Consider the following 63,590-nt stretch of genomic DNA (forward strand, 5'->3'; position numbering starts at 1 on the left):
CCAGCCAGGGCAGGAAGTCTGGCATTTATGGAAACGCCTCGGGAGGCTCAGGGTATGAAGAACCCCGTTACTGCCTTGGGATTAGGACCGCTTTACTAATGAAAGTTCAGGTACACTCTGATTCCCCCACTTGGATATAAGATTGCCGGCATTTCAGGCACCAGCGGACCCTGGATCGACGGCTTCTCACTGGTGATCATGCATTGATCATTGCATGCTAACCATAGTGTTACCTATGCTTCATCGCTTGTCTGATCATGGCCATACTTGACTCGCCTTGCAGCACCTGGCCCTGACCTCGAAGGAGGTTTCAGCATATTCACATCACTCAACTTGGGCATGCGCCTTATGCCATTCACCGAATGGATGTGCACATGAATTCATAAGCGCTTGCGTCTGATGTCACCTGCAGTTCGGTCCAGCTCAAAGTTCTGTTGGCCAGCCGCAAGGCCGATCATCGAGCGGAATCGTGCAGACTAGAGCAGCGCAGTCTAACTGCCCCGCGCCTGAGCGCGCGCACGTGTCTATAGGTCATTACATTTCATGTTTCTTCTTGTCTGGTTGCCATCTGCGTCTTGACTGTCTACATTGGGCGGCGCCCGGGAGTTGCGGTGGCTTTCATTCCTTGTCGTTTCTTTTGTCACTTCTTCTTTCTCTTTCTCTTTGCCGGTTCGAGCATTGTGCTGAGGGACTGTTACTGAATATATGGAATGGGTCAGCACACGGTGCATGCCATGAAATAAGCGGGACTTGGATCATGGCGATTCATACTGGGGACATATTTGTTTAGGGGACATAATTGATAGTTGGCCGAATGGCCCATAGATAATTGCATGCCAGTAATGGCACTTGATTCGTCCTATTGGATTAGTAGCTGTCGATGTTTGACAGATAGGCAGACCCTTCTGAAAGAGAACGAGAACGACTGATGGCGGCTAGATGCATCGGAGATAGGACAGCCGTGACAGATCACCTGCTTCTCATTAAGTGACTGACGATTCAGTATAGCTTCGCTGCACCTAATCGCGATCGCAATGGATGATATGCATAGCATCGGGATCGGTCATACCTTCATATGACTTGCATCTAACTAGGATTGGAATCGCGAAATCTTTGTCGGAGCAGTACCATGCATCCTGAATGGAACAGACCACGAGCTACCTGAACCATATTGCAAACACACTCTACATTGTCATGGACGGTTAGCGACTAGAAAAATTCTCGAACTCTCTCACTCTATCCATAATATCCCTCACCTTGCCACCTATTGCTTCTTCCAATCATCCATCCGTCCATTGACATACACACTCAAATTCACATGTCTGCTACAGTACTCCTACTAGTACCTACTACCCCTTTTAGTTCCAACCGGTGAACCTAACTCTGCAACCTCCTGTACTGCTAAAGCTATTACTTACTTGCTCTAGTCGCGTCGATCGATCGATCAATCAATCAACCTTAGTTTCTTTTCCGTCCTTTCTTTTTCTTTTCTTATTTCATTTTTGATAAAGTGGGAGAAGAAGTGGCCAACCCCTTAGTTTTTGACCTCTTGGTTACCTACCTATACCTACCTACTACTTTCGCTTTGGTTTGATCGCCCCCCTCCCCCAAATCCATCATCAGCCTTATGGTTCAGCCACGGCGTCAGGTACCCTACCTAGTCCCTTGGCCCTCTCAACCAATGGTTCTGGCCCGTGTCAGCCATACCGAACGCCATCCAGTCAGCCAAGTATGCTGGATGATGGGGTGGCGTTGGGGTGGATTGGCATTTGGAATAGGTAGGAATAATACCCTCCGTGTGTGCGTGTGTGTGTCACCTGCCCTCCCCCTTCCCCCCACCCTCTCTTTCGTATGCTTCCGTTGCTTGGTGGGAAACCTTCTTTTCTTTCTTCTCAGGGTAGAGTAGTGTTGTGTAAGTTGTGTAAGTAGTTTAGGATATGAGCCTTTTGTCGCGTTACATGTTGGCGGGGCTTAGCTTGGTTACATCTTGTGCTCCTTCCTTCATGGGATTAGTATAGTACATGAGATGGTTGTTAGGGGTATGGATGTGGATGTGGATGGGTTGTCTGTGCGGGACGGTTGATATTTACACACTACTTAGTGCTTGACTGTGTAGCTTGGGGGCGGATGGCTGTCAAAGCTTGCTGCTTCTTTTACTTCTTTGGGGTAGTATAGTTACTTGGGGTATGGGGTTATGTACAACTCTGGTGGGGGGTGTGCTTTGCTGGTAGAGTGTAACTTGTGTAGTTGGTTGTTGTTCTTTTGATGGGAGGGTGGGTATATTTGGATGGCAATTGATGTGAGTTGAGGTATGAAACGGAGGACGGAGTATCTAGATAACAGTGACACACTCTCTATCTATCTACTACTTACCTGCTCCCTCCCCATAGTTATTGTAGATAGAACTGACTATACCCTCTGTTAAGTTACATTGTACTTCCCGGTAATTACCACCTCCTGTCGAGTGACCAAAACCCAGCAATTCGGTAAGCTCGTATTTATTGTAGGGACCAGTATTAATAGTATACTAGTATACTATGTATGCAAGTATTCTTCTCAGGAACAATAAGGAGAATAAAAGATAAAAAAATGATCGATTGGGCACACCGAATAAATTGATCCATTGGGCATCAAGCATGGACAGCGCGACCGTTCGAACATTCCACATTGATTCCACGCAAGGGGAAATTCATTCATCGTCGCAGGAGCAGTAGTAGTCAAGATTTGTAAAAGCAGAAGACTAAGGTTGGGTTTGCTTACTTTTTGTCCTTACGGATCAATAAAGCCAAGTAAAACGGACTAGTCCTGTCACTATCTACGCCACAATGGGATTATTTATCAGCAAATCGATTTAGAATAGCGCGTGGTGTGGTACATTAATAGAGTTACCAGTTGCTAGTAGTGGTTCTCTCCTCCTCTATCTGTGCACATCTCTATCTATATTCCAAAGCAGTAGTTTGTTATTACATGGTGGAAAAGGGCTATTACCCGAAACGGGATCAATATCATCTAGAGTCACATGTAATGTATGTATTGCTACCTGACCGGAGATTTTGTTTCATGGAACCCAACTCAAGTTTATCAATGAACCATGGAACAATAGTCTCCCCTTGGGGGATGGAGATGAAATTCAATTGAGTTTCCTACCTGTGATGGTATGGTGTGTATTTCCTTTTTTGGTTGGGTGGTTGATCTTCTGGTTCTTCTTCTTCTTCTTTTCCTTCTTCCTCTGACCCTATGTATAGATAGCAGTGTGTGCAGCCACTAGGTTATGAAATACTGCTCGCTTACCTACGGAGTGTAAGTACGTATTGTATAGCGAGAATAATACTACTAATAACAATAATGATAATAGGATCCTATTAAATCTGCTTCTTTAAGCGATAGGGTACTCTACTAACGATCATGTAAGTCACCAAGTAAGTCATCAGTAGATCTCCCCAACTCGTCTACCGACTTACATAAAGTATCTTGTCTGCCTGTCACTCACCCACTGATCTACAAAGTAAGTATCGAGAAGATCACGCACATACCGGTCGCCAAGCGCACGCCATACTTTACTTAATCATCATGGAGGCAAATACCTATGAGTCGGTACTTTTTAAGCATATCCCGAATCCCGAATCTACATAAATAGTAAGTACCACTTACAGTGGTTAGTTAGTTATCCGCATTTGGTAAAATGTCTCACCTGCTTACTCTTCGACCATCTCAGCACGGGCACAAGGAGTGGTTTAACACTACGCTAGTTTACAAAAGTAATCAATTAGATAGAAAGGAAAAGAATGATCTTTGATCCCATCCATCCTTCAACACGTAATGATAAAGTCATCGCATCGATCGATCGAATCAATCACTCAATCAATCTTATTCCCAAATGACAACCAGTAGATCGATCCCGCTTCCGTTCGAACCGACAGACAGGTAGACAGACAGACAGACGGGAAGGAAAGGAAAAGAAAGAAGTAAAGTTCCACTACTAGTTCAAGTTAAGTATATTTGCCACCCTCGCTCTAACACATCCCTGCACCTTCACCCCCTCCCTCCCTTCCTCCCCCTCCATCATTTTTCTCCTCTGCCGTCCGACACGGCAGAGAGCGGGAGTGCGTGACCTCTTCTGATTCGATCGGAACCATGGATCACACAGCCTCACACGCCTTATCATGAACTTCATAGGATATTAATTAATAGAGCAAAAAAATAGTGGCAGCACACTACCATAGTAAGTAGTAGGAGTGGCTTACTTCATTGTTCATCTAGTGGGCTGATGACTTTTTTAACTCTCCGCGGGGATGGTAATGGTGGTTAGTTAATTTGGATGATTGACATTTGACTGGGGAATCCATGTTCATGCATGGCGGCGCTTGTTTCCCATCGCTTGTTCGCCTCATTCATCTGGGCTTTTGTGGCTTCAATTGCCGGAGATGCCACCAGGTGAGTTTCATAAAGTGATGAAGGTACGTTAGTAGTCTGTTGTTGTCGCTGGCGAATTGTGTTGGATGATGTTGTTTTGAGATTTTACGTATTTCGTCCTACTGGGCTTTCAATCTCTTTCTGAGTTTAAACAAAAGTACTACCTACCTAGTAGTCTACTCGGTTGTGGTCTGTGAGTTATCTCATTTATTACTTATTATGGTTACATTCTCGATTGCTGAAGTTTATTCTTCATCCGTTTTAATATACAGAGTAGCTGGTAATTGGTCCATAGCTGACATCGTAATCCCGCTCTACGATAAAACCATAACACTAAAATTGAATAACATAACCAGCTCTGTAAACTCCGTAAAGCGCTTACCAGCTTCTATACATCGCCAGTACATATAATCATACAACTATACCTAACCACCGATATACCCGAACCCGACAAAAAGAGGAGACATCCACCTCCCTCAACGCCACCGACCCCATTCTTTCCTTCTCTCCATCATCCCAGACATCCATTATACATTAGTAGTTAGTAGATAAAAAGTAGATACTTTAGTAAGTTCTACTACTCCATGATAATCCACCATATCCACAAGCATTGGACCACTTCCTCTTCAATTCTTGATTGACGTAAGCCATCATTTCTTCAATCAACCAGTAATAACCCCCCTTTTCCCCTCCGGAGATTATATGCGGATATACCCTTAAGAAATCTCGACTTGGCGGGTTGCGAACGAACTAACTTACACCCACACCTTCGCATCCACATTCCCTTATGGCCCGTGTCCATCGGATTGTTCATCCGTGCCGTTTTTTCTTTTCCCCTCCCCTCTAATCCCCTGTTTGTTTCCTGACTGGGCTGGGCTGAGCGGGTAAGGTAGGTTGTTCCAGATTCCGGATTTAGAACCCACTGGATGAGAGCGATGGATGGATCTTAGGAGTTTGGGTGGTGGTTGGTTTCTTGGTTCGTGGTATGTTTACTACCCGGGTTGTGGGAGGATGGGGGGATGGCTGTGTAACTACTATTCTCCTGTGTGTGTGTGTGTGTGTGTGTGTGTGTGTTGTTTGAAAGACTGTACTACTACTACTAACATCAACTAGTAACCATTTATTCTTCCTTTCTCTGTTTCTTTTTGATCGATTAGTATTCAATTCTCTCGGAATATCACCCACGAATAACGAACAACTTTAACAACAATTCTTCAGTCATTTCTGCAAGGTATGTAGTCATGTCTGTCTGTCTGTCTACCCCTTTGTTATCTGTCATGTATGTATAAAGGTTCTTTTTGATCTTCTTCATTTCGTCAGGACCAATATGCAATGAACATACCGAATGCGGACATGATTCCCTTTGTTATGTACTATGGGGTGTAGTAGTAGTAGTTGATGTAAGCAAGCATGTATGTTGTCATGCAGCACGACATGACTTAGTGGACTGAAGGATTGTTAGCCGCGCAAGAAGCTTCCGCGAATAAGATCGCTTCGTCGAGTAGTACTACATAGTTGGACTGTGTGGTAGGAGCTTAGAGACGGGTTGTATTGTAGGTGTGTGTGTGTGTGTGTGTGTGTGTGCCTTGCTGCTTGCTGCTGGCAGTTCTTCATGTTGTTCTATCTCTTTTGGTAGGTTGTTGTGTGGTAGTATGATTTCATGATATTCTGTTGGGTTTGGGGTTTGCTATTGTTGTGGGCTTCTATTTGGTTTTTCGTGTGTTTATTATACCTTTACTACTATGGCGGTAGTCCAAGTTCATGGGTGACTTGGGATGAAGTTATATATATTCTACGATTCAAATGCAGTTTTCTCTAACAGAAGATCGCCTCCAGCACAAATCTAAACCTGTTGCTCAATACGACCATGATAGAAGTTCTCAAGTCTCCTGACAATCACTATCCAATCAGTCTAGTATCATCATGGCAGTGACAGACAGATAAGCGACAACATGACAGGGGGAGAATGGGCCCCGCGATAAGGGAAGGACTGGAGTCCAAAACATACTAAAGCAGCCACAATATACACCTCATTGAAGATCTCTGGATCACGACTGGTCAAAAGTAAAGGATTTATTAGTACTTACTGCTTGTCATCTCATGCATGCTGTCTACACCGACTGAGTCAGTGGCAGGACTAACTATTGACTTAGTTTATCATCGGACAGAGAATGCATTGCATCACGTCGCATTGCATCTGCGGGATTGACTCTTGAGTAATTGTTGATACATAGTAGCATAACATCATCTCATCTACTGGTGTTGTATTGTGTGGGTTGTGCTGTGCTATGCTGCTTCGCGTCTAGACCGACCCCGTCCATGACGTTAGTCAAAGTAGTATTACTACTTAGTAGTTACCCCAAATCTCAAAGCAGAAATGCGGCAATGCGCAATGCGCAATGCACCTGCGCATGCTGGTGGGGAAAGCCGAAAACTAGTGACTGTGTAAGCAGCGCAGCAATTGAAAAAAAGAAGAAAGGAACTCCTGAATGTTATGATGTAATCTGGGGACTGGCCGTCTTCGTGAAACCACCAGCGATTGGTGCATATGTGGCGGGTCTATCTTCCTTCCCCTTGACTCGGAGCAGTCGTCCAACGAATCAGAGCGGGCGTTGTCATGAATTCTATCGCACGACACTCTGCTTAAACCGAACCTATCATTTCCACTCCTGGTAACCAGGGTACTATACCCGTAGCAATCGTCAGTTCTGAAATTCCTCCAGATGGCAGGCATGAACTGTCAGCCCCCCCTCCTCTCCCTCCCCCCGGTACCCCTGAGACGCATGACGTAACTTGTGCTTCTTGTCTTCGAAAGAGGAAACAGATTTCTATGTTTTGGTGGTTTCGTCTGACCATGGTCGGCATGTAGATTAGGAGTCCAATGCGTTCATGGACGAGCTCCGTATGGTCGGTGCCTTAGTAACTCTTCCGCCTTCCTTTTCTCGTCAGGTGTCTCCCCAATTACTATTGGCTGAGTATTATTGTGTGTAAGGAGTGTGCTAGCCCAGCTGACTAAGGCTAAATACGGGAGTGTCACTTTCGCATTCCCCAGGCCAACGACACGGCTGTTTGGGTAATAAGGTTCTGAGGAACTCCGTCCGATGTGACCCGGGGACCGACATCCCATGTTTCTGATTGGCGGGACATCATCCCAAGCAATCGGCGCCGGTCTAGCCCTACATCCCTTTACATTTCTCATACAATCCCTGTACACAGTATGATACAGTATCAGCCGTCGATGCTCGATCAAAGTGTAGAGTCCAATAGCTCTGGTCGGTGAGAAGAATGATATTCTCTGAGACGTAAATCTGCCCAAGTATTAGTTTTATTTTCTTCTGTTGACCTGCAGCATCAAGCAGTGTGAAACCAAACCTTGTGCGTCTGTGCTTGGCGCAGGTTTTTGTGTCATAAGTGGCCATATCCATGGTTGGCGGGTGCTTCATGGTTCGATACTCCCCAGTAAGACCCCGTGCACGACAGAATAAGCTCCCGGCCCAGCTTTCGACTCCATTTCGACTCCATAACTGTCGCTAAGGAAGTCGGGATGTTTCACTTCCAAGCACGCATTGATAGGTTTTACCCACCGCGCTCCTTTTTCTCCATATACATGCGTCCTCCACTGTCCAAGGCCAGTTAGTCAGTCAGTCAGTCAGTCAGCCTGGAACCCAGCTGCCCGCAGTTATGTGTGTGATCCATCTCATCTGCTCCCTCATCCCATTCCTTTTTTGACTTCCATGTCCCATGTCGGTATGGGATAATGTGAGACCAATCGCAGATGGTATATACTGATTTCAGTAAAGATGCGTTGTCAGAATAGATAGTTAGGCTGTGGAAGGAGCGCTACTACCCTACCCAGGACGCAGACACCGTCAATCATATAATGACGCTGGTGCCATGTGATAACGCTTGCAGATCAATAGGCTGAATTGGTCTGGCCGAATGCCTACTTCGGCAATAGTCCGCTTTTTTTCTTTTCTCTTAAATTAAATGTCAATTTGGCGGCTCCACTCAATGTGGACGAATTGGGGTAGGAAGGTGGAAAAACCAAAGGATGCTTCTAGATACCTCTTTTCTCTTAGACCCGCGACCGGGTACTCGCGAGGCTGGGAGTGACCGGGCATAGTAGCAGAAGCAGTAGCAGCAGCAGCTCCCTCGCGTATGTACAGGAAAGAGGGGAAGGAGATAACCCTTCCTCCAAAACCGGGATTAGTGTTGTTGTGAGCTGTTGCTGTTGTTGTTGTTGTTGTTGTTGTCCTCCGCTACCGGCCTCGGGAATGTTCCATTTCTTTCCCTTTTCCATTTCTTTCCATGAAGAGAAAGGTGTATGTTGTCGGCAAAGTGTATTATGAAGTGTCGTAGTTGTTGAGGTGAGTATTCGGTACGCTGTGCATAATAACCGCGGTTCACAGCCGCGCCATAGATACTTAAAGAGGATATAGGTAACTAAGTAACCTAACTGAGTAGGGAGAGAAGGTATGTACTTTTACACGCACGTCCAACTCAAAAGAACCACTACTGCCACATCTGTATGGATGCCTGAGTTACCATTGGCTTGGGATGGGCTTACAGACTTGTGGCTGATCGTTGACTGCTAAGGTATCGCCCATGAAGTGTCCCAGGTACTATGTAGGGCTGGGCATAGCCCACGGCGCACGGCAAGTCAATGACTTTTTTCTGCATTCTCATGGGGCTGTCAGTGCACTGCTCTTACTGCGTTCTGTTTCTTGGGAGGATGACGTAGGACCCGAGTTTAGTAAATGTGCCTGTTCATTGGAAAATCGGAAATCGGCTCGAACCCACTTCATTGGCGTCTTGGCCCCGGTTCCATTGTATGGACTGACACCGTATCGTGGTCGCTTCGGTGTTAATGATCGGTGCAGGTGGTTGGCCTCTACACCTATTTGTGTATTATTGGTCTTGGGGACTACTATACCGGCTAGAGTCCAGACTGCACTGGTTTCACAAGGCAGGATAACCGAGCAGAGGAGATAAGATGATCCGAACGGTTGGAATGTTGAGGAACAGGTTATTATGACTGTCGGGGATTTATTGAAATGTGGCAGAAATGGTTGGGAGCCCTATACTACCTTTGCTGGCTATCCAGTAGTGCTTATAACAACTAGTAAGTAGTTCTGGTGTAGTTATTGCTGTTGGTATAATACAGAAACCGTAAAGTACAGCTGTAAATGCGAGTGGTAATATACAGTTGTAATACGACGGAATATTACTATTTACCGGATCCACACCACCCCTCACACCCTCCCCACTGATCCTGGGTCTCTCTGGTTGAGTCCGACCCAGAAAATCATCTCGGAGACTGACCCAGAGATTAATCTACTTTTCCAAAAAGTATATTTATGAAAAAAATAGAAAATAGAAAAAAAAAAAGGAAAAAAGGAAAATAGAAAAGTGGATTAAATAGAGGAAAAGAATAGCAGGTACCGACAGAGAAAGAAAGAGAAAGCACCGAAAGGGACAGAAGAGTTTCTGGAAGGTTTCCTTCATACCTACCTCATTTGCGCTTTTTTATCACTCAACCAACCGTTATTATTGCACGTCACCACGCCTCCCATGTGGTGCCTTTTTCTCTTCTTTTATTAATAACTATCACATTCTTTCCACAAATCCTCCGATCCCAGAAAAGAAAAGGAAAAAAGAAATCTCTTGTTAAATCTTTTCGGATTGCTTTGCTCCCTCTTAGTTGAGAGGTACTCGGCTTCATCCTCTCAGCGTCCATATCCACCCTTCATCCGAACTATTATTGGGGGCTTGTCTTACCGTCTAGTTCCAGCAGACTCCCCCAACATTCATCATCACCTTCCTCTTTCCACTCTCTCTCCTCCCCTCCTTTGGGCCCTCAAGTACTACTTCCCCTTCCTCTTCCTCTTTCTTTTTCTTTTTTTACCCTTTTATCGCCTCCCCGCTATTCCTGTACATTTTTATACGGCATACGTATCTTCTTTCTCGCCTGTCGCTTCCTCTCCTCTCCTCTTCTTCTTCTCTCTCTCCTCTTTCTCCTTCTCTCTTCCTCTCTCCCTTTGCAGTCGTCCTCATTCTCCCACCGCCGCCTCTCATATGATCTCTGAGTAAGGGGGCGCATCCGCTATAAACCCAATACCTGCCAAAACCCGCTCTCGTCTTCGAATACCACTCGGACCTCTTCCCCAAATTATTCCCACCCCCTCCTCTCTTTGTCTCCGCTCCTCGCGATCCTCGATATCACCTTGAAGCCGCCCACTTTGTGGTCGCAATCCCTGCGATCGCTACCATCCCCCCCCCCCGATAGACCGTGATTGGGATGTAACACTTGAGCCGTCTCCACCGCATTTCAGAATTACATGCTTCTTTTTTCACACTCATAAAATAACGGATCGGGAAACGTATACATACATACAACCACCGCCCTTCCCTCCCCTCTCCGAATAACTTCGAGGCCCGGATCGAATAGCGCTTGGCGATCCGAATGCCACCTTCACCCGCTAACGCCTTCTTGTTATCTCCTGGATTCCACGTCTCTCCATAAATCATCAAGCGCCGTTGAATACCACAACGGAATAAGCAATTTACTACCTCCGACCGTGTCGATGATGTTCCGCAACAGGTACGTCGCTATACTCAAAACCGATGCTGCGTTTTGCCGACGAGTCGCCCGCCATTCTCAAGCTAACCGGACTACCACCCTTGCAGAAAGAATTCTCAAAAGCCAGACGACGAGCTCATCCAGAGATTCCAAAAAACCTTCTCAGACGTTGTTCCCCCAGTCACTCACCGCAATGCCACGCGCTTCGGTCAGATGCCCATTGGACCTATCACTCCAGCTAGGTAAATACGCCTTTTTTCATTCTTTCAGTATCTGCCTCAATTTATTTCTCTCTCTCTCATCCTTGTGTTGGTTATTTTGGAGCTCGGAGAAATCTTTGGGCGAAAGCTAACATGATATTTCTGCGCCAGGTTGAGTATGAACAACGATATGAAGCTCAATGATCCTACACCCCGCGCCACGGAAGATATGCGTTTTGCAGCGCCTTTTGTCGATCCGAATGCTGTCTCTTATGTAAACCCACTACAGCCACATGGCTACTATACTCCCAACTCAGGTGGTCTGGGTGCAGTATACCACAGCCAAGCAGGAGATTTGCATACCCCTGGCATGGGTTTGAGCATGATTACTCCGCTCTCTCTTCCGCAGCAGATCTCCGCGGCGACCATCAACCCCGGCACTGCAGCCTTGGGCCTCGATCACTTTGACCAGCAGTACATCCCGCCACACTTCCACAACCCCCAACCGTTTGCTCAGCAGCCAGCATTTGCGCCCGGTGCTTTCGTTCAGAGTGATGCAGCTTACGATGCCATGGACGAATCTGTCGAAGAACTCTCTCTAAATGATGTGGATATGCAGGGTAATGCGTCTTCTCACTACGTTACGTCAACAATTCAGGACGATCAAGCGAGTATGCACAACCCAGGTGAAACGTGAGCGCTCCACCCTTTTCATCATGTTTGTTCAATCGCTAACCGTGCTGGACGCTACAGGTTTCGCTATCATGTCACTTTGCGCGCTCCCACGGCCATGATCAACCATCAAGCCGAGATCCCAGTCACATATCTAAATAAAGGCCAGGCATACTCAGTTTCCGTGATTGACTCTACTCCGCCGCCCATGACCACGCAACCGATCAAATACCGTACCTTCATCCGTGTGTCTTTCCAAGAAGATGAGCAGAGGGCAAAGCCGGCTGCTTGTTGGCAGTTATGGAAGGAAGGTCGGGGTTCCAATGAAGCGCATCAACGAGGCGGAAAGCTCCAAGCAGTGGAATATGTCGACCCCATACAAGGCGGCATCGAAGACACAAAGAACCGGCAAATTCAGCTCGAGAGCTCATCGTTCGATGGTTTCTGCGTCACCTGGACACTCAACCCGTCAACCGGAGTTTCGGAGTGCTCGATTCCGGTTCGATTCAACTTCTTGTCGACGGACTTTAGCCATTCTAAGGGTGTGAAGGGTATTCCGGTCAGATTGTGTGCAAAGACAGAGATGGTCTCTCCTGACGATTCGAGCTCAACTTCAGGCAAAGAATCGGAGGTGTGCTACTGCAAGGTCAAGCTTTTCCGCGACCATGGTGCTGAGCGGAAGCTGTCCAACGACGTCGCTCATGTCAAGAAGACCATTGAGAAACTTCGACAACAGATTGCTCAAGCCGAGATGGGCGCCGGTAACTACGGGAAGCGCAAGCGTAGCAATGGCTCCATTGCTCTTAAGGGTGCTGACCCGCGCCCGGCCAAGATTACCAAGCACAAACGGACATGGTCTATGGGCTCGCAGGACGGCCCTGGCAAGATGTCTTTGGAGGACGATCTCCACGCAAAGCTCGCGTTGATGCAAGACATGTTCACGTCAACGCGACCGGTAAGCATTCTGGGATTGCGGGGCGAGGAGCAAGACGACCCGGACTTATTCCCTGTCATGCTCCCCGAGTCGCGGGAATTCCTCAAACGGGAGAACAGCCGTGGATCCCGCTTCAGTATTGATGGCGCATCTCTGCATGCCGTTTCGCCCACCAGCAGTAACATCTCAATAAACTCGCCATGCCACCCGACCAACCTCCAGTCGAACATGTTCTATGACTCGGCGTACCATGGATCCCTGAGCACGTCTCGAGAGAACTCGCGCCCGTGCTCTGAAGTCCTGGGCGACAAGGTCACACTAAAGCATCCCGTCAAGGTACCGAAAGTGGCTTCGACTGACGGTAGCGCGCCCATGGGATTCATAGAGGCGGTAGACATTGACCCAACTTACCGACCCCCCGCGGAGCGTCCAGTAAAGCCAAGTAAGTCGAAGCTTGTAACCATTAAAAGATACGCGAACTGACCCATTCCTAGTCGCGTGCTTCTACGTACGATTCCCACGCAACGATCAGCGTTCGGATGACTATTACCGAGCGGTCTATTTGACTGAACGGACGGTTCGCGATCTAATGGAGAAGATCTCCATGAAGCAGCGCATCGATCCTCAGCGCATTGTACGAGTCCTCCACGTCAAGCAAAATGGCCTAAAAATAATGGTAGATGATGATGTCGTTCGCGAGCTCCCAGACGGCCAAGACATGGTTGTCGAAATTTCCGAGGCGTCATCATTTGAGACCGCAGCAGCTACGGGATCGGGAAACATTAGTCCTGCCGTTGAGGTCAAATTGAGCTACTAATCCTGCCGCTCGGCAAATCACGACGCTCTTTTCGTCCTTCGTCACTCGTAAATTTCACTTCGTCTAACCTTTTTGTCTCAACCCTCAACAGGGGGCTTCTTTCTTTCGGTACGGATTTCAGTCATTTCAGTCTTTTCGGCGCCTGGTGCGTGGCATGAGGTACGCTTGTTCGCATACATTACTCAAGTGCATGCCTCATATTCGGAGTTTGGGATTGCTTGCATCAATCTACGGGGCGTTCGTTGGATAGGGAATAATACACGAGTTCCCGAGCAATGATACCCTGTCGCCATATACGTGCTTTGTTTGTTGTCTTTTATCTTTGTGTGTTATATCATTGACGATATCCTAAACTTTTCCTTGTCGGCAACGTCGTCTGGGTTTGGGGATACACGGCCCCGGCAATGGATCGATTTCTCTTGATGATATTATCTGGTTTGTAATTTCGAGGATCTGGTTGAGGTACGAGGAACACGATAGATACCCTGTCCATTCTTGTCGGAATTACTTCACTGCTGCTGTTGCGTTTCTTTATTTTCTTTTCACACCGGCATACCGAGATGGTTTCACTATTTCTCCCCTCTTGGATGGTCTGGGTGTTTCCGTTATCGGATGGGCTATGTACTGGCTCCTCCTGTTATGATCCAAGCTTCAGCGTCTACGCAGCACAGAATGATGCCTTGACTTGTTTCGTGTGCGCTGTGATGGGTTCCGCGTGCAGACCTGCCTATACTTCGGACCCATGAAGATGAACGGGTTTGAAGCTGCTATTCATGTTACATCAAAAGCACTAGGTTGGATATACGACAGACCCGTGCAATAGAGAGGTTATAATATCTGGAACAGATTTCCGTCGTATTTCCGTAAGATATCCGAATATATTCCGAGACTCGCCACCCACGTCCTGGAATAGTATAGTACACAGGAACTGAAGATCACCACATGCAACCATGTCACCAGGACTGAATCTCTGAGGACATGAGAGAGCAAAGCACAGACACTGAATGTAATGTCATTGGCGAGGAAAATGGATCCCAGCCAACAATTACATCATAACCGACGCTGGGCTAGACAGTTACGTAGATAGACTACTCTTACTGTGGATATGGAATCAGAGAATAAAATGAACAATAAGGAAGGTGACCCATGGGACTTACTGTGGGCCACCAGTTCTACAAAGTAGTAAGGTAGCCGACAGGCCGCGCTAAAAAGCCACTGGTAGGGCCCTTTTCCTCCTCCGGCAACGCTCGGCGCACAACCGCGGAAAAACACAGCACGTAATATTACTGGCGGATGTCAGATCCGCCCCCCACTGACTCTCGAATGGCTCCGGAATAATCTTTACCGTTCGTTTTGATTTGATTTGAATTTTTTTTTTCTTTCCTTTTCAAGTGGGGAATGGCTTAGTTTTTCTTCTTCTTCTTTTTTTTCTCAGTAAATTGGATGGTAACTATGGTCCCTGCTACTACTAGCTACTGGTAGCTAACATCGTCATTATCTTCTCTTATGTTCCACTAAAATCTCCTCCTCATTCCCGTCATCCCATGGGTATATTCATTGGGGTTATGTGTGTGTGTGTGTGTATCTGCCGAGCATATACCCGTCCCTTTTCTTCTTCTGCTTCGTTTTTTTCTTCCGATGCGTGCCTTTTACCCTTTTTGGGCAGGGTAACGGGGGGAGGTCAGTTCTTTGTTTCGTTGAGAGGGTTCAGTCAGTCATCTGTCGCACATGCTTACCTTTCGCGGCCCTCCTCCACTCCCGGGCACCCCCCCTTGCTACGTAGGCCTTTGCCTTATGCGGAGATGAGTTCCCGATCGGGTATATGGTTGGGTTTTTAGGAACTACTCCGTACATACTCCAGTTTTCTTTGGTATCCATAGATCCATAGATCTATCTACGCTATTGTTTGGGTGTAGATTTGGAGTAGGTAGTAGTAGGCTTACGACGATCGAGTTCGAGGTGAAAGTAAAAGTAGATGGTTTGCTGGATGTGTTGGTATTGTATGTATGTATGTATCGATGGAGGTAATTCCGTATGAATTGTAAAGATGTACGTATGTATGTACGTATGTATGGATGTATTGATCGGAGTACATGGAATTGTTTGCTGCGTAGATAGATAACTAAACTATCTCACTAACTACTTGACTAGCTGGCTTGTGGCTGTCGTGTATATGTAGTATAAGACTGGGCTGGCGCCATGGCGCTGCGGGTGGTGGTTTTGGTGGCTGGCCCCGTCGAGGTGCATACATACTATACTAGTTAGTTTTATGGGAGGTATAGTTGGCGGTATTATCATATTAGATTATTTTCAATATTGATATTGATGGATGAGGGAAATGGGTTTAGGCGCGGGCTTTTACTACTACTTAGAATGGTGTTTTGACATAGATGAAGAAGTAGTTAGATGTGTAGTGGTGATGGTGTTATGCTTTCTTTCATGTTGGTAGTACTACTATCCTGCAAGGGTACCTGAACGGAAGCCACCAATGAACACAGAGCGCAAAAGTAAAAATGGTATCGAGTAGATAAGACAGTAAGTAAGTAGTAAGTGATCACCGAGCGGATTGTACAACGTGGTCTAAGCCAGGGGGTCTGTAGCCATGGGTCTAGACTCGCGGTATGTCTCAACGATAATAAAAAAATTAACTTTTTTTTAGTTTCTGTTTATTGCAAGTGCTATCGGGGGGCTCGGTAACAATTCCACATCAACTTTGTACAAAGTAACTGTGATATGGTTTTAGGCTTATCTAGCCGCCGTTGGGCAATGACGTCTGTGGGAGATAGATTGGTGGTTCTGGCTGATCCATTTCTCCCTTTGCAGAAACCTTGTCCTGAGATCATCGACCAATCGTTTCAGTTGCATTTGGGGGCCTGCCGATCGCGTGGGAGGTGGGGAAAAAAGGGAAGGGAAAAAGGAAGAGAGGCTCTCCGTTTGGCCGACTCGGTGTTTGAGCTTTTCCTTAATATTCTGACCACTTTTTTCTTATTTGCCTCCGCAGTTTCTAATTTGGTTGTGTTTATGGGGTAGGTTCGGGATATGTGTTCTGCAACGGGATTTGAACACAGATGGCGCCATACTGATTATGTTGGAAATTTATCGAAAGAGGTGGAAAAGTGTAGCGCTCCCTCCCTACATGACACCGTTGTTAGCATCTCCCTTTCTTTGTAGTGTTTGTAAGTCAAGGCCAAAAGAAGATGCATCCTCACGCAGTAGTTCGTGAATGAATGCGGATGACAGGTCCAGACTCGGGCCGACTCACGCAGCCGAGCCCAGCCCAGGGCGAGTCACAGTGGCAATCGGGGAAGGGAACAATCAGATGACATCATGGCTCTCAACGCATCGGATCGGGGATCGGACTTGGTACCTTGCAATGTCGTCATAGCTCAAAAGAGTTCCTTGGAAAGGAGCGGCTGGCCATCAGTCGCTTTTTGCTGGCTGGCGCCTCCACGCGGGTCGTGCCGATGTGGGGTCTCTGTCTGTCGCTGTATTTTTCGCTAGTTTTGACACCAGAAACCGTTACTGAATTACGCTTGTCCATTCCATACCAACCATACCGCAGTATTCCATACGGGAAACAACACCCGCAGAGGTGAATTTCCGGCGATGCTGCGGATAGGGGGCCCTAAAATCAACATCACATGGTGCGCAAACACGAACTTTGATGATTCTGAAGGCTGCAGTGTGAACTGTCAATTATATATAGCGGGTATTGTTGGCACGTGTATGTCAGAATAATATCTGGTACTAAGATTGCATGGTCAACTGACCGTTGAGATCGGGTATCATCCATGTCGGATACCTTGCCGGAGTAGGTACAAGATCCTCCACTGGTATAAAAATTTCCCGATCTCAATACGAACATATCTCTGCACGGTGCAGGGATTGCCATCTAGTAGCCGTTAGTATGAGGGTCACGGCAGGATCGATTTGCTTTAAGGTTGCCTTTAAACATGCCTAAAGGGAAGCTCGGAGGGGGGACCGGCTCGAGATCAAGAGCAAATTTTGCCACTGAGATCCCCCATGCTCCAGTTTTCTGTTTCTCGATGGCAGAGACTGATTGGTCGATCTGAGACATCGGTGTTTGATGGCTTGCGGTGTGGCTTATTCGGGGATAACCTCATGTTAGAGCTCCTCGGGATCAAGCTTGGCTGAACTAGTTGGTGGTCAAGAGGGTTTAGGACGACAATCATTGGCCCCTGTGTATCGGGAGACAACTTAATAGAGGTCAGTAATGGTGGGCTCATTGCTTCTCGTGTGGATGGAGGAATTTGAGGGTGGGACCTGGCGTAGTTCGTCTCCGGCTGCCGATGGCTTACCCCGTGTGCATCCATAGAGTGCCGGCTTAGCATGGATCTTCTTTTGACAACTAAATTCCTTTCATGGAGATATTCTAGAAGGATTAGCTTCTATAATTATAACTGAACAAAGGCTCGGAAGTTCAACTCCGAGCCCTTAGCGTAGTGCATAACAGTGAAAACACGTGGATATCAGACCCCATAAACGCCACCATCTTATCAGCGTGATCGAGCCCTATGTGAATTGCTGTGCAGAAACTACCACCATACGCACCTCTATTCCTCCCGTATAGCACCGTTTACCATATTCAACTGCTGGTCGTCGGTGCCTACACTGCTCTTGCCGTATTGGTAATGTCGTCGTCGCACTTTCCAAAACGACACCATTCGCCCCGGCGACACAACCCTGTCAACACACACAACACGTTCGAATTCTTTTCTTCTTTCTCCTCAAATCCTTTTCTTCTTCTACTACTACTTCTTCTCCTCCTTTCTTCTCTCCCAGTCCTCTCCCCAGTCTTCCACCCGTCCTCCTTCCGTCGTTCTCCAGTCTTCCTATCAAGGTTCCATCATCAAGAATCCTAACCATCATCAACTGTTCGTTTATTTCCTGTTCCTTACAACTTGAAGATCTTTGCTTCAGAGCGTTTCCTCAAAATGAACGTAAACTACCTGATCATTCTAGCCATCTGGCTCCTCGCTGGTATCGGCTGCAGTGCTAGTAGGTACTACACTTCAACTGTCTTCTTCATGCTGCTAACGCTCTTAGATGTCGTGGACGATATTGTGCGCGTTTATCATGAGATGACTGAGGCTGCCTTCGCTCGTAAGTACTACTCAGATGGTAGCTGAGAGAACGATCTACTGACCAGGCTTGGACAATAATATAGCTCACCACGCGGTCCTTGTCCCTAAGTCCAACAATCGTCGGCCCAAGCCTAACAAGCCCGAGGGAGTTGGCAAAACTCGTAACGACGGTAAGCCTGGAAGACCTCCTGATAAGAAACTTGAGTACTGATTAGCTCTAGACGTCTTGACCGTGACTATCTGCGAGACGGAGACTCCAGTGGCTCCAACCATCGGAACCCTGTCTCTCCCTACAGTCGTCACCGCGCCTACCCTGATTCCGACTGTTGTCGTGTCTGGTGTGGTTCCAACCATGACTAGTGTTGTCACTGAGGTTTCTTCGGGACTTACTGCCGAAGTGTCTACTGGAAACCCAATCGAGGTTCCTACCGGCCAGTCTCACGTCAACTCTGATACCACTTTTGTGTCAGTTACCAAGTCTCTGGCCACTGGACATTCATCCGTCATGACTGGAATTCAGACTGTGCCTGAAACCACCGTGCCCCATCCTACCTCGTCGGGAACTCATAGTGCTCCCAGTGATGAGAATGATTCTATCATTTCTTCAGTCAGTTCGGGAGAGCAGCATGGAAATCACACAGTCAGCACTGATACCACTGCATCGACTGGCACCCGCACTCATGCGCACCCCTCGTTCCCCACCACCAACGAGGCCAATGACTATGAGGGCATGGCGTCGTCCGCCTTTGCATTGGCCGTTGCCTTGGCATTCAGTCTCGTGCGTATCTGAAGATGTTTCTTTCGCTTACCAGCAGTTCTTTGAAATTCGTTTCCAGCTGAGCTGTGAACGAAGATCTGGTGGTGTTGAACTCAATCTTCTGATGGAGCGTGCTTCTTTCTTTCTCTCGTTTTTCTTCCATTTTAATGGCTTCAACGTTGTGTCGAGATGCGCCTCACAAGAGGTTGCCATTTGAATTTCTCAAAGGAGTGTTGTAACTAATATCGCGGCAAGATACCGCTTGATCTAATTCAAAGCCTTACGGGCCTTAATACTTGTCTCAATTGCGCAGTAGATTATTGCTACCATGGGTATCTCCTAAAGACTAAACATACACCCATACAGGCGAACTATGTGACATGTAGTGAAACTGTCCGTGGTTACAGCCCCACTGGTAGAATGACAGGGCCATCATTCAACTGCTCCCTTCAAATGAATACCTGCAATCCCATCAGCACTCATACCTTCCAGTAATGCAAAACATTCTCACCATCAAATAAAAAAAATTTAAAGCCGATCCCCTCTTCTTCAAGTCGCCACACCGAGCAGCCGACAAATCTACATTCCCACCCCAAGCAAAGCTACAGTAACCTCCCTCCTCAGAGCACCCATCCAAAAGCCACCCTCTCACACTTACAGACAGCAGAATAAACCTACGACTCGGAATCTCCAATCGCCTCCAACTCCTTCGCCAACGCACAAATCCTACATCCATCCCCAATCCTATCCCTCAACAACCGCGCAGTCGTCACCTTCGGTCCGACCGTGCGCGATGCACTCATCGACACTTCATCCAGCATCTGCCCGGGCGCAGGCGAGAACGGTCGAGGAGTCTGCACCGCAGAGCGAGTATATGGTGTGCTTGTGGCTGAGGGATTCTCCGATGTTGCGTGGATGTGCGAGAGGTGAAAAATGTGCCCGCAGGCGAAGCCGACGAGGATTTCTTTTTCTGTGGATCATAAAATGAGTGCTGTTTTCTGGAAGTATTATATAGGTGAGGAGGGTTCTTACCGTTGGCGCGGAACGGGCGATGACAGCCTGCGCATCTACCGGCCTGGGTGGCAGTGGTTGAGGATATTGCGGTGAAAGAGGTCTTTTCTGTGTCGGCGTCGCTTTTGAGTGCTTTGTTGGTGGTGGCGGTGGTGGTGTCTTTTTCGGTTGCTTCGGCGGCAGTGGCAGTGGCAGTGGTGGTGGGAGTGCCAGGGATGGATCTTTCCTCTTCGACTATGTTGAATTTGATGCCGCGGCGTTGGCCGCGTCGGAGCGTGTCCATGCCTACTGCTACTTCGCTTTGGAGCACTTTGGCGGCTCCTTGGCTTATGCTGGCTTGGAGGTCGTGTTCACGGATCATCCGTGTGAGACCTTCTCGGAGGCCTTCGATTTCTAGGCCGCTTGGGATCCTGCGTACGAGTTTGATCGGGTCGATGGAGGTTCCGGCTTCGACGAGGAGACCGTGGATGAAACGCGGCTTGTCCATTGAGTAATCGAGGAGGTCTTCCCAGAGGTCGGGCTCGTTTTGGGACTTGGCGAATTGGATGGCTTGCGAGACATCCTTGAGGTCGGAGAGGATCAGGTTGAGGGCGCGTTTAGTTTGTCCCGTTTTCGAGAGGAGATAAATTAGCTCCGGTGTGAAGTGGCGCCCTTCGCAGATGCTGACGGCCATGTCGAAGGAGTAGGATGTGCTGGTTTGAAGGAATTCCATCAGCAGGGGCCGGTTGTAGTCTGCGAAGAGTTCTACGGCTAGATCGGCGAAGTTGTCGACTAGTGCTTTGCCTTCGTCGGCAGCGAGCTTGTTGGCCGCGTCTCGGATGTGGGCGAAGTGGCCGCGGCGAGGTTTTGCGGCGCCGTGAGGCAGTGATTCGCCGCGCCAGAGAGCCCGCATGTAGAAGTAAAGGTATATGAGTTTGTTTGCGGCTTGGAGTTGATCGACCACGATCTCGGGCCGGACTATGCCTGTGTATGCTTCGCTGACTAGAAGCCGGATGGGCTCTGCGGTGAGCTCTTCGAGTTCCTCGACAGGTGCTGATTTCAGCTGTTCCTTGGACACGCGTATGAGAATGAATGCGGGGATATCGTCGGTGAGGGTGTCTAGCAGTCGGTGGTCCTTGATCAGGGCCATCGCTGTGTCGGCATCTTGGAGGCGAATATAGCAGTGCAGTGCTTTGCCGTAGTGGCCTCCTGCGAGGTACAATTTGGCAAGACACCTTGTCAGGACTCGCCAGTCCTCTGTGTCCGGGATTACCGAGTCATATCTCAGTTGCTCCTCAATTTCTGTTGCGACATTATTGGCGTCAAAGAGGTCGAAAGGCCAGGAGTCCAGAAGATCGCTGAACCTTGACCTGTTGTGCTCGACATAGTGCCCCAAGATGGTCTCGTAGATGTTTGCGGGGAGACTGGGGCGCAAGTTGACAGGCATGACAGACGAGATCTCGTCCAGCTTATCGTGCTTAATGAAGGTCCAAGCCCAATGCTCCCACCTGCTCGCAGTATCAATTGCTTTCACGCAAACTTCAGCGGCCTCCGCCCATTTGTTCTCATCAACAAGTTGCTCGATCCACAACTCGCCAATGCGGCGCTTTTCCTGCTCGACAGCAGGAGTGGAAGCAATGTTCCGGCCAGTGGTTGTGATGGAAGACCTATCGTCAATGAAGGATTCACCAACGCTGCTGCTCTGCGATCTAGACGGCGTCTCGGGAATTTGCTCGTTCACGTCAGTCGCCGACCCCGCCGCCTCAGGATGCTCCTGGAGAAGCATCCATGCTTCTTCATATCTCTCGTGCGCGTCTAGCCAGACTAAGCGATCAGACAGATCTCTTTTCAGGGCAGCAACACAGTCATACGGACTGTGAACGAAGATTTTGGGGCCTACGCTCCCTGCAATGTCCTGGATCTCTTTGGAAAGGGGTTCCTCATGAGAAAACCTTCGAGAGGCAAAAGTGCTTGGCGCCCGACTGGATCCCTTGTCACTGCTCGTTGTACTCCGAATACTAGCGGCGGAGTTGAATAGGCGTGCCGGGTAAAGCGTTGCATCCCAAAGACCGTTCCCCAAAGCTTCTAGGGCGCCACGTTGCGAAGCAGGAGCGCTAGATTTCCAAGGAGGCAGAACGCACATGTGATAGTCGGAAGAAGTGAGGGTCTCGTAGCGACTAGTTGAAAGGGTATCAGCACTAAGCTCCTCCTTTGTTTCGATATCAATAATCCGCAGTTCAGGCTCCAATCCCGTTGGCCGGCGGCGCGTTCCCGGACGGCGACCTCCTAGCTTAGTCCGCTCTTCCGAGACGTCTTCTTCCGCCTCAATGTACGCAAGGACAGCCAGTAGACTAGGAGTATATAGCGAGATGCCAGATATAACGCAGTCGGTCCGCAAGATTGTAGAAACCTCAACAGATCCGATCTTCAGGTCCCTGTTGTTCTTGCTGGGTCTATCCGGGTATACATCAATGACCCAAACCGTGCCTCCCCAGCCAACTACCAACTTCTCCACCTTCTCCCTGACAATAGTCGACTGGGCTGTAGACGATCCTCCTTGAGTGTTTGAAGCGGTGTCGGTGTTCAATGATTTCTCGTCCACCCACTCAGCACGAGCCTTCCAGACTCCCGCCATTTCCTCCCAGCCTGGGAGGTTGGGCCGGTCAATGTGGCTGATCCGCTTCCAGGCAAGCTCAGAATCGGAAGAATCGAGGTACAAGTTCGATCGCATGATTTTGATGCCCTCTTCGTTGACCCAGACGACATACTTCCCAGACAGAGACCACTTAATCGTACTGATGGCGCCCTCCCCACTGTGAAGGATAGTGTCCTTGCCGGTGTTGGCTCCCAGCCCCAAAGATCCGAGCCAACTCGAAGCCGTAGCCGCAGCACCTCCCATTGTTGTGGAATTCGTGCTAGCACCAACTCTTCCGCCCACTGTAAGTATCAGGTCGCCTGCACGTCCTCCGGACAGAAACGCCCTGTCACTTTTGTACTCTGGTGAGAGCGCGACAGCCTGCACGGGCCGGCCAAAATTCCGCAAGAGAACGTCTTTGGAGTCAACTAATGATGCGACACAGACATTTCCGTCCATAGACGATGTGGCAATGTATATCGAATTGGATGGCGTGGCAGGTAGGCTTTGCTGGTGAGCTGGTCGATGCCGGCCGCGGAGGCTAGCTGTGCCGGACGACGGCCGCGCCGAATATTCCTGGTCTTCGGGGACTCTGCTAAAGTACTCTTGCCTGAGACTGGGCAACGGAGGAGGAAACGGAGATATTGAGATCGAGGTAATACTGGCGGAGTGCGCATGGTAGACGCGAAGAGAGCGCATTTGAGGAACGGATAGTACATGCTGGTCGGCGTCAGCTCTCCAATCATCGAAGCGGTAACAGCGCTACTTACAATGTTTCCATTATGCGTTCCAATTACCTAGACATTATCTTAGCATCATGCGCCTTTTAGGAAATGCCTGGATACCATACCATCTTGTCCCCAGCCGCGAGAAAGGAGCTTGTTGCATCTCCATTGCGATACACCGCCCCCAGGTGTTTGGTCAGGTATGCATACTTGAGCCGGGGCTCCTCGTCCTCTTCGTCATCACTCTCCTCCTCTGTTCCGCCCTCGTCGTGTTCTTTGTCGATATCATCGCCTTCACTCTGGGTCCCATTGTGGCTGTCTTCCTCGTCATTGACCCGGTCGGACCGCCCGCTGTCCGGGTATGTATTGTCGCCCACGTTACTGGGATCGGAGTCCCGGCGGTCCTGAGGGACACTCTCGTTTGCCTGCGTCGCGCCAGGCGCATCCATGGCGAGAGCAGGAAGCTAGTATCAAAGGTGTGGAATATTGGTGCAGACAATGGGCAGCTTCATGGCACCCATCGGCCGAGCAGAAGCACAGCTAGACGGAGCTGGGGTAGATAACCAACAGTTACTTACTGCCGGCGGTCGGGCGGGCTTCATTGAAGGTCGTCACCGCATCCAGCTAGGGCCCTGCTGACTCATCCAAGCCCCATCCCGGCTTTCTTTTCTGCTGCAAGACTCATCGAATAAAGCTTCAGATGATTTCTCCGGATCTGAACGTGCCTCGTTATGGCATCGCTGGCTCTTGGTAATCTTCTACGGCTGAAATTGGCGCTTGGCTGAGTTCCTTTCCCCTTGGTTTTCGATACAGCCCATGTGAGATCATGTTCGCAAGACCACGTCTCTGCACTCTTTCGTCACGGCCTTCGGCTGTCAAGTTTCTCAGGCAGCCCCGAAGCCAATATCTTCACGCTACCCCTCCATTGAGCTATCCCCGGCGAAAAGACTTCTTCTCATCCAATGCATATCTCTATCAGAAGCAAATGAAAAATGGCGACACGACCGACGAGGCGGTTCTAGAATCCCAGAAGCAAAGGAGAAGAAGCAATCGGTCGCCGGCCGCATCGACGTCACTCCGGAGAGTTGCAGTGGAGGCACAACGGTCGAAGGATGGAATGTTATCCAAAGCCCAGCTCAGGGAGCAGGGGCTCTATCAGCCCAAGGTGCCAATGTCAAGAGCCACGATCGTCCTTGAATAATTGCTAATCTATCAATGAGAAGACCGTAACAGCATATGCCGTAGCTGAACAATTCAATATACGCAAAGTCAGAGACATCCTACAGGAGCGAGGCTACGAGCCGGACCCCTACGAGACGGGTCTGTATCCACAAGTTGTCCACATTGAGGTTCCTCTAGACTCAATCCGCCGCCAGAGCAATCCGAACACCTTGGATCTGTCACCGAGCGAAGTGGGGGATGTGTTTGTCTTTCCCTCGGGAACCGTGGTCGCATGGGCACTACCTGAAGGATTTACTTCCTTTTTGGCAACCAGGACATTGTTACCTGCAGCTGAGGGGGCCCACCTTGATGACTTGGAAACAGAGGACCTTGAATATGTTGAAGATTCTCAACGAGAGAATAGCAGCATCAAGGGCGACACCATCATCCTGGGGACCAAGCCGGGTAATGACGGGCCTAGTTCCCACTTACCCGCTCGGCAGTCTGTAGATACGGTCCTTACAAAGGTGGCATTCTCGTCAGGGCTGGCTCGCAGTACAAAGTTGGCTGTATTGGAATCACTCCTGGCCAATTACTTTGAGTCTACTCGACCTATTCCCACGCTCCTATCCAAGGGCTCACGTCTGCCCTTCACTCGGGACTTCATACTTCGCAAAACGGGTCAACTGCTCAGTGTACGTGCGCAGCTGAACTTGTACTCGGAGCTCACAGACTCCCTGCCAGATATTTTCTGGGACAGTCGGCATGAGCTGGGATTAGAAGGGTACTATGAACAGGTAGGACGAGCGCTCGATGTTGGCATCCGTATCAAGCTCTTGAACGAGAAGATGGATTATGCACAGGAAATCGCAAGCGTGCTTCGTGAAAGGCTGAGCGAAACGCATGGACTCCGCCTCGAGTGGATCATCATCTTACTCATTGCTGTCGAGGTAGGATTTGAGGTCCTTCGGCTGTGGAAGGAGCGCGTCCACGAACAAGAGGCGAAGAAGGAGCAGATTACTGGACGCTGATTCTCGACTGTAACCACCATCTCTACTCATGTACATACTCATCTCATGGAGTTCTTTGAATATGATACCCTAGGCGTTGTTCTTTGCTGATATGCATTGCATCATTGAGTCACGATAAGAGAAGCTCCAAGTCAATCCGGGGAGATCGACGATAAGGTGCTTATCGGGCCAGTCACATCACATGCCGCTGACTCAGGTACGGGGGCCAAGTCATGGGATGGCTGCACGTGCTGCTGCTGTTGGGACTCAATCATTCGCCTCTTTCCTTTCTTCCCCCTTTGTCTTCCACTACTCTGTCAATTGATGCTTCGTTGAGAGTTGCATATTTGTCTCTACTTTGTATTGTCTGCTCTTTTTCCGTGCTGAGCATCAACAACACCCCTCAGAACCCCATGCTTGATACCGGTAGCACTAGTGCGGTCGGGTCCACCGCCATCTCCATGAGGGACCGACTGCTTCAGAGTGTCCCAGGACCTCAACAGGTCTTGAAAGCTATAACGGGAACTCTAGGTGTCTCGTCGCTGTCTGTTTCAGACTATAGTTCGTCTGAAGCCACTTTCCGGCAATGTCCTTCCTCCGAAGTGAGCTGCAAGGCTCAGTACCATGGCCAGGATACCTGCTGCTTCAACTACCCCGGCGGACAGATGCTCCAGACGCAGTTCTGGGATGCTGATCCGGCCATTGGGCCAGCAGATTCCTGGACTATTCATGGGCTTTGGTAAGTTAACTCTGATCTGTCTTCACCCACCCATACCAGTCATGTAATCTGATGTTATTGCCACCCGGTACTGACATGCGTTCCCCACTTTGTAGGCCCGACCATTGCAACGGCGGCTTCGATCAGTACTGCGACTCCGGGAGACGTTACAGCAACATTTCGCTGATTCTAGTCGACTCTGGCCGTGGAGATCTACTGGACTACATGAGCGACTTCTGGAAAGACTTCAGGGGCGATGATGCGAATCTCTGGGAACATGAGTGGAACAAGCACGGCACTTGTGTCAGCACGCTAGAGACTCACTGCTACACCGACTACTACCCACAGCAAGAGGTCGTAGACTACTTCGACCGGACAGTCGAAGTCTTTCGAACCCTGCCCACCTATGAGGTCTGTCTCCCTGCATTAGTTGACGAGAAAGGGAACTAAACATTTATCTGTTCAGACCCTCGCCAAAGCCGGCATTACCCCCTCCTACACCCAAACCTACACTCGCGATGAGATTGTCAATGCTCTGTCCAAGGCCCATGGTGCCGAGGTGACAGTCCGATGCCGACACCAGGCTATCAACGAAGTCTGGTACTACTTCAACATTGCCGGGCCACTGCAGACGGGCAAATTCGTCCCATCTGACCCAGGTCAGCAAACCAACCACCTCATAAGTGACTGAAACTAACAACTACAACAGATGGCCAAACATCCAACTGCCCCCGCAGTGGCATCCACTACATTCCCAAGACTCCCCGAAACGGTCACGAGCCCACCAAGACATCCCGCGGACCTGCTGAGCCGACAGCACCGAGCTCTCCCTTTTCAGGAAAAGGGAACCTGATGATCTCAACGAACGGCCAGAAGCGAGGCTGCATCATCAGCCACGGCGCATGGTTCACCTCGGGAACCTGTGCGACTTTCACGGCCAATAAGGCGTCTGGTATGTAATCTCCGCGATGCTTCCCCCCATCAGGTGGGCAGTCACTGACCAACGACTCTTCTTGACTCCGCAGATGACACTGTCACCCTGAAATCCAGCAAGGGGGACTGCGGGTTCTCGCATGATGTCTTCACCTGCGGCGGGTTCATCAGGTCCCCAACTCAATTTACTGTAAGCATCCCGGCCCATCCCAACCAAAATACACGTGCACCCCCACCAAAGCACCTGATGTAGACTTTAACTAACCCCTTCCAGGTCGAAGACGGCATGCTCGCCTACAACGACAACACGACCTTTTTCGCAGACAAGGCACCCAAAGGGCCAACGAAGAGCAAAGTCTTCGCGACGCAAGACGACCACCCTCTCGAACTCTCCATCACATGGAGAGAAGCATAATCCCACTTCATTCAACTTTCTCTTCTTGGTCTTGTTGCCATATACAACATCCAAACGCACATAGAATCATACATGTTTCCATATATTTTTGCATTTCCGGCATACTGTACAAACCATACACACTGTTAACTAGTACAACCTATGTTCTGAATGAAACAAACCTATAGAACTATACAAAAAAAAAAAAAGTAATCCATTCAAGCATCGTTGACATTCATGGGGAGTCAGTCAGTTCTATCATAAAGCTAAAGTACAGGCGAGGAGGGAAAGCGCCATGCGAAAACCACCAAGACAAAATTGATGATAGCAGGGGTAAGTAGGCGATTAAGTAAGTTCGTCAGCAACCAAACCAAAGGAGAGTATCAAGAATGACTTTTGTTTTGCAATGCCAGCCAGTAGAACGAAGATGCAATAGTAGCATAAAAGAGGAAGAAGATAGAAGTTTTTACAGATCAACCCGTTCGTCCGTTTCGTTCACATATCACAATCCATCAGCAGTTAAAGGCAAAGCCAAATGACACAAGGAAATAGATAAAAAGCAACAAAATCAGATTCAATAACATAGCATAACATCATAAAAGGGTTCATCAAGGAGACAAAGAAAAGACGTTACAAACATTCATCAAGATCAATCAACACGTAAAGAGTCAGATAAAATAAAGAAAAGAACGGACGACCTGTAAAAACTCCATAATTTGACTGGCCAGAAAACATAGAAAAGTCATTTTATCTTGCAAACAAAAAAACTCCCAAGATATTGCAGATAAATCCCGGGGGTTCAGAATGGTTGTTGGTTGGTGGTCGTACATGGTGTCATTGAGCGAGAAAGAAGCATAAAAGTCAAATGCAGTAAGCGCCAAGGAGAAAAAGCAGAAAGTTCATATGCCCGAAAACAATATTTCTTTTTGGAAACGTTGTTCTTGTTGTTGTCACAGTTCATCAGTTTGCAGTGGATAAAATTGGTCGTTGGAATGAGTTAGGTCGTAGAAGTGAAATGAGGGAGGGAAATTGTACATGGTTCTCGTGTCGTAGTGTAAAAAGGGAAGAAAAGGCATAAAAATCATTTCGCGTCTTATATGCATGGGTTCCAAATCATTTGCGGTCCTAAATCGTCAAAAGTCTTGCACATTTGGCTGGTAAGCCTGAGTCGTTGCATCGTCAAAGTTCGCCGGTCATTTGATGTTTATCGTTTTCCGTGTCATCTTTCTTGTCGGTCGTTATTTAGGTTTTTGTTCCGTTATGGTCGTTTCTCTTTAATCCATGAAGAAGTCTTTGGTCATCACATCCGAGGCTTGTTCGTCCACTTGGAATTGGAAGAAGAAGTCGTCGGCCATGACGGGGCCCGAGGAGAAGGGCTTGTTGGGGAACAGTTCTAGACCACCTTCAAAGGACGTCGTGTTCACATAGTCAGGGAATGGCGCCATGTCAGAGTCAGCCAGGTCTCCGAATTCGGGCTTTCCGAAACTAGACGTCGAATCTTGGCTGATAAAGATGTCGAGATCAGATCCATTGGATGATTCGGACAGGGTGGGAGCAGCATGGGGCGACGATAGAGAGTGGCTGGCAGCACCGGAAGCATCTGTGTACGGGCATGTCTCCGGGTCAGACATGTAGGGCAAGCTGGAGTCCGTGACGAGGCTCTCGAGAGGCTGCTTTGATGGGGAGGAAGGAAGCATTTCGTCTTCTGAGTTGGGGGTAATCGATCTCTCGTCCCGAGAAGGCGACGGCTTGATTCCCACGCTGTATCCGGGAGATGCAGGAGGCGTAAACGTGAAAACCTCTGGTGGCAACGAGTAGTTGGGGTTGTTGAACACCGGCATCTCTTCCGCTGGGCTAGAGCCGTGGAGACTCATATTCTCGAAGACTTCGGAAGGAGGCGTGTTGCGTGAGGACTCGGATGTGGAAGAGTCGAAAGATGACTTCTCTGCGATCCTCTGGCGCGTTCTCGATGCTTTGTCTTGCCTCTCATCCATCTCTGGTCTGTGCTTCTTCGGACGACCCCGTTTCGTTGTCTTGCGCACAATGCCCTTGTAGCCGCCAATACACATACCACGCTGCCGGTGTCGAGTCAAGGCGTCGTGTCTCGCAAACACATTACCGCATAGACACTCATAGGGTTTGTCGCCGGTATGAATTTTAGCATGACGCTTGAGGTCGTGACCCCGAACAAAGCACTTGTTGCAATGATCGCACTTGTACTGGCGGTCCCCCAGGTGGGTCTGCACATGTGACTTGATATTCTCCTTTCTTCCAAAGCGGCGCTCGCAGCCCGGGTGCAGGCACACCCATTTTCCGTCCTCCGGGTCAGGTCCGTGAATGTACGACGCAATCTCGTCAATGGTGACACCCGTTTCTTTGATTGAGGCTTGCACGCGAGCGTCGAGATTCAAGTTATCAATGGATGCGACGCGTGGAGAAAGCTTCGGCTTGGCCGCTGAGCTAGGGGTTGCACTGGGCGTCTTCCTGTGGTGCGGACGATTGGGAGTGGCAGGATAAATAGGGATTTTTGGTGTCTTTGCACCGTCTTCGGGGCAAGGCATAGCCGCAAGCTCGGGAGATGACATGAAGGATGACGATGCTGACGACGACGAGGCATACTGGCTTTGTGAAAGACTTTCCGACTTAGGAACCTCAAAGCTAGAACCCTGCTCATAGTTAAAGGTATCAAAGTTATCCACTTCAAATGATGCTGTGTTCGGGGGGGAGGACACATCAAACTTCTGCTGCGTGAAAGTAGTTCCAGCCACGCCTTGGAGAGACTTTGCTCGCTGCATGTACGACGACTGGGCTGATCCGGGCATCGCGCTACCCTGGTCTTTGGTGGAACCTGACTGGATGTCCCCACCGTACTGAGCTAGGCCCACGGTTTGCTTGAATGGTGTTGTCGCTGGGGTAATCGGCGCATACTCTGCACAATGCATTAGTATCTTGCGCTTAGCAGAGACCTGAGGAGTCATAAACGTACGTGTATTGCCGTGCTTAGGCGTATGCGGGTGCTGAGACGGAGTAGCTTCCGACTGCACCGATAACTTCCTTACATCAGCTTGACCGGGAAAAGTTGGCTGGTAAAAGTCCCAAAGTCCCGTCTCGAAAAATTGACCTTCCGTTCCAGATCCGCACGGAACCTTAGCGCTGTGCATCTGTTGTTGCTGCATCAGGTCGAAGTGCATGTTCATGTGCGGAACGTCCTTCCCGAAGGGCGCATTCAGGTAGGCCATACTTGGTTGACTATCCTGGCCATTGTGACTTTGAAGGTTTTGCACCTCTTCCGGGGTGAAGCAGTCGGTGATGACGGGCATGGGAGCTGATTGCTGGGGAAACGACGGCTGCGCTACACACAGGTATCGTTGGTGTTGGCTGTCCCCAAGCATATTCGGATGATGCGGCTGCGGTACTGTTGTGTTAGTAGTATGAGTTGTACCATCTTGCATGGATTGCGATCGCTGGACACGCAAAGCTCTGTTCTCAAAACTCTGTCCCCGACGATGGGCATGATAACGATGCATCGCTTGCGCCGGAAGACTGGGGGCTTTCACGGCATCAAGAGCGGACGGCGTCGAGATCTGCCGCCTGTGTTGTCGATGTCGCTCATGGAGGTTGCTGTGCGCCGTGGACAGCATGATGGGCGAAAAGGGACTCTTTCTTCGAGCGCTTATCGCAAGGTGCTTGATCGACGGATTGACAGACCTTGGTGTTTGGTCGGATCTGGAGGATTTAAATGCGTAAGCTTTCTGCACCATGTTACTGTGCAAGAATTCACATCCAGCGCCGAGAGTTACCAACCTCACGCAATACTAGCCACGCGGCTGGGCCGACAAGATGGTAATGAACCGCCCTGCAGTGGTGTCAGTCGGTGATCTCCTCAATTAGAACACTCACGCTAGGAAGAAAAAAAGGTTAAAGAAGACGCAGAAGAAAGAAGGAAAGCAAGCGCAGCAGTTAAGGAATTAACGCAGCCTCTGCACTAGATCTATGCAAAGGAAGATTTCTTGCGACAGCTATTTAGAATGCGCTGGACAAGTCGCAAACTGAAGATGCAATCGAAGCCCTTATAAAAAGCTTCCCTGCAACGCGAATTGGTAGAAACGGGCTGAATACTCCTGCTTCAATAAAGGTTGGGGAAGATGGGAAGGTAAGAACCAAGGAAGTCTTTTAAGGTATTTAGAGGTGGGAACCAGGGAAAGGTGGATGGAGATGATGAAGCTATCCCGATCTATCGCCCACGGTTCAGATCAACAATGGCGTGGTTGGCCTAGCAACGGGGTCGGCTGAGGCGTCAGGGAAACCAGCGCCCCTTGGCATGGAGCCCGGCGATTTGGCCAGCGCAGTGGATCGCGCCCTGGTTCCAGCACGGAGCATTAGCAGCCCGCCGCAGCAACCAGTGGTCCGAACACAATTAAAGCTTACGATCCGGCAGGTTTAGTTGCAACCTGCAAGGAGGTTGCTTCTCGCCTGGCTTCTCCCAGCGGTCCAGACAACCACCCTATCTCCATTATCGATCTAATCCCACATTTTGCCTCTTATAAATGACGGGAGGAGGCGACCTGTGGCCTGTGAGGGTTTGAAACATTATTTCACCCTTCCTCTGCAATAGCCCATTTAATAATTGACTCCTGTCCGCATGTTATTCAATCAATAATTAGCAACTGAGCGGAGGGATGGGCGGGCAAATGATGACGATGACGAAGTTGACGTCGATGCGCTGAGAGGCTGGATTTGCACCAAGTCTAACTAGTTGGTTTTAGTTCTAGTCGTACTTTCTGCCTGGCTTTTCCGGGCCGTGTTTCTGCCTGGCGATGCAGGCACCAAAACTGACGTATCCAAGAAACCGTTGTCAAAAGTCGTCAGTCAGCAACATCAACATCCCGTGACCTCAGCCGCAGACCATCACATGACCGAGGACCCGGAGGGCTGATTATCCGAATGGTCCACCCGCGCTACGCCCGACTCGGTAATATGGTCACCACGTGACCGCACAACCGATTTTAACGAAGCCCACCACCACCGAGGATATTTTCCTACCACGATCGTCGAAGGTTTAGGAAGACAAGTCTTGTCGAGGTGAGTTGAGCCCCCTATACATCTACTATGTGACAAAGGAAAAAAGGGATTCAATATTATGTGCGACATCTCATCGTCATCTCTTTCACATATTCCAGAGGAAGAAAATCTCGTGCACAACTTCGCGCGCAAGATACCAGAAATCCTGGATGGCGAAAATATGTGTCCAAGAAATGAAGATGAGATGCGAAACGCCGATGATATTCAACCCTTATCTTCGCTCAAACTACCAAGTAGAATAATCAACTAACAACCTATTTTCTTTCAAATCAGACCTTCATCAAGATGCAGATCTTCGTCAAGACCCTCACGGGTAAGACTATCACCCTCGAGGTGGAGTCCTCGGACACCATTGACAATGTCAAGTCCAAGATCCAGGGTAAGCATACACACACGGCCTACATAATCCAGTTAGAACATATTCTAATGATGATGATGTTCAGACAAGGAGGGTATCCCCCCCGACCAGCAGCGTCTGATCTTCGCTGGTAAGCAGCTCGAGGACGGCCGTACTCTTTCGGACTACAACATCCAGAAGGAGTCTACCCTCCACCTGGTGCTCCGCCTGCGTGGTGGTGGTAAGAAGCGCAAGAAGAAGGTCTACACCACCCCCAAGAAGATCAAGCACAAGCACAAGAAGACCAAGCTTGCCGTCCTCAAGTACTACAAGGTCGACGGTGATGGCAAGATCGAGCGTCTTCGCCGCGAGTGCCCCTCCCCCGAGGTATGTCTAATATTCCGCCTTATGGCTGAATCTTGCTGGTGGCGCATCTTACTAACTTTGGATCTCCTAGTGCGGTGCTGGTATCTTCATGGCCGCTATGCACAACCGCCAGTACTGCGGAAAGTGCCACCTCACCTACGTCTTCGACGAGTCCAAATAAATGGACTAAGTCGATCGTTTCGCCATGTCTTCTTTCCGGTAGCGCCTAGCAATGTCGGTCGTGAATGTGTGGTGGATGAGGTTGGGACGTGTGCGCTTTGATCGTCCCATAGTGCCCGAGCAATGAGAAATGAAAAAAATTCGAAATCGCTCTCAATTTAGACTACCTAATACGTAGACAAACCACATGTAAATGAGGAAAGCCTGCTCAACTAAACTGATAGATAAATGAGGGTATCAATCGCTCTACTGAAATGCGTTCCTCAGGTTGTCGTACTTGCTCTCAGGGTAGGAAAGCACATTCTGCGATTGGTCGAGGGCTGACACGCCTCCAATCCCTTCCACGAAGGTTCCAATCAGACTGCCGTCAGCTTTGTTGGCCGTCTTTCCTCCTTTGTCGCCGCTGGTTTCCCACCACATGCCACCGCCGAGCTGAAGCTTGGTGATATAGTCCAACTTCATCTCGCCCACGGCCACAGTGTCGTAGGAAACCATAGTGCGTGCCGTGGGATCATAACTCCAGGATGCACCCAGGCTGGCATCGACATGTTCAGTGGCTCCTGTTCTGGGCAGCGCTTTGTAGTCCCAGACACCTTGCTCCCAGCTTCCCTGTCCGACCCCCGAGAATGCGGTCCCGGGTCCATCAGTGTTGGTAAAGGCACGCCCATACAGCGGCATTCCCAGGATTATCTTGGACGAGGGGACCCCACCCTTCTGGATGTAGTAATTCACTGCCTCATTGGTTGAGAATGGCGTCGACGCTGGCTTGTCAGCCGAGGGATACAAGTTGGCTTGATGACCAGCAACAGTGTCCCAACTTCCAGCATAGTCGTAGGCCATCAAGTTGTAGAAGTCCAGGTATGGCGTCATCTGAGACAGCTTGAGCTTGGTGTAATTAGCAGGACCTACATGAGATCAGCATTCACTGGGTCTGACTTGGTCTCGCCCCGAGTAGAAACAAATAATATAATCCACTTACCAGCTGGACAAGCGATAGTGAGAAGGAACTTCCTGTTCGCACCAGCAGTCGCATCCAGAGTCTAGACAAAGTTAGTGCATGCGTGCGCGCATTACGATCGAGGAGAAAGCTCACCTCACGGCACTTCTGAAGCAGAAGGACCATATTTTGCGCTTCTGTATCATCTGTAGGTAGTCGTCTTAGTATCCACACCTAACTGGTTACTCATCTCCCCAACAATCCGACAAACTAACCTTTGGGGTACTCCCAATCGATATCGATGCCTGTAATCACCAGCATTAGCGAATCATGTCCCACGTATTGCCACAAACCAGTCACATACCATCGAATCCAAGATCAGTGACCAGTTTAGTTGCAGTCTCAGCAAACTTAGTGCGGCCAGCATCAGTGCTAGCGGCCTGAGCGAAATTGGGAGAGTAGGTCCAACCGCCAATGGAGAGCAAGACCTTCAACTTCCTATTTTGCTGCTTGAGCAAAAACAACTGCTTAACACAGCCATAGACATTGGTACCGACGTCATTCCAGGAGTCTGTGGGGTAGTGCTTCTCAATGTCCGACCAGGTGTCGGACAGATAACTGTGGCGAGAAGTCAGTGCGGCTGATCCGGTGGCAAGGGGGTGATCAGCCATGTGCTGCAGAGAAGTGGAGAGCTTACACTTCACCAGTGTCCGGACGAACGTTAGCAAATGCGTATAGGACATGAGTCAGCTTGTCGGCCGGGATGTCCTGAGGATTGTAGTTGCGGCCATAAATCGCCTAGCATTGGCATTAGAACAACTACTATACGAGTGGACTGGCCTCCCGTGTCGGGTTGGGATACGGCAGCCAAGATCGAGTGCATGCTCACCCAATTGACGAAGTAGGCCACGGACTTCAGACCAGAAGACATGGCTGGGATGGTAGCGTTCGTGTCGGTAGTAGGTGCAGAATTGGGCTGGAGCGGAAGCACAGCTGCGTCATTCCAAAAGTACCGAGCAGAAAGGATAAGAACAACGATGAAAAGTACGAGACAGTGGATCAATCGCGAGAAAGCCATGGTCGGCAATAATCAAAAGCACTTACCAGCATGCAAGAGGCTGGTAAGCAGAACCCGGGAAGAGTCAGTCGGAAGGAATGAACGATGCAGCAGGGGGGGGTGGGATGATTGTACCTGCCTTAGGTCACCTCTCCTGTATGGTACTAAGTACACTATATAAATAACAGCAGTTCGGACTTCTGATTGGCTCAGGGTCAATCGCGGCGGTGCAACTGTGGCTGCAGGAGACAGGTGGTCTGCGCTTATGTGATCATCAAAATGTGGCTGACTGGGATTTCAGGAAGCTGATGGGCATCTACTGCTACTCCAAGAATCTAATGGAAGAATCCCGAATTTATATCTCTATTCAGTGAATAGCACACTGTCATGTTCGGCTTGTGAAGCCCTCTTGAAAAGAGGTGCCGTCGGTGGCGTCGGTCATTTCTTGTCTGACCATGCCATGCTCTGAATTGTAAAAGATAGTCTTCCTGGCAGTATAGGGCTCCATGGCTACGACACTATATCGTGTGCTTCCTTGATAGTTCACCTCTCGGGGAGGTTAGATGAGACTAGACCGGGTAGAACAGGGCGGGGACGCTTAAAATTCCTCAAGTGATCTGTGCCTGAGTATCTGTCACGAGAACAAGGAGATCGGCTATCGGGGAGGGACCCTGGTTCGACAATCCAATCCCCAGACTTGCATAGATCGTCCCCGGTGCATCTCAGTTCAGATGACATTCCTAAGGGAAATTACCAAGCGCATGATGTATCTCGGGGTAGTTCACGTCTCCGGAGATATCATGGGAGCTGAGGTTACAACTTCCCGACGTCCGGCATGACCGTGGGTAACATCGAAGTAGCAGGAATTCTATGGTCCAGTGCTCTGTGATGAGCGGTAGTTCAAAAGTATAGGCCACGTAAGGGAGCATTGAATGACTTGTTCCGACCAGACCAAGTAATTAGGATGCGAGGTGGGAGCGCGCGCATGATGCATCTCGCTTTGTTCTGGACTATGGAGACCATCACAACTACCGATCTCATCCTCGTCAAGATCGAGGCACGGGGAGACAGGGGTAGATGCAACCATAGTGGTAGTAGCTATTAGTTCTGTAACGAGTAGAAAGCATTGTCGAGGCACGGTCGAATGAGAGGAATAGCGGAAACGAAATTAAGGAATGAGCATTCCCGGTTGTACCATGGATCCTGGCCGAACGTGACAGATGACACTAATCCTGCAACCTCGTGGCCTAGGTTTGGGGACCCATCGACGACCAAAAGGGACATCAACTCTCAGTCACTAGATAGATAGGTAACTAAATTAGTTTGGACCAGGATACGTAGTCATCACCTTGATAGTAAAACAAGAGGGTCCATCCGGGATAGATGATCAGTGAGCGGCAGCAAGTCCGACGGGATCCCCGCCTCGCCAGTGACTGAAAGCCCTAAACCAGACCAGGAAACAGATTAAGAAGAATTAAGAACGTGAAAGCGACCGAGTGGATCAGTTTCCTGGACCTTCTCAGCTGAAACCTTTGCCTCTACCGCACGGCCGGGGCACTGATTGGCGCGTGGGACTTTAAGCTACTGCAGGGCACGGTTGCACGGCCACAGTTTGAATCCACCAGCATTGCAATTTGGAGCAGATCTGCCAAATCAGAATTTGACCTGCGATGAAAATTTTTTTCAAACTGGTTGAGAAGAATGGACAGATCTCAAGGGAACCGCCGTGCATCTGCGTCAGAGGCTAGTCCCCTAATGACTTTTTTTCCTTTGACTTTCTGCTTTCTCCAACCCATCTCCATTTCGCTTTCCGGGCGCATGCAGCAATGGATCCTCCCCGCCCCATCCAGTTCAGCTGGGATGTCCTCGACCAGCTGCACCCAAGATTTTAGCAGCGACCCAGCACTTCGGTAACTCCGGCGGCTGTCATTGGATGAGTCGAACGTGAGGATCTCGTTTCGTGTCTGTCTGTCGCTCCGGCCAGAGCGTTTCGCCCCTCGACACGGTAAATTTGACGCCAATGAGAAAAATTCGACTCCAGCAATTCAGCTGGTAGGCCGTTTCCCGCATCAACCCTAGCCATGTGGACAAACTGGAACCTACTTACTACTATTCCGAGCAAACTCAAAGGTTCCCGTTTCAAAAATTCTGGATAATTATTCGAGAATTCTCCCCCTTCTCCACATTAACCCGTCGGGTCCACAGCGCGGGCTTGCCGACTGCTTGACAGGAAACGACTGGCAAGCCACGCGCTATCATCCTTCTCTTTCGACATCATTGTGGCGTGTCGCAGAAGTAGACCGTTGCCCATGTGGATGGTTTTGGTCGTACCAATTCCCTCGGCTAGGGGGAGAGATTCGTAACATGCCAAGGACTAACAAGTACTATCACCGATAGACTGATTGTTCGCTTCAGCTTTGCAGAGCGGAAAATTGATCCGTCAATAATGAGGAAAGTGTCGGAGTCGCACTAGTCTACCGCTAAGGCAGCAACATCCCTGCCTTGGGTTGCATACTTGCATCGATAGTCTCAAAATAATCTGGCTGCTCGGAACAACTCCAAGGAAATTTAGGGGAATAATTACCAAAACAAAAAAGCACATTGAGAAACAAAAATAGAGTAAATTGACCCTCGCGGGGGATATCCAATTAAATCGCATCTAGCGTAAGCCATAATTCAAGGGGGATATCATGACATGAAGGGAAACCGAACAAAGTAGCAGATCAACATGAAAGCCGAAAAAGGGTAAATGCAAAGAAGAAAAAGTATAACCGAACATAAGAGGCGTATCATAGGGAATCAAACAGCTTTTCTTTTCCAAAAACAGAACGTGACGAGCGACCTGCGCCCAAAAATTGCGGATAACAAACCGCCCACATCATGGGTATACCGAAATAACCAAGCAAATTGGTGCCGTAAGCCCGAAAAACCATTCAGAACATCATATATCCGTACACTGCAACTTCTCATCCTCCCGAAAAAATCAGGTGTATAGTAAGTTGCACATCGTGAGCCCAGCAATTCATGGGTGAGAACGGATCCAGGTAAGGATCACGGGCAGGGAAGGATCGTCGGCAAGCCAGTGACCTGCCCGCGTGTCTGCAGCCCGGAGATCAGCAACGACGTATTGGTCTGTCACTTGTGCCATTTCCTATTGTTGTATTCAGGGTCAGTCAATGGTTCAATGACCGTCGGGCTCAAGGCCTGCTCACCTGTCGGAACGTGTTGCTCACAGTCTTGAGTTGAGCAGCGTGTTGAGGTCCAGGTTGTTGTCCTCGCAGGATGTTCTGACGGTTGATAGCCCATCTTCTGGCGGCTGCCACGCGAAGGTAGATGCGATGGGCTTGAAAGCGCCGGGCGCTGGCATCAAGAATCACTCTCTGCAACTCCGCCTTCTCCGTCTCCACGTTCGACTGGGCAGGTGTCATGCTGGGATTGTAGTTGGACGACATCAATGCCTGGGCGGCAGCCAGGCCCTCTCTGATCGTCTTGTAGCCCTCTTCGTTGGCTTCTGCACTCGGGATCTGGACGTTCTGCTGGGAAATGTGCACAAGTAGAGTTCGGTAGTCGTTTATGATTTCGGCCACCCGCAGGGCACGAGCTTCGTTGACTACAACATGTCAATGCCATTGACGACTCCAGGGTAGTGTGGTGAAGTGAAGAAGTCGATACTTACGTCCGTCAGCCATTGCAATTGTAGTAAACTTGAAGTTGCTTCCGAAAATTGATTAAAGGTAAGTAGAGATGAAGGGTGCAACAAAAGGCACTAAAGGGAACTATATCGAAGAGGAGAGAAAGAATGGAGTGTGCTAGAGTAACGGTCAAGTCAATTGACTAGAAGAGACAAGGCGACCTTTATATTCTTGGTGAGTCGAGCTCTGATGTCTTTGTATGATATTACTATCTGAAGGCCGAGGGTGGGATATCCTTTTAAGCTTAACGTTCAGCCATGAATACTTTGGATGACCATGGGCCATCAGCCCGGCGATGGGGAACATGGTGAAAGAGGATCATCATCATGAGTAGTGGCTGGCTGCATTGACGGACGCTGATGGAGAAAGGAGGACATCACAGCTAGGGACTGCAGCTGGATAATGACACCCATTGTGGATCAATAGTAGGAAACGGGCCCCATGAGAGCCATGTGTCCGAAAGGGCCTGGGATGTCCACCCACGGCGAATGGATCTAAGGCTGATATCTAAGCGCGACGCTAAGCAGCTGGTCCAGGTAGGGGGATCAATGCTTATGGGTCTGCATATGCATAAGGGAAAATGAGCGATACACAAAACTGGGTCACGGCAACCGGCGATAGCAGTCAACGCAGGGGTGGGAATATTGGGAAAAGAAATTCAACACTAGAAACGATATTCAAGACTGGGGCCGGGCAGAGAGAGAGACTCCACCGGCTTGTGGGTGGAGAAGGTGGACAGGGTGATACATCGCCGCATGTGTCACAGAAGGACCACACCAGTGGGAAAACCGATAAAGCCACAATGAAAATTTTATTATGATTTATTTTAGTATATTTTGACTTTTTTTGGTTTTAGGGGAAAGTGCTGGATCTTGGTTCATCTTGCAGATTGGGTGGAGACGGGCAAGCATGTAGCAGATGGACCATCAACCCATGGCATGATTAGTTAGTCTAATCCTAGTCGGTTGTCAAAGACACACTAAGAGAAAAAAAAAGAAAATAAGTGGGAAGTGCGAGTTACTGCCAGCTGGGATGAGGGTCATCCACCCTCGGTAAACGCCACACCCTAGTAATTCATAGTTCACATCAGCTGCAAGTTGGGACGGAGATATCGACAAGAAGGGAATAATCGAGTGCCAGTGCAGGGAAATCCTCGCAAGGATTTGGCTTTGACACTGACTCGGTTTAGGTTCAGGCACCGTTCGGTCCCACGGCGAACAGGCAAGGGCGTCAAGAGTAAGAGTACAACAACGAGAAAAAAAAAAATGAAAAAGAAAAAAGAAGCAAAATGGACAAAGATAGAAACGGCGGCCAAAAAGAAACCGCGAAAGCCACAACTTCCAGCTCAGCCACAAAGAGGCGAGTAAACCAGCTGAAAATGGAAAAGCAAACACCGCAGCCTCAGGCTTGAAGTTTACTCGCGCAATCCAACCATTGACTTGGTTCTTACTACTCCATCCTACGGAATACTACTACGTAGTTCCTTCCCGTCGTTCATCCGGGGCTGTTGCTCTCTCCTTCCTTGTCTGTCACTTCACGTCTACTTGCAGGATACGAACAGTACTAAGGTAGTAGTAGTATCTCCGTCCCGGCCTCCTCGGTGGCAAGTTTCATCATGCTCCTCCAATGAGCATGGTCAACGTTGCTTCAGTGCAAAACGCTAGCCCGGAGAGATTGCTTTCCCATTGAGTGCTAAAGCTTGCAGATAGCACGCTCCAAACTTCATAGCAGTAGACGTCTGACATTGCTTTGCATCGATAATCCCGGTACCGCCGTTCCTTTCTTTAGTAACAAGTGCTGCAGCATGGAGCGTGCAGATAAGCAACTTCCCCCTCTAAGCCTGTCAGATCGCAAAGACCATACTTTATCGCACCGTGCTTGTCTATCCCCATATTCGCCACCAGTCCGGAGGAACAGGCGACGGGTCTTTCCGATACAGGAGCCCCGGTTACAGTAGCTGCAAGGGGGCTTTCCAGGTTTTGGATGTCAAGTACAGCAGCGGTGCAAAAAGCAAGTCAACCGACCAGGATGGGGAATAGAGTTTCGTCGACACAGGCCAGCTCATGGCATCAGAGAAAAATAATGATGTTCATCGATCGTTTGCGTCTACCAACATGGATGCTCCCAGTAAAAAACAATGAAACCCAGCTCAGTCCTTCTCGCTGATAGCCTGCAGTCGTTCGTCGATCTCCTCCTCCGTCAAACTCCGGAAACCAATGTCTGTCCCTTCCTGGCCATCTGCTCGTGGCCCTCCCACGATTCCGATCTCCAATTCGTGTTTCTTGAAATCAACACTCAGCACATTGCTCAAAGCCGTGATTCCCAGCTCCACCACATCCTCCCAGCTGCCGTCAGCGTACTCCTTGTTCTTCAGCTTCTTCTCCAAGTAAGTGATCGCCTCTTGCTGCTTCGGTCCAGATGCAGTCGCCTTATATCCGATATAGTACCCGGCAGGATCGACCTTGTAGAGCTGGGGGCCCTTCTCCGAATCAACAGATACCAGGGTCGTGGCAACTCCGAGGGGACGCATGTAAGCCTAGAGGGTGAACGTGATCCATCAGCCAATGTCCCGGGCAAGGTTTCTGAGCAGGTGACACATACCCTTTGCGTGTAGACCTGATTGATATTGCCAAGACGCTTTGCGAGGACATCACAGGGCATCTCGTAGCCATACTTGTATCGGAATTCAGCCGCCTCACCACGAGCACGGTCAACACTGGCCCTCGCATCGGCGATGGAGCCGGTCATCACACAGCCCACTGACGGGGAAAGTCTGAAAATGTACGAAACGGAGGAGGGGTCGATCAATTTGTCCTGGTATGTTTATCAGAGGATGACCGACAGGCCGTCTCGGGCGGCGGGGACGAGCTTACAGCAACTTTCTTCTGGGACAGAACCACGGCGCAGTTCTTGCCCTTCACACCTATCGAGGTGATGTTGGCCGAGGTGATAGCCTTGAAGGCATATTCTAAGCGCCGAGGGCATCAATGGTGAGTAGGCGGTCTTGATGGTCTAACGTGGTCCGTGATCGGAGTACTTCGAAGGTCGTCGGGGAGAGGCGGTGCTAATGAAGAGAGGGTCACTTACCAACTTGGTACAGACGACCCGAGTCCGAGAAGATGGTAATGTGTCTGTCATATGCACTTCCTGATCACAGAGGTTGTCAGTCTATCGATGAAGTCATGGAAGCCGGTTCAGTCAAGAGGGTCCGGGAAGTCTCACCAGACATGATGGCGGTGGTATATCAAACTCGATTCGAGATTACAATGGAAGATAACTAGTCTTATAGCGAAATGAAAATGGAATCGAGATGGGGGAATGAAGGATCGAGGACGAGGGAGGAGGGACGTTAGCAGAGGACGCGTGCCAGAGGGTGCCTGGCCGGAGCTCTAAGCTTTGGGTCCCCGTTTGAGTAAGCTCCAGCGTCACCGCCTTCACGGCTTCATCATTGTGCCGCTCATCTATCATCGCTCAACGATCAACTACGTATTAAGTTCTTCATCAACTATTAGAGATTGTTCTTCTCGATTCTATACTTTGATCTTTGTGTCTTCAATGTTGTCTACTGGAGTTCCTCATTCATAATTGTTTAGTGCAGTATCACTAGTACCGGTAATTAGTACTAGTACTTAAATCTTGGTGCTACATCATTATATATACTAGTTCAGTACTATCATCACGATATAACTAACCCAATGGAGTGGTTTAAGACAACCTAGCTGTGATGTAGTTTTCATTATAGAAAACCTACCAGATGTTTTGAAGTCATTCTTACTAGTCGGGAAGAAAATATCGGCTGCTGTTGTCATAGAGAGATCGAATCGGTCCACTAAAAGAGCCTTGCATCTACTTAGAAAGTACCTACTACTAATATTATGAGTTGTCTACTACCCAACTACTTTCTACCATGACGAAACTCAGCTTGGCAATAGCAGTTTAGGCAACTACCAGAGTTGTGATTGATCAAGCTATAGCAATGTCTATAACTGGACATGATGGTCTATATAAAAGCTTCTATAAACATCTCGCTTTTTTGTGACATTAACGATCAAACAGCAGGTCATTGATAGGGTGTACTAATATACTAATATACGAAAGCACGAGCACCCGACAATCCAAAAGTGGCATCAAAGCTAGTCGCTCGAACTTGAGCTATCCGAATCGCTGTCGCTATCACTGCTGCTGCTGCTGCTGCTGCTGCTGTCACTATCACTGTCACTGCTGTCCTTAGACGACGAGGCTTTAGCAGCTGCAGGCTTAGCCTTGGCCTTCTTCTCATCGTCACTGTCGCTGTCGCTATCACTGTCGCTAGAACTCTCGCTCTCACTGCTGCTCGAGATCTCAACAATAGCAGTACGGTTCTTCTTCTTTTTCTTGCCAGGCTGGGCCTGAGCCCCCTTCTTTCCTTTCTGCGCAGCAGGCTTGGGCTTGTGATAATTGAACAGCGTGCCGTTAACAGCAAACAGAATGAGCTCAGCCCGTGCCCTATTCTCGTACTTCTTCAGTGTCTCCGCATTGAGCTGCGCAGTAACATCCTGACAATCGATATCTTCTTGACCCGCAGCTAAGCGTGTCCGGAAGACACCAACAGCCTTGTCGTAACTGGCCTTATCCGTCGCCGCGGTGCTCTCGTTGGCCTCAGAAGAAGAGCCCTCCTTCGACTCCTCCGTCTCTGCAGGAGCACTAGGTTGATCCTCCTCGGCATCCACCTCCGCCTTGATGACCTCCTCGGCAATCTGTCGCAACCGCAACTTCGCACCTTCGCTCTTCAACCCCTGCAAATAGGCAAGCAAAGCCGCATTGTACAGCGTTGGGACCTGCTCCAGCGACAAAACATGCTTGAAGAGATGCGTCTCGCGATTCTTCTGGAACTTCCACGCCGACCGGTGCTTGTGGTAAAGACTCAGGTAGGAAAGGATAGGTGTTTCGTGGATTCTCGGTGTTGTGGTGGATGAAGCATCATTCGAACCGTCCTGCTTCTTGTTCTTCTTCTTCTTTTCCTTCTTCTTTTTCTTTCCCTCGCCTTCATCATCGGCCTTGTCCCCGGTATCATCATCATCACCATTACCCTCAGCATCAACCTGCATTTTATCCTGCTCCTGAGCTTGTTCCTGCTCCTCTTCCTGATCGTCCGCATCACCATCCAATTTCTTCGCGTCCTCCGAAAACGACACACTCTTCTTCTTCTTCTTTCTCTTCTTCTCCGCATCATCCTCCTTCACCTCCTTACCCTCCCCTTCATCATCATCATTCTCAAGCCGTCTCTTCTTGCTCTTCTTGTGATCCTGCTTCTTCTCCACATTTGTTTCCCTGGCGTCCACATCTCCCTTCTTCTTTTCCGTCGCCTCCACCGTATCTTTGGCGTTCTTGAGTTTCAGACCCATCTTCTTCCAAGCCGGGATGTGTTGTTGTTCTTTGTGCTGTTGTGGAGATTCTTGGGGGCTGCTCGACATTGAGCGATGCGACGGGTATCGTAGTAAGAATCGTTCGATTTCGCGGACCGGGCAATAGACAAAATTAAAAAAGAGTTTTTCAGTGTATATGAGTCGCGTTGTCCCAAATATAAAAACTATGGGAGAGTACAACGGAGGAAAAATTTGTAGTTCAGTGGTGAATGAAAAAAAAGAATAATTAGGTGTATGAGTTTGAGGAATCGATGGTCGCCAGAAAGTTTTGGGGAAATTTTCCACGTGAGGGTGCGGAGATAAAATAAAATTTGGGTGGATTTATCTGGATTTATCTCCGCTTTGGTTATCTACTACGCACAAGTACGGAGTATCTAGTAAGGAATCTAAATACAAGGGAGAGACATGTGTAACTTCTTACAATCTATTGGTTCTAATAAAATTGATTGACTATACATGAAATCGTTATAAGTTCTCATTTTATGAATTTTATGAATTTATCACTTCGCTTCTGTTCCCATCCAGCCCGTACCATGCCATCCATCCATCCTTGACTCCATGAACTTGTACAAAATTCAGACGATCAAACACAGACAGACCAAAAAAAAACCTCCTCAGTAGGCTGAGTAGAGGGGAGATAAATATACAGCCCAAGACTCACGACAAACATCTACAACTTATTACCCAGTAGCGCTTCCAGTCCCGCTATTTTCCGCTTTCTCTCTTTCTTTCTCTCTCCTCGCCTCCTTTGACGACGACGCATTACCCTCCGCAGCAGCAGTCGCATTAGCAGCCGCAACAGCGGCCGCCTTACGTCTCGCCCTTTCCTTATCACGCGAACTGGAGCCCGCGGTCCTGCGTCTCCGAACGGGTTCATATACATCATTAAAGTTCATGACGACGCCCAGGAACCGCATGTCCACGTCAGGCTGGTAGGCAAGGTCGCCTAGGAGGACGTTGAGACGAGAGCGGAACTCTGCGGAGAGGTCGCGGAGGCGGACGCGCAGGGAAGCGAGCATATGGTCGTCTGCGGAAAGGTCGTGAGGATTGAGGGAAGAAGGGGTGCCGATGCCGAAGTCGTCACCACCACCACCGGCGAGGTTTGGCGTGTAAGCAGCGACGGAGGGGGACATAGAAGGGGAGACGGAGTCCTTGTGGCCTCGAAGTGGGCGACGGAGATCGCGGTCAGTGAGGCCCCAGCGGCCTTGGGCGGTGCGAGTTTCTATTTTGGCGCTGAGTTCTTGTCTGCGGGTGAATTCTGCGACGGAGAAGGAATAGAGGCCGTCGACGGCGTCTTTGTAGGCGAGCATGATTTTGAGGATCTGGTGGAGTTGGGTGAGGAAGCCTTCTTCTTGCTGTTGTTTGGGGTTTGCTGAGGAAGAGGAGGTGGTGTTGTTTTTGAAGGACGTGGAGGAGCCGAGAAGGCCTTTGTGGGTGATGGAGTTGAGGTATTTGGTGTGTGCTTCGATTAGGTCGTCTAGAGTGCAGCCAGGCTTGGAGATGGAGGCTTGTAGTTGGTCCCAGCTTGCTTCGATCACTTCGAATAGGATGTAGTACTGGAGTTGGCACACGAAGTGGATCATCTCGGCGATTACGCATCTTGCTCTTTTCCAGTCCGAGCCGACTTTGTCGTTGACGCTTCCTAGGACGCCGCGCGCGCCGGTCATGCATCGTCGCCAGGTGCTGCCTAGGGCGAATTCGACTCGTTTCACACGCCAGAGGAAGTTGAAGACTTTTAGGTATTGAGTGGAGCCCCAGGGTGTGATGACTACATCTACTGGGGCGTCGATTTTGTATTCCAAGGTGAAGCAGTCCCAGCCAATCTCTCCGTGGCTGAGTTCTAGCATGCGGGCATCAAGTCGACGGAGGACATCTGGGGAGTCGTATTGCGCGTTTGAGGCTCGAATAGCATGCTCCAACTGGGCAGTCAGTGTATGCCGGTACTGTGAATTAGCTGGCCGGTCGAGGTTGGATGCTAATGACTCCATCAGCAAGGCGATGAAATCACCCTGTCCGAGCAATAGGTATTTCTTTAACGCGCGAAGATGGTCGAAGAGCTTGAACTTATCGTCCATAAGGTAGATCAGTCGTGCCATCGTAGTCTTATAAGCTTCGTCAATCGAAGACTCTAAGGTAGCCGTATCGCCGTACCGCAGTTCCTTGGAGGCTTCCTTCGAATAGGCTTCGACCCACCCCGAGTCTCCACAGCCATATCGTATGAAGTTCAGTGATTTCCCGATCAGGAAAACTTTCTTAGCAAAATCTTGTGTGATGATGGAAGGTACCATCTCATCGTCAAGCTTATACTTATCCTCCCAAACACTGGTCGCAATGCGACGTGGGTCCGTACTGGGCCTAAACTCGGGCTCGACAACGAAGAATTCTTTGTAGGGGTCGGACAGCTCGCCATCGTAGATCCAAAGCCGGAGCATATCGTAGAAGGGCCGTGTGACATGGTTGAGGAGCTTTTCTGCCAGCGCGCATACAAACGGGTCGCCATGAGAAGTCGAGAAGCCATGAATCAGAGAGATCAATTGACCACCTTTCTTGTCTGCAATATAAACGTTAGCTTGCATACAGTCCATTCACAATCGGAGCACATACTCTGAGCTTCCTCAACAATAAGACTCATCAATCGCAGCGCCATAGTTGCATCTCGCGTCCAGACAACGCATCGCTTCAATGTCACACCACTCTTAGAGGCACTTCTAGGATCATTGGGATCTGCGGGTGCCGCCAAGGCCCGTCGGATCTCTCCTTCCAACGTAGCAACTAGGCCCAGATACGAACGGAGCTCATTTGAGAGAGCTGCACGCAAGCTCTGGCTCAAAAGACCACCGCCCGAGCTCTCAACAAAGGACGACAAACCACGATATAACAGACAGGGCTCTGCAAGAGAGTTCAGAAGCGAAACGACGGGCAACGGCAGTGACGGCGGCAATTTCAAGATGGACGATGAGGAGAACTGCAGATTGGAGGAAGACAAGCCCTGCAAATTAAACGGTAAATCACGAAGAAGCCCATCTTCCAAAGGTCCCGTAGGCTTCTGCTCCTTCTCCAGACCAGGATCCGGTATTATCGTCTTCTGATCATCACTGAACGGCTCTCTCACCCCAGTATTCGCGCGATTACGAGTAACCCGAGTCTCTCGAGGCCTCTCCGTCGTCTGCAACCCCCCATCAAGCTCCGCTTCTCGTTCCTTATCCGCAAACAACTCCTGCCGTCGCACTGAAGCCTTCCTCTCAATTCTCCCAGGCAACTGAGACGCCGACGAACTGATCGCCGGCCCCTCCTCATCCGACTGATCACCAACACCCCAACCCTGTTGTTTCGTCCTCGGCCCCTTCCACAGCACATTCTGCAAATTCGCCGGCTCGACCGGCGGACTCCTCGCCTCCAACATCACCTCATCATCCATAATAAACCCATCATGATCATCCGCTCCAGAAAGCCTATAAAGCAGGTACAAGATAGCCCACTTCTGCGACAGCACCGGCTGCGTCAACAGACGCGAGTAAAGATTCGAGAACCGCACCGCCTTATCGGGGCTTGCATTCTCGCGCAGTAATTTCCGCTTTATCAGGTCCGACGCGTTGTTGATGTTCTCCCCGCCTGCTAAGCTTCCCCGTCTGTTTATTCCGGGGCCCGGCGGCGAGGCCGGATCGTTGTTGGCGGCGCTCGTGTAGGTGTCGAGGATGCGCCATGACCGCTCGAGGATGTCCTGGTGTCGTCGTTCTTCTGCTGCGGCGAGGGCTTCTTCTGCGTCGTCGGCGTAACCATCGTCGATGTCGGAGAATGAGAGCGGAGGGGTAAGGGAGTCGACGAGCTGCGAGAGGGCGTCGTCAATGCGCCGCGGGCGCGCGGGTTGGCGGGTGGACATGCTTCTTTGAGGGTCTGGTTTTAGCTCGATTGTAGAGCTTTCCGGTATTTGGATTGTACCCTTTCTTTTGATTTCTTGGGGTCCGGATTGTTCTTGTGTAGTTCACAGCTCACAGCCCACCATGGGACAGATGGGTTATAGGTCGGCTGGCGCAGAATACCGCCTTTCGAGGTTAGACGCGGCGAGAAGTTAATGGTCGAACACAAGTGGATGGCCTGCCAATTCGCTGGAGTTCCGGAGTCTAGGGCATGGCGTCCCGCACCAGTCAGAGGAAGACCTGGAAGTAGTGACTATGGCATATAGTTTGACGTGTTTAGGTATCAATTGCGTCGGAGCCCATCGCCGAAGACTGGGTGACCCGCGTATGGAAAGGATGTTGTTGTCTTGTTTGACCCGTTTGTACGGTTTGAACCTAAATCCACCGCGTCCTGCCAAGCACGCCGTTACTGATCACCAATTGCAGGTCGTCGATCTATCAAGTACATTACAGACTACTGTCTTGAATACGCACATTCTTACAGGTGTCGCAGTTTTTGATCGAAGTATCAATTGGAATTCAAGCTCAGCAAATTCCCTAGACGCTTAATGGCATCTAGCATGACAAGATAACGATAGCAAGAAGCCTCCAGTACGCCACCCAGTACCGTGTTTCGCAGCAACAAAATTTAGCGAAGGCAAACACCCAGTGGCCCGCAAGTATCAGACAGACGAAGAGAAGCCCTCATAGCAAAGGGGATAGCAGAAGTGAAAAAGAAAAAGCAAAAGATAATGAGTACACAATACACCACCCTAGCCTGAAAGTACCAAATGCCAGTCAGGACGAGGGCTCTTGGGGGTCGAAGTGAAAAGAAAGAGAGAACAAGTGATGAAAAAAATGATAGCAGCCAAGCTTTTGCGCCAAGTTTGCACCTTCTGGTGATCAAGTGATGCCCATTCCACTTCAAATTCAGCCGTCCGTTTTTAAAAATCGTATACATCATTAACACCTATCCATGCCGGTGGCGCGTAGCCAAATAATAAGAGCAAGAGGTAGCAGGCAGGCAAGGCGCCACACACTCTCACGGTGGCGCCTGCACTCCTGACGCAAGAAAAAGAATTCAAGAATATCGGCCGTTCTTCAACCGAATGAACACGACCCATCATATATTATCATGGTTTCGCATAGGGACTCATTACCGTCGTAGCCCCTGAGCAGGGATAGGTGCGCCAGGTTGCATCATACCGTTAGGGATGTTGTATGGATGCGCTTCAAATCCGGCCGACATGCCATTCATCATGAGAGGACCCAACCCTTGGGCCTGGGAGACTGGGCAGTCCTTATGCGCAAGCAACAAAGTCTTGAGGTTGACGATTTCTTCACGGAGCTGTGTGACAGTGGCAGTAAGCGCATCATTCTCGGAGGTAAACAGTTCCACCTTCGCTTGAAGGTTGGCAAGCCACTGCTTCTTTCGCTGACGACACTTAAGCGCAGCAACCCTGCAATCCACGTTAGCACATAGCTGCGCCAGAATGAAGCAGCGCATCTTACCTGTTCCTCTCAAGGAAGTTCTTCCGCTTCTCTTCGTCAGTCATTTTCTTCGTGTCTGTCGAGTTTTTCCTCTTCATATCATCTTCATCATCTTCAGAATCCCCGACATCGGAAGGAGGCTCAACACTACCAGACCCGTTACTCGTCTTGGCCTTCTTGTTTGATCCTTTAGGTGCATCTTCTGCCTTGCGCCTGTTGTTTCCTGCGGTGCTGGCTTTGGAACCAGTGTTCTTCTTGGCTTTGCCCTTGGCAGCAGGCTTCGTCTGCTCACCCTGCATGTCGGAAGCGTCGCCGCTGGTCTCTCTGCCTGATACACCGTTCACGTTTTGCGAGTTACGTCTATCAGCGCCAGATTCAAGTTGCTGGTCATTGGCCTGAATACTCTGTGGCTGAATCGAAGCTTGGTTCGACACAGCGAATTGATTGGGATTCGCCTGTCCGCCCTTGGCCAGCATGAAAAGCCCGTTGGCCGCATCGGCAGCGTCATGATGACCGAATGGGTCGGAACCTGCAGGTTGGTTCGGCTTAATATCCATATTGGAGTTTTGCGTCGCTGGATCAGGTTCGGAAGTGGGGTTAGAGGTTGGACCACCTAAGCTGTTCTTCTTGGCAGCGTTAAGAGCAGTACGGTGGAACTCGATAGTCGACGGTGTCGCACCACCACTCTGCAACTGCTGCAGAAGTGCCTGAGAGTTTGGACTAGGAGCGGGAAACATAGACCCCCCTCCGCCCGGTGTCAATCCAGTGCGGAGAGAAGACTCGTTAGGAGTAGGGAAACCCCTGCCAATACTGTCAAAGTAATCGCTAGTGCCAGTCGGACCGGCGAGCATAGCAGGACTCAGCGGCCCGGAGCGCAGAGAGTTGGACCAGCCGTAGCCGCCGCCGGCAGAACTTGTGCCCGGCAGGGCAGGTGAAGTAAGTGCTGCAACAGGAGGAAGGATCGACTTTCCGGGTGTTTCGCCCGAGGAACCACCACTGCCGAATGATTGCTCGAAGGGATTGGGTTCCAGAGAGAAAGGGTTGTGGACGGAATTGAAGTAATCGGGAGTATCAGTCGCGCTTGTTATGGCTGGTCGCGGAGGCGGCGCCAACGAGGTCTGAGGATCTACATCAGGCTTGGTATCTTTGAGATCCGAAGAGGTCGCCCGGGAGTCTGTATCCGGAGCAGATGTGCGCGTTAGTATGACGACCAACAACGACGATAGTGATAATGGTAATAATGATGATGATGGAGTACGCGACAGTGAGGTTATCTGAAACAGGGGTAGGTAGAAAGAGGTTGGCCAAATAAGGCGGTCCAGGCCGAAGCTTGAGAGGAAGGGGATCTGATAACAGTGACCCCCATCGATGACGCCAATTGTGAGGTCATCCCGACGGCGGCGGGTAGTCAACAGAACATTTGGGGGAACAGTGGCGTACAACCAAGCCAGAACAGGTCAAGGGTCGATGATGAAGTAAGGAAGTGCAAGATACAGCAGATATTCGGGAGTTTGGAATATGGGAGGTACCAGAGTTCCGCGCGCGCGCAAAACGAAGGATCGAAACAGTTTTTTTTCTTAAGATGCACAACACTCACTCACCTTCGTCTAGACCCGCCTTTTTCGCATCCATTGGGGAAGAATTACGAGTATCGGTATGATTAGTTAGACTGGTCGAAACGGTCGAAGTAACAGCCGCAGACATAATAGCGAAGAAAGGAGGAGGGGGAAGATATTTTGGTTGGTGTCGATATATTAGATCGAGGAAGGTCGACAGGTGACCCCGGGGATGTAAGGGAAAAAAATAGCCAAGCGAGCGGACGGAGGTGGCGAGGACACGAAGAAGAATAAGGACGGGGACGGACGCTGAAAAAGAAAAAAACAACTGGAGGGGTACGGGAATGGGAAGTTAAAAAGAGACAAAGCTGGTTGATTGAAGTTAGTAAAACGCGATAAGTTGTTGATGCTTCGGAGAGCTGGAGATACTGCAGCGCAAACGCCTGTACCCAGAGGTCACTGAGCGAGTACACGGCAGTTCAGACAGAAGTAGATCGTGTTGGAGTGGAAGGGGAAGGGAAAGGAAAAAGTTGTGACGTAGTCCGGGCTTCGACAGGGAGATTATTTAGGGGGAAAAGAAAGAGGGGAGGCGGTCGAGTGGCCGTCGGGCCACGCTATGCCTATTTGGTCTCGACTGTCTGTCACGCCGAAACCATGCAACCCTGAGAGTACAAAAAGCCCGCGGGTTACCAACCAGCTAGAGTGCAACCTCGAAACCACTTACATGGAATTTTTTTTTTTCGAAAAAGAATTTTTTTTTTCTTTTCTTTTCCTTTACTTTTCTTTTGATTTTGTATTTTCCCCTTTTTATTTTTCTCCTTTGAGGTTCTTTTCACTCTTTTTTTTTCTTAATTCTTATCTTCGGTTCTGGTTCTGTATTCGGAACCAATCTTGTTCTTGCTGCTCTTTCCTGTTTTGAATTGTATTTTTCTTTTCTCTTCCGTATTTTTTTCTTTTTGCTTCATCCACCCTATGATTTTTGATTTCAAAGCAGGAATATTGAAACTCCGCAACAGAATTTCGCCCAAAAAAAAATGAAATGATTAAAGGGTAGGCGAAGTAAAGAAAAAAAAAAGCACCGAAAACTAAAAACAGCAAATCATAAAGAACACCTTACCCTATAGTAGATGACCAGGCACTGTATGATTATGCAGGCGAAATGCTGGCTGGCCCTTACTTGCAAAAACGAAACTTGGAGACGGAGTGGATTCCCGGCAATACTTGTCAGCCAATCCAAGCAAAGAACAACCCGGGTGGACGCGATTGTTGGATGACGGCGGAAACGATAGGCAAATTCAACCTAATAAGGAAGTGGTAATAGATAGTATGACACACTTCCGGGTCCCGAGGAAAGAAAATTGCAAAGGTATAAGAATGTTGGTCGCTATCCAGGGATGTGTGGAAAGTACACGAAGAGGTTGCCCAAAAGTTTAAAGCTTTGGATTCGAAGCACTTGTAACCACAAACTGGTCAACACAATGTATCGGGGGCAGAAGAGGGAAAGTTGGCTAAGGGCGAAAGAGTTAGGAAGGGGTAAAGAAAAACCATGAATGAGATCACGGTGACGACGACAGGAATTTTCCTGGGCTTGTCGGACAGTCGGACCAGCCGGCAGTGGCCACTTGCGCACCTTTCCAAAAGACCACTAATGTACCAGCGCATCCACTTGGTCCAGCCACTCACGGGCCCGTTTCCGAGCCCCCGCCCTGCAGAGTCTCAATCTCGAGCGGGTGAACGAATCATGGAGACGACGCCATGTTTGTCCGGCCGCAGGGCGGTGAGGGATCTTCGTCTGTTCGAATGGTCGATGCCACTTCCATACCATCGATGCCCTCCCTGAATGGCCCATGGAGCAACGCCCAAATCTGGAGATACATAGATTTCGGGTCCAACAAGGAAATCCTTCCAATCCTCGGCTCTCTTATCGCCGTTGCCCGGATTCTGGGTTCGTTCTTTCTCATTTCAGGGGGGAAGTCTTGTTCCAATCAGTCTCGCTCGGGGACATCGAGTGACACGTCCGCTTGCTGATTGGGCCCCTGCTGATGACGCAATACTTCTAGGGCCTTCGTCCCGTGGGTATCCATCACGTGAGAGTGTCTCGCGCGGTCTCTTTGGGGCCCAAAACAAGGATGAAGGAATCTAGTGGATTGCCACTTGGATTCTGGACAATCTCTTCCATTGCTCCCCGTGTGTGGTACAGGCTACACGGTTGAATGGTGGACCGGACAAGAAGGTTCGGAGTAGAGTATACGGCCCTCCCCTCCACATTATTAGGCTTGAGAAGGCCCCTCCAAACTGTCAGTTCGCGTCTCGTTTAAGCCTTGGCAGTGGTACTGCGTTCCCCAGACAGTACATGATAGTGCTACAGGTCAATATGTTCGTTACCAGTCCTATCGAAACCAGTCCTGTCGAAACATTCCATCATTATCGACATTGAAAGGAGTCCAGTATTCACTGTAGCTCCGGTGATAGTATAATTTCTTTTGATGCTTTGCATCATTGCCAAAGTCTCCTGCACACAAGTATGCACATGTACCTTAGAAGAATCACTCACTTACTGTATGTGATGTACCCGGTACTTCACAACCTTCAAAGTGCATGAAAATAAATTCCCCCTGTCGTTCAACGGTACTTTTTGATAAGGGAGTATTTAGGCCCAACGGCTTCAATACTAGTGAAAGTATCTACAGCTGCGGTGCGCTTCCTTCTCAGCTGCATGATAAAAAAAGGTATAGTCCATGTTTAATGGGACATATCATAGATTAATTGCGTTAGCCGACATGACAACAAATCGATCCCTCCTCCTCCTTCTCTCCCACCCCTCAGCACAACAAAATGTGTTGACTTGTCCGGGGTTTGTCTGTCGCTCTTCACGCTAGTCGATACACCTAACACACAAGTACTGTTTCCACCATAATTTAGCCTTTTTTGCCCATGCAGCCATCAAAATCAGCGGTTGCCCATGCAAGCCTTTCCGAGGAGTTGGTCGGAAAGTCTAGATCGCGGACTGTTGGTGTAGCTAGTTATAGCTATGGTTATGGTTATTTCGAAGGATATGATAACTGTGCGTGTTTCTTGGCAAATAAGGTCAATTTAATTTAATCCCATTGCCTGCCATCGCTCGCACAGACGTGAAATAGGAAGAAGGTTGTGAAATTGCGCCATATTTCTCATCTTCGGCGTTGATTAACCTTTAGTGAGTTTGTAGGGGGTAGCAATTAACATCCCCTATTAAGCTTGCGACCCCATTATCAATGGCATGTCACAAAACTATTGAGCCGTGCATGGAATGGTTTCAGCTTTTCTCCAGATACGTCATAAGTATGGGGATGCATGGGGCGCTCTCCACGATAAAATAACTTAAGTAACTTAATAATAGGTAGTCGGCAGCGATAAGATTAAGGTCCCTTCCTATCCTATTCTGTCCTATCCGTACACAATCGTCCCCTCTTCTATTCTAGATATCCTTTCGTCATGAGCCGCGATAAGTCGAATAGTTCCAGGGTCCCAATAGCACGGGAACGTGATAATGCCGCCATCCTTCTTCTCCCTCCCGGCCCCGTCCCTTGACCGTAAACTTCACCTCGACCTCGGGCCAGAAACTCTCAACACCTTGTGCCTCGTACCATGGGCCAACGTCAAAACGAACGGACCAATTCGTCTTGCTATCGGCAGTTGGGAGTGCAGAAAGGATAGCGGGGACCGACGAAGCGGACGATGAAGTTGTGGTGGGTTCCCAGTTTTTGACTCGTCCGTCTGCGTCGGTCGTCGCCTGGAAAGTGATGGGACTCTGGCTGCTGGAGGGTGCAGATAGGAGGGTCAGTGTCACTGGGAGGTTCGCCGCGGGAGTACCCGTCAGGGTGTTCAGGACGTGGCAGGTAATGGGGTCGCGAGACATTGCGGTGGTATTTTGGGTGAGGGTCGATGCTGCGTTGTACTTGTTGAAGGGTTGTGCTGTAGAGTGGATCGGGGATTGGAGGAGTTGGTTGCGGTAGAGGCTAAGACGGTCTGTGACTTTATCCAGTTGACCACTTGACGGCTTGATTTCCGAGCTAGGGTCCATCAAGAGAGAATAGGTAGGTTATAGGTGATTATTTCAGATACTGAGAGAAGAGTAGAAATTGTCTCGAGAGTGTTCAGCGCGCGAGGGGCTTTTTCTATCTCCGCTTCTCATGCATCGGAGAGCACCGACAGAGCTACCCTGAGATGCCGGAGTATACCATCGGTGGGGTAACTCGGGGGTGGTCCCAAAAAGCTCGTAGCACTACAACAGCTCAAATCTGTTTAGTGCCCCTGGATTGAACTTAGAGTTGCAAACCCACTAGCTGATCAACTTTGATATGAGAGAGAGTGTGTGTGCAACCCCGGCTTGGGATGCTACGATACCAGGTAGTAGTAACGATTGGGGTTCGTGGTGCCCGTCGATCTGACTAACCTAGACTTTTGTAACGCAAGACCCGGCTTTTATCATGCGGGAGCAAGCCAGATTCTTTTAAGTGGAGATGTCCGCTTATTCTTTTTTGTACATGTCAGGTGGCTGCAATGGTGTAGTGTCATAGAATCTCGTACTGCTTTTCAATGCCTCTAAACGCAGACAGAAGCTAGCTGGAAATGACAATTAGCTGTTTATCTGAGCTCGATTGGCAGGAATGGGTTGCTGGTCGCAAAACGAATAGCTTCAGTAATGAGTCCGTGAATAAGCGACGAAGAGCCGCCGGCTCGATTAGATTTACATAGACAACTAACTAATCAAGATTATCTCAGAGAAGTGAGGCATTATGTCACTTTATTGACGGGTGGGGTCGCCTCAGGCAGAGAATGATGGCATCCGCACGTGCGTGTTGCACCGGCTCGAATGGAAACGCTTTTCTTTGGCGCTGCACATGATTCACTAAAGTGATTGTACCTGAATCTTCAGCACCTTGCTACCGCGCTCATCTGGACCTGAATAGGCCTGTTTCACGCCAGTGCTCGGGTGACTCTATCTTACCGAGAACGTTCTCGAACTTGTCTAACCGCCACTACTGAAAGTTTTGGGCCTCTGCGGGGAACCGATACGTGGTAAGTCCAAGCTTCAATATCGCGACACTGCCTCTTTGACAAGGAAGCTCACTCTATCGCACCCTCCTCAGACATCGAATCGATTCCGATAATCATCTCAACGAGTTTTCAACATGTCATCCGCCGTTGTGCACAGCGACGACCTCATGGAGCCCACGCTCCAGTCGGTGGTGAATCAGAAGACCTTGCGCTGGATCTTTGTCGGCGGTAAAGGAGGTGTCGGCAAGACTACGACTTCCTGCTCTCTTGCAATTCAGCTTGCTAAAGTTCGCAAATCTGTCCTCCTCATCTCCACCGACCCCGCGCACAACCTTAGCGATGCCTTCGGTCAGAAGTTCGGAAAGGAGGCCCGGCTGGTCGATGGATACTCGAACCTGAGCGCTATGGAGATCGACCCTAACGGCAGTATTCAAGATCTCCTGGCTAGTGGTGAAGGCCAGGGCGACGACCCTCTGTCTGGTATGGGTGTTGGTGGAATGATGCAGGATCTTGCGTTCAGTGTACGTGACGCATCAGTGCTGCTGACCAGCAGAATAATATTGCTCTCGTGAAAGATGGCTGATTGTAGCAGATCCCCGGTGTTGATGAAGCTATGTCTTTTGCCGAAGTCCTGAAGCAGGTCAAGTCGCTGTCCTACGAAGTTATTGTGTTTGACACTGCGCCGACCGGTCACACCCTCCGCTTCCTCCAGTTCCCTACTGTCCTAGAGAAGGCTCTCGCCAAGCTGTCGCAGCTGTCCTCTCAGTTTGGTCCCATGCTGAACTCGATCCTTGGTTCTCGTGGTGGTCTGCCCGGCGGTCAAAACATCGATGAATTGTTGCAGAAGATGGAGTCGCTGAGGGAGACTATCAGCGAGGTCAACTCGCAGTTCAAGGACGCTGATCTGACTACCTTCGTCTGTGTTTGCATTGCGGAATTCTTGTCCCTCTACGAAACCGAGCGCATGATCCAGGAGCTCACAAGTTACAACATCGATACCCATGCCATTGTGGTCAACCAGCTCCTGTTCCCCAAGCAAAGCAGTGAGTGCGAACAATGTAATGCACGGAGGAAGATGCAGAAGAAGTACTTGGAGCAGATTGAAGAGTTGTATGAAGACTTCAACGTGGTTAGGATGCCATTGCTGGTTGAGGAAGTCAGAGGCAAGGAGAAGCTTGAGAAGTAAGTCGACCCCCAGATATCCGGTTGTGAGAAGCATCAGAATGGCTAACCAGTCCACAGATTCAGCGACATGCTTGTGAACCCGTATGTACCCCCGGAGGGCAACTGAGGCGGATTAGCGGAGAGTTTTCAATTCAAGATTTGCTGCGAACGTTGTTTATTTGGACGAGTCATGAAAAGAGTATAGACTATAATATACGAAGCGAGAAGATGCAAGCGTGAAGATGCATTCATTGGAAAATTGTCAATCTAGCCATCCTGAACCGTGTTGAATGAGTTTGATTAGCTCAATGCTCCCCTTCTGTGCCTTCCTTTCCATCACACCTGACTTTGCTTCTCTAATTCTCCGAACGCCTCACTGTCGCCTTGTCGAGGTTCCCACTAGCTGCCTCTGCAGATCTTCAGGGATGAGATTGTGACCAGGGCTAGATCATTTGTGGGTCTTCCGCCTCAGGACAGGGACACTGTCAAGCAATCACCTTCTTCCTGACCACTTGCAAGCTTGATTTCTCGATCCTCAGCCGCTTTTTTCTTTCACCTGCCCCGGCGTAGCCCCAAGATCGCAGCTTCTGCTTCGGTCACAATCCGCTTCTAAGAAACCCGGGAGTAAGTTAAAGAGCTTATTTCCTGATGTATTCATCATCGTTCCTTGATCTAGGAAGTTCTAACTCGTTTCTTCAGCCTCACCTTCAGCCCCTTGCCGAATAAAACCTGCAGTCACTATAAGAGGGCAAATAAAAGCAACGATCTGGGGCAGGGATGAAGCTGCCCAGTTCGTGGATATTGCGACACCATTGGAGAACAGAGGGCCTTCCCTGTCCACAAGCAAACGATGGGAGAGGTAGGCATCTGCGCTTCGAATATCTAAGGCTTGGTGAGTGAGGTGAAACCTCACCCCCAGCTAACTATTCGGCTGAATACCAATTGGTTTGCCATGTCGCATCGCTTTCTCTATATCCGGGCCCACAACAATCGGTGGCTAGGCTGGGTCTAGCCTCATACGATTCTGTGAGCCATACCAGGTGTACAGTTTTTTTTTTTCCCCCTTTATCGGCTGTCACAACAGTGGCAGTCACTTTCCGGCGCTTGTTAGGCTTGATGAGTGACTGAAAAAGAGGAAGCCGGAGCCCTGTTGAGGAGGACATGGTCAGCTAGACCGGCTCATGCAAGCGTGGCTGACTACCAAATCAGATTCGCCCAAGCCCTGATGCAGGTGACCCCTAGCTAAGGCTAAAGGCCACAGATATCGCCGCGAAGATTGGCTATACAGGAAGGGGACAATGGACCTCCGGGTCTAATTCCATGTAGGATCGTGTCACTGCCCATTCTGTCTTCAACGATCGTCAAGCTTAGCTCGGCCCAGCAAGGACAGTATCAACGGTCTGAGACGAACTCCGAGGCACAAATTTCTGTGCTACGATATTTCGTGGGTACAGGCTACATGGTCAATCATGCCACGACGCTTAGATGTTCCCTTTCAGATGATGCATCTCTAGTCTAGACCCCGGAATCTGCGACAATAGGTGACAACTATGCTGTATCCACCGATATACAGATAGCACCGACTACAGCCCCGATAAACTTTGCAGAGCGATTACAGGTCAAATTAAGGACCCCGGAAATAAAAACAAGAAGTAATCGGGCCGAACACTATGACTCAAGCTGCCGCTGAGAGCCGCGGGCACAAACAGCCCGGTCGGCTAAGTGGGATACAGTATGGCATGGCCTCATAGATCTGCGAACAACCCGGTCTGTATAAATGGCTCCAGGCTCATGCAGGTGTCACCGGCTATGAGGACGTCTGGACTCGAGACGCAAGAAATTCCGAAATGTACAAAACCATTTTGGGGCTGCAAGATCTAGGGGAGTCGCCTAGAACTTCGAGCAAGCATACTAGCTGCATCCGAAACGCTCGGTCCATGGAGCCACGGCATCACACATACAGACTCTACTACATACCTACATCTCCGACCACTTCAGTGGTGCATGTTCACCGCAGGAATAGCCAAGCTGTGAAAATACAGAGGCACGCGAGAAGGTGGGCGCAATATCCTTCGATTTGCGGAAATTATCAGTCTTCCCTCGGGGGGGTGTCCAAGCCTCACTTTTACCGACGCAAAGGGGTTGGATGAAAGAGTGAGGCGAGTTTTCCCCGGAATCGGACGTGAGCAGCAGGCCTTGCAGCCGTTCCATTTTGCTCGCAAAAGAGTCTATGTAAAAAGCCACATTCGCAAAGGCGCAGTCTTGACTGGAAGAGAATTCGCTGGGCCGATGGCGGGCGTGCTGATCAGCATCCTAAGTGATGGAGCCCACTATGTACAGTCACATTGCCCTAGGGCATTCCGACACCTTTGAGAGACACATCCACATCGAACCCACCGAGGCGTGACGAATGAATCTTATGTCCGTTTGTTATCTTCTTCTTCCTTTTTCCTTGCATGACCAGAAACCCGAAGCTAGTTATATATATGGGGTCCCTAGAAGAGAGTTCCAGTTCCAATCGAATGGTCGTCATGATCGAAAGTAGTCCACTCTATTCAGTTCAAAATCTAGTATACAACACAAACACAGCACTACATCACTCACACTCACTACATCACTCACACTACTTACTCCCCTATACTTAACTGAACTTACTACAACCTCACGGAGATGTCTCAAGTACAACAATACTGGCTCCCAGGATACGGACTGTCCCGTCATATAGTCTTAGGCCACATACAATACTTTCTAGGGCCAACAGCCAGCGTCAGGCCATATTCATACCAGGTAGAGACGAATATACCACAGCCACATACACAAAACACCTAGAACCAAACACATTCTTCTAACACATGAACCGAACAACCTCCAGGGACGCGACGGCTACCTAATAGTCGGTGTACCACTTACAAGAGTGCGTCCCTAACTCCCCCTACTCCTCGTTTCCCTTCCCCCCTTCCCCCACCAACCAAACTAAATATGAAATCAATAGGAACAAATCGACGACCTAGCAACCATGTCCCGAGAATACGAACGTCAAGAATCCCTCCGAATGGCAGGTGACTCAGCCAGCCCCACCGCCACCGCCACTTTCGGCAGACACGAACCCTATATCAATGAGATTGTACCCGTCAGGAGTTCGGGGAGGAGAAGTAGGGCACCACCACCACCGCTGTCATCATCATCATCATCATCATCATCGGCGCAGATGATGGATTATGAACCGAGACGGAGTCGATGAAGTGGGTTGGAACATGAGAGAGAAATGAGGGGGGAGAAAGGGATGGGTTGTCATTTTTCGATTATTGGTTTAATGCTGGTTCTTTCTTGGGTCTTTTGGGTAGCGGGGATATTTGTGGTTTGGTTTTCTGCTACTAGTTGTTGGTTCAGTTCTACAGATACCTTTTGTTACTACTATATGGGAGTGGTAATTGTTTGGGGTTCCGAGGGGAAGAGTGGGAAGTGGATGATGAATTTCCCTGGGGATAGGGTTTGAGGACCACGGCTCTATATTATCTACCTCAACCCATAATGCAGCCCGTCTCGTTGAGTGAGTTAATGATAATTGAATTCCATCATCTCTATAGATCATTCGTAACAGCATAGCTCGATCACACGTAACCAAGCGACGGCGTCTTATTCGGACGAGAAAACACAACCCCAATAAGACAGAGGTGTGCAAAGGACTTGCTCTCACTTTTAAGGAAACTCCCCCGGTCCTGCTTCTTCTCTTCCTTCCTTCCTTTTTTTCATCCTCTGGTCGACCCAAAAATAAAAGTCCAGATATAGTTGGATAGAATTTTTGACGGTACTTCGTTCTTCTTTTTAAGGGAGTCATCACACACACCAAAATCCCGAAGGGTGTCAAACATCATAAAGAGATACACAGGGGGAAATAAACGATATAGTGGGTGGAAAGTGGGACACGAAACGTAAATAGAAAAGGGGAAATAAGATAGAGAGATAAAAAAGAGAAAAAGGAATAGTGGACCACCTGAACGCCAGCCTGATGCCACTCTGCTTGGTCCCATCATTTCAGGAAGTCCGCACTGCGGCGGAAGATACTACTAACATGAACAGAACCTTGAAGAGAACGGTAAAAGGACGAAAGTTTCTTGTTTCGGTATAATTTCAAGAAGTGGGGGGTGTCATTTATTTCGCAACGGCAGCACTATATGATTATCCTGGCGTTAGTGACAAGCAATAGAATGGGTCGATTGACAAGGGTATTAGACGAACCTCAGAACTTGCGTGCGGAAGAAAGCACCCTTGGTCTTCTCAATGACCTGCTGGTACACAGACTGCGGGGGGTGGTTCATGATCACAGTGCCCTCCTTGTAGTCGATCTTGGCGTCGACACGAGTGTCGCGGATCAGGTTGACGATCCACTTCTCACCCTCATCCTGGTTCAGACCCAGACGGGTAGACAGGTCCCTGGAGATATTGGTTAGCACGGTTACGCTCTGGATGTATGTCCTTCGCGTTGGGTAACATACTTGATGTCGATCCGCTGGTGGATCTTGCAGTAGCTCTCGGAGATCAGGTGACGGGCAGCCTCAACGAAGGCATCGGCAGCCGAGACGAGGAAGAAGTCGCTCCGCAACACATCCTCAGCCTCACCCAGCTTCTTCTGGGCCTCCTCGAAATCGAAGTCAACGTACAGCGCCTTGACGAAGTCGGTGATGGGGTCGGAGTATTCGTAGCCCTCCTGGCGAACAACGCGGATCAGGTCCTTCAGCTGCTTCTGGTAGACGTTGCTGTTCTTGTGGGCACGGTTGCGGTTGGTGATGACGGCGGCGGCGAGGTAGCGCAGGATCCAGGGGCAGCTGGTCTGGATGGTGTTGATGTAGGCGGGGGAGAAGAAAAGGTCGGTCAGGACATCGCGAGCCGGGTCGTAGTTGAAGAAGGGGAAGAGAGACCAGTGGATCAACCAGGAGCGGTTCTGGAGCTGACCCAGAGGGTTATTGAAGAGACGGGTCTCGATGGAGTCCTTGACCTTCTGAACCTCCTCCATAGCACCATCCCAGCTGGTCGTCAGAATCTCCGAGGCGAGCTTACCCCATGTGGCGGAGGCAACCTTGTCGTTGTCGGTGGAGAGGACACGGAACTGGTACAGCAGCTCAGCAGCATTGCCGTAGCTACCGCAGCTGTACTGGAAACGACCATAGTCGAAAAGGCTGTTGACCATATCGGCGGTGACACCGTGCTCCTCCTCGAGGAACTTCAAGTTGGCGACCTTGTCGCTGCGCAGGTTGCCGACGACATCCTCATCCTGCAGCAGCTCGGTGATCTTGGCGCTCTGCTCCTGGTAGTGTTGCAACTTGGCGAGAACCTCCTCTCTCT

The 63,590-nt window shown here is 49.5% G+C and overlaps 20 protein-coding genes across 20 annotated transcripts in view; 9 read left to right on the forward strand and 11 right to left on the reverse strand.

Moving 5' to 3' along the window:
- The window catches only part of BO85DRAFT_517849 (zinc metalloproteinase family protein), a gene marked incomplete at its 3' end in the record, with an annotated part of 3,740 nt that extends 2,717 nt beyond the window's left edge, over positions 1 to 1,023 (forward strand). Inside the window, exons 4-6 of the mRNA XM_025664942.1 lie at positions 1 to 52; positions 111 to 192; positions 1,009 to 1,023. The exon at positions 1 to 52 is cut by the window's left edge and continues 75 nt beyond it. Coding sequence (XP_025518218.1) covers positions 1 to 52; positions 111 to 192; positions 1,009 to 1,023 — 149 coding nt within the window. The remainder of the gene's footprint in view (positions 53 to 110; positions 193 to 1,008) is intronic.
- Positions 1,024 to 10,755: 9,732 nt separating this feature from the next.
- Positions 10,756 to 13,896, forward strand: BO85DRAFT_223194 (grainyhead-like protein). The gene is made up of 5 exons (XM_025654726.1): positions 10,756 to 11,014; positions 11,101 to 11,235; positions 11,365 to 11,886; positions 11,947 to 13,241; positions 13,294 to 13,896. The coding sequence occupies exons 1-5, from the start codon at positions 10,998 to 11,000 to the stop codon at positions 13,614 to 13,616; spliced, it is 2,292 nt and encodes a 763-aa protein (XP_025518219.1). The 5' UTR covers positions 10,756 to 10,997; the 3' UTR covers positions 13,617 to 13,896.
- A 2,319-nt stretch (positions 13,897 to 16,215) lies between these two features.
- On the forward strand, positions 16,216 to 16,794 carry BO85DRAFT_223238 (uncharacterized protein). Its single transcript, XM_025654727.1, has one exon. The coding sequence runs from the start codon at positions 16,350 to 16,352 to the stop codon at positions 16,644 to 16,646; it is 297 nt and encodes a 98-aa protein (XP_025518220.1). The 5' UTR covers positions 16,216 to 16,349; the 3' UTR covers positions 16,647 to 16,794.
- Positions 16,795 to 18,336: 1,542 nt separating this feature from the next.
- On the forward strand, positions 18,337 to 19,580 carry BO85DRAFT_517851 (uncharacterized protein). Its single transcript, XM_025664943.1, has 4 exons — positions 18,337 to 18,635; positions 18,684 to 18,740; positions 18,805 to 18,891; positions 18,943 to 19,580. The coding sequence occupies exons 1-4, from the start codon at positions 18,572 to 18,574 to the stop codon at positions 19,509 to 19,511; spliced, it is 777 nt and encodes a 258-aa protein (XP_025518221.1). The 5' UTR covers positions 18,337 to 18,571; the 3' UTR covers positions 19,512 to 19,580.
- A 228-nt stretch (positions 19,581 to 19,808) lies between these two features.
- Positions 19,809 to 24,385, reverse strand: BO85DRAFT_475744 (CLH domain-containing protein). Its single transcript, XM_025662744.1, has 4 exons — positions 23,954 to 24,385; positions 23,874 to 23,900; positions 20,511 to 23,823; positions 19,809 to 20,448 (listed from the first exon to the last, which is right to left on the reverse strand). Exons 1-4 carry the CDS (start codon positions 24,275 to 24,277, stop codon positions 20,153 to 20,155), a joined length of 3,960 nt encoding a protein of 1,319 aa, XP_025518222.1. The 5' UTR covers positions 24,278 to 24,385; the 3' UTR covers positions 19,809 to 20,152.
- A 146-nt stretch (positions 24,386 to 24,531) lies between these two features.
- On the forward strand, positions 24,532 to 26,110 carry BO85DRAFT_446841 (RMD1 family protein). The gene is made up of 2 exons (XM_025659593.1): positions 24,532 to 24,993; positions 25,052 to 26,110. Exons 1-2 carry the CDS (start codon positions 24,655 to 24,657, stop codon positions 26,018 to 26,020), a joined length of 1,308 nt encoding a protein of 435 aa, XP_025518223.1. The 5' UTR covers positions 24,532 to 24,654; the 3' UTR covers positions 26,021 to 26,110.
- A 186-nt stretch (positions 26,111 to 26,296) lies between these two features.
- Positions 26,297 to 28,262, forward strand: BO85DRAFT_446842 (T2 family ribonuclease). Its single transcript, XM_025659594.1, has 6 exons — positions 26,297 to 26,738; positions 26,834 to 27,128; positions 27,184 to 27,376; positions 27,427 to 27,669; positions 27,743 to 27,840; positions 27,925 to 28,262. Exons 1-6 carry the CDS (start codon positions 26,413 to 26,415, stop codon positions 28,063 to 28,065), a joined length of 1,296 nt encoding a protein of 431 aa, XP_025518224.1. The 5' UTR covers positions 26,297 to 26,412; the 3' UTR covers positions 28,066 to 28,262.
- Positions 28,263 to 29,318: 1,056 nt separating this feature from the next.
- Positions 29,319 to 31,685, reverse strand: ace2 (putative C2H2 transcription factor (Swi5); the record flags this gene model as incomplete). The annotated part of the gene is made up of 2 exons (XM_025661493.1): positions 29,319 to 30,973; positions 31,031 to 31,685. 2 exons carry the CDS (start codon positions 31,683 to 31,685, stop codon positions 29,319 to 29,321), a joined length of 2,310 nt encoding a protein of 769 aa, XP_025518225.1.
- A 237-nt stretch (positions 31,686 to 31,922) lies between these two features.
- BO85DRAFT_446845 (uncharacterized protein) lies at positions 31,923 to 32,750 on the reverse strand (the record flags this gene model as incomplete). The annotated part of the gene is made up of 2 exons (XM_025659595.1): positions 32,473 to 32,750; positions 31,923 to 32,404 (listed from the first exon to the last, which is right to left on the reverse strand). Coding segments are annotated over exons 1-2 (193 nt in total), but the record flags the coding sequence as incomplete, so codon positions are not given.
- Positions 32,751 to 33,397: 647 nt separating this feature from the next.
- On the forward strand, positions 33,398 to 34,421 carry BO85DRAFT_446847 (ubiquitin-ribosomal 40S subunit protein eS31 fusion protein). The gene is made up of 3 exons (XM_025659596.1): positions 33,398 to 33,505; positions 33,570 to 33,850; positions 33,921 to 34,421. Exons 1-3 carry the CDS (start codon positions 33,412 to 33,414, stop codon positions 34,008 to 34,010), a joined length of 465 nt encoding a protein of 154 aa, XP_025518227.1. The 5' UTR covers positions 33,398 to 33,411; the 3' UTR covers positions 34,011 to 34,421.
- BO85DRAFT_446848 (glycoside hydrolase family 18 protein) lies at positions 34,145 to 36,218 on the reverse strand. The gene is made up of 8 exons (XM_025659597.1): positions 36,139 to 36,218; positions 35,836 to 36,064; positions 35,644 to 35,744; positions 35,311 to 35,564; positions 35,222 to 35,251; positions 35,103 to 35,152; positions 34,989 to 35,049; positions 34,145 to 34,914 (listed from the first exon to the last, which is right to left on the reverse strand). Exons 2-8 carry the CDS (start codon positions 36,022 to 36,024, stop codon positions 34,256 to 34,258), a joined length of 1,344 nt encoding a protein of 447 aa, XP_025518228.1. The 5' UTR covers positions 36,025 to 36,064; positions 36,139 to 36,218; the 3' UTR covers positions 34,145 to 34,255.
- Positions 36,219 to 39,011: 2,793 nt separating this feature from the next.
- BO85DRAFT_223647 (uncharacterized protein) lies at positions 39,012 to 39,983 on the reverse strand. Its single transcript, XM_025654728.1, has 3 exons — positions 39,680 to 39,983; positions 39,216 to 39,613; positions 39,012 to 39,154 (listed from the first exon to the last, which is right to left on the reverse strand). The coding sequence occupies exons 1-3, from the start codon at positions 39,690 to 39,692 to the stop codon at positions 39,026 to 39,028; spliced, it is 540 nt and encodes a 179-aa protein (XP_025518229.1). The 5' UTR covers positions 39,693 to 39,983; the 3' UTR covers positions 39,012 to 39,025.
- A 1,861-nt stretch (positions 39,984 to 41,844) lies between these two features.
- Positions 41,845 to 45,148, reverse strand: BO85DRAFT_366014 (N-terminal nucleophile aminohydrolase; the record flags this gene model as incomplete). Its single annotated transcript, XM_025655762.1, has 5 exons — positions 41,845 to 42,231; positions 42,297 to 42,509; positions 42,569 to 42,663; positions 42,783 to 42,842; positions 43,873 to 45,148. The coding sequence occupies 5 exons, from the start codon at positions 45,146 to 45,148 to the stop codon at positions 41,845 to 41,847; spliced, it is 2,031 nt and encodes a 676-aa protein (XP_025518230.1).
- Positions 45,149 to 45,585: 437 nt separating this feature from the next.
- Positions 45,586 to 49,312, reverse strand: BO85DRAFT_415514 (tubulin gamma complex associated family protein). Its single transcript, XM_025657693.1, has 2 exons — positions 47,705 to 49,312; positions 45,586 to 47,651 (listed from the first exon to the last, which is right to left on the reverse strand). Exons 1-2 carry the CDS (start codon positions 48,978 to 48,980, stop codon positions 45,781 to 45,783), a joined length of 3,147 nt encoding a protein of 1,048 aa, XP_025518231.1. The 5' UTR covers positions 48,981 to 49,312; the 3' UTR covers positions 45,586 to 45,780.
- A 744-nt stretch (positions 49,313 to 50,056) lies between these two features.
- Positions 50,057 to 52,425, reverse strand: atfA (bZIP transcription factor atfA). The gene is made up of 3 exons (XM_025654730.1): positions 52,089 to 52,425; positions 50,509 to 51,661; positions 50,057 to 50,456 (listed from the first exon to the last, which is right to left on the reverse strand). Exons 1-3 carry the CDS (start codon positions 52,189 to 52,191, stop codon positions 50,153 to 50,155), a joined length of 1,560 nt encoding a protein of 519 aa, XP_025518232.1. The 5' UTR covers positions 52,192 to 52,425; the 3' UTR covers positions 50,057 to 50,152.
- Positions 52,426 to 55,515: 3,090 nt separating this feature from the next.
- On the reverse strand, positions 55,516 to 56,106 carry BO85DRAFT_435980 (hydroxyisourate hydrolase; the record flags this gene model as incomplete). Its single annotated transcript, XM_025658555.1, has 1 exon — positions 55,516 to 56,106. The coding sequence occupies one exon, from the start codon at positions 56,104 to 56,106 to the stop codon at positions 55,516 to 55,518; it is 591 nt and encodes a 196-aa protein (XP_025518233.1).
- An 836-nt stretch (positions 56,107 to 56,942) lies between these two features.
- On the forward strand, positions 56,943 to 58,571 carry BO85DRAFT_446862 (ArsA family ATPase). The gene is made up of 4 exons (XM_025659598.1): positions 56,943 to 57,104; positions 57,176 to 57,604; positions 57,676 to 58,265; positions 58,326 to 58,571. Exons 2-4 carry the CDS (start codon positions 57,218 to 57,220, stop codon positions 58,372 to 58,374), a joined length of 1,026 nt encoding a protein of 341 aa, XP_025518234.1. The 5' UTR covers positions 56,943 to 57,104; positions 57,176 to 57,217; the 3' UTR covers positions 58,375 to 58,571.
- A 2,086-nt stretch (positions 58,572 to 60,657) lies between these two features.
- BO85DRAFT_223700 (uncharacterized protein) lies at positions 60,658 to 61,523 on the forward strand. The gene is made up of 3 exons (XM_025654729.1): positions 60,658 to 61,034; positions 61,120 to 61,161; positions 61,240 to 61,523. The coding sequence occupies exons 1-3, from the start codon at positions 60,918 to 60,920 to the stop codon at positions 61,486 to 61,488; spliced, it is 408 nt and encodes a 135-aa protein (XP_025518235.1). The 5' UTR covers positions 60,658 to 60,917; the 3' UTR covers positions 61,489 to 61,523.
- BO85DRAFT_223888 (uncharacterized protein) lies at positions 61,225 to 62,242 on the reverse strand. The gene has a single exon (XM_025654731.1). It carries the CDS (start codon positions 62,083 to 62,085, stop codon positions 61,558 to 61,560), a length of 528 nt encoding a protein of 175 aa, XP_025518236.1. The 5' UTR covers positions 62,086 to 62,242; the 3' UTR covers positions 61,225 to 61,557.
- Positions 62,243 to 62,476: 234 nt separating this feature from the next.
- Positions 62,477 to 63,590, reverse strand: part of BO85DRAFT_365691 (eukaryotic translation initiation factor 3 subunit E) — a gene marked incomplete at both ends in the record, with an annotated part of 1,412 nt that continues 298 nt past the window's right edge. The window contains 2 exons of the mRNA XM_025655750.1: positions 62,477 to 62,681; positions 62,744 to 63,590. The exon at positions 62,744 to 63,590 is cut by the window's right edge and continues 298 nt beyond it. Coding sequence (XP_025518237.1) covers positions 62,477 to 62,681; positions 62,744 to 63,590 — 1,052 coding nt within the window. The remainder of the gene's footprint in view (positions 62,682 to 62,743) is intronic.

The sequence above is a fragment of the Aspergillus piperis genome (genome assembly GCF_003184755.1).
Source record: "Aspergillus piperis CBS 112811 unplaced genomic scaffold BO85scaffold_4, whole genome shotgun sequence".
Taxonomy (NCBI): Eukaryota; Fungi; Ascomycota; class Eurotiomycetes; order Eurotiales; family Aspergillaceae; genus Aspergillus; species Aspergillus piperis.

Bases quoted from the DNA above. Each gene is read 5' to 3' on its own strand.
- BO85DRAFT_223238 (XM_025654727.1), top strand. From the start codon at position 16,350: ATGGTTTTAGGCTTATCTAGCCGCCGTTGGGCAATGACGTCTGTGGGA.
- BO85DRAFT_446862 (XM_025659598.1), top strand. From the start codon at position 57,218: ATGTCATCCGCCGTTGTGCACAGCGACGACCTCATGGAGCCCACGCTC. The intron at 57,605-57,675 runs GTACGTGACGCA...TGATTGTAGCAG, and splicing joins TGCAGGATCTTGCGTTCAGT to ATCCCCGGTGTTGATGAAGC. The intron at 58,266-58,325 runs GTAAGTCGACCC...ACCAGTCCACAG, and splicing joins GGCAAGGAGAAGCTTGAGAA to ATTCAGCGACATGCTTGTGA.
- BO85DRAFT_223888 (XM_025654731.1), bottom strand. From the start codon at position 62,085: ATGACTCCCTTAAAAAGAAGAACGAAGTACCGTCAAAAATTCTATCCA.
- BO85DRAFT_446842 (XM_025659594.1), top strand. From the start codon at position 26,413: ATGCTTGATACCGGTAGCACTAGTGCGGTCGGGTCCACCGCCATCTCC. The intron at 27,129-27,183 runs GTCTGTCTCCCT...TTATCTGTTCAG, and splicing joins GAACCCTGCCCACCTATGAG to ACCCTCGCCAAAGCCGGCAT. The intron at 27,841-27,924 runs GTAAGCATCCCG...AACCCCTTCCAG, and splicing joins GGTCCCCAACTCAATTTACT to GTCGAAGACGGCATGCTCGC.
- BO85DRAFT_446841 (XM_025659593.1), top strand. From the start codon at position 24,655: ATGTTCGCAAGACCACGTCTCTGCACTCTTTCGTCACGGCCTTCGGCT. The intron at 24,994-25,051 runs GTGCCAATGTCA...ATCAATGAGAAG, and splicing joins AGGGGCTCTATCAGCCCAAG to ACCGTAACAGCATATGCCGT.
- BO85DRAFT_517851 (XM_025664943.1), top strand. From the start codon at position 18,572: ATGAACGTAAACTACCTGATCATTCTAGCCATCTGGCTCCTCGCTGGT. The intron at 18,636-18,683 runs GTAGGTACTACA...TAACGCTCTTAG, and splicing joins TGGTATCGGCTGCAGTGCTA to ATGTCGTGGACGATATTGTG. The intron at 18,741-18,804 runs GTAAGTACTACT...ACAATAATATAG, and splicing joins GACTGAGGCTGCCTTCGCTC to CTCACCACGCGGTCCTTGTC.
- BO85DRAFT_223700 (XM_025654729.1), top strand. From the start codon at position 60,918: ATGTCTCAAGTACAACAATACTGGCTCCCAGGATACGGACTGTCCCGT. The intron at 61,035-61,119 runs GTAGAGACGAAT...AACAACCTCCAG, and splicing joins TCAGGCCATATTCATACCAG to GGACGCGACGGCTACCTAAT. The intron at 61,162-61,239 runs GTGCGTCCCTAA...TGAAATCAATAG, and splicing joins TCGGTGTACCACTTACAAGA to GAACAAATCGACGACCTAGC.
- BO85DRAFT_475744 (XM_025662744.1), bottom strand. From the start codon at position 24,277: ATGGATGCGCCTGGCGCGACGCAGGCAAACGAGAGTGTCCCTCAGGAC. The intron at 23,901-23,953 runs GTATGGTATCCA...GATAATGTCTAG, and splicing joins TCGCGGCTGGGGACAAGATG to GTAATTGGAACGCATAATGG. The intron at 23,824-23,873 runs GTAAGTAGCGCT...GACGCCGACCAG, and splicing joins GAACGCATAATGGAAACATT to CATGTACTATCCGTTCCTCA.
- BO85DRAFT_446847 (XM_025659596.1), top strand. From the start codon at position 33,412: ATGCAGATCTTCGTCAAGACCCTCACGGGTAAGACTATCACCCTCGAG. The intron at 33,506-33,569 runs GTAAGCATACAC...GATGATGTTCAG, and splicing joins TGTCAAGTCCAAGATCCAGG to ACAAGGAGGGTATCCCCCCC. The intron at 33,851-33,920 runs GTATGTCTAATA...TGGATCTCCTAG, and splicing joins GCGAGTGCCCCTCCCCCGAG to TGCGGTGCTGGTATCTTCAT.
- BO85DRAFT_415514 (XM_025657693.1), bottom strand. From the start codon at position 48,980: ATGTCCACCCGCCAACCCGCGCGCCCGCGGCGCATTGACGACGCCCTC. The intron at 47,652-47,704 runs GTATGTGCTCCG...TTTATATTGCAG, and splicing joins TATTGTTGAGGAAGCTCAGA to ACAAGAAAGGTGGTCAATTG.
- BO85DRAFT_223194 (XM_025654726.1), top strand. The intron at 11,236-11,364 runs GTAAATACGCCT...TTTCTGCGCCAG, and splicing joins GGACCTATCACTCCAGCTAG to GTTGAGTATGAACAACGATA. The intron at 13,242-13,293 runs GTAAGTCGAAGC...ACCCATTCCTAG, and splicing joins GGAGCGTCCAGTAAAGCCAA to TCGCGTGCTTCTACGTACGA.
- BO85DRAFT_446848 (XM_025659597.1), bottom strand. From the start codon at position 36,024: ATGGCTTTCTCGCGATTGATCCACTGTCTCGTACTTTTCATCGTTGTT. The intron at 35,252-35,310 runs GTATGTGACTGG...TGGTGATTACAG, and splicing joins CACTGATCTTGGATTCGATG to GCATCGATATCGATTGGGAG. The intron at 35,153-35,221 runs GTTAGTTTGTCG...GACTACCTACAG, and splicing joins CGATTGGGAGTACCCCAAAG to ATGATACAGAAGCGCAAAAT.
- BO85DRAFT_223647 (XM_025654728.1), bottom strand. The intron at 39,155-39,215 runs GTGAGCAGGCCT...ATACAACAATAG, and splicing joins TGAGCAACACGTTCCGACAG to GAAATGGCACAAGTGACAGA.
- atfA (XM_025654730.1), bottom strand. From the start codon at position 52,191: ATGTCTGCGGCTGTTACTTCGACCGTTTCGACCAGTCTAACTAATCAT. The intron at 51,662-52,088 runs GTGAGTGAGTGT...CTCCGGATACAG, and splicing joins AAAGGCGGGTCTAGACGAAG to ACTCCCGGGCGACCTCTTCG. The intron at 50,457-50,508 runs GTAAGATGCGCT...CGTGGATTGCAG, and splicing joins AACTTCCTTGAGAGGAACAG to GGTTGCTGCGCTTAAGTGTC.